This window comes from Oncorhynchus mykiss, chromosome 13 (assembly GCF_013265735.2).
Source record: "Oncorhynchus mykiss isolate Arlee chromosome 13, USDA_OmykA_1.1, whole genome shotgun sequence".
NCBI lineage: Eukaryota > Metazoa > Chordata > Actinopteri > Salmoniformes > Salmonidae > Oncorhynchus > Oncorhynchus mykiss.
Window position 1 is genome coordinate 2263402 of NC_048577.1, and position 57906 is coordinate 2321307.

Here is a 57906-nt window from a genome sequence, read left to right on the forward strand (position 1 = left end):
ATTTCAGTCTCATCTGAAAGTGGTAAATTCTTGGTTATCTTTTCAAACCCTGGTGAACAAGTTGAATCAGCAATACAACATTGGGTTTATTTATTTATTTACTAAATACCCAACTAATCATACAGAATTACATATACACATAATTAATCATACCTTGATTACAAATTATGTCATAAAGGAAAACGTCCCTAGCGGACAAAGCAGATATGACAGCTGGTTACACAAAAGAAAATGGGTGAAAATGAATGGAAGAGCGGGAAGTCTGAGGAACAAAGGGAGAAGCTGTGCTATTGTAAATACAGTATCTTATGCATTCTAAATTATCACCCATTTGGAAAAGGAAAATGCAATAAATATTTACTCTGAGCTGCGCTTAGTAGGTTGGTGGTAGATGGAAAGCCGTGTTGCCCAACTGAGTCCTTTGAAGAGTGTCTCTGGTGGTGAATGGGAAACGTTGTAGTAACGTCGTTGTGTGGTAGACGGGATACTCTGTCTGTTCTTTCCTAGCCCACATTTGCAGCTGCTGTTGCTAACTCAACGGCTAGGAGGTATCACTTCTGTAGTGAATGAGAGTTCAAAGTTCATACCATTCACAACCAAAGCTCACGCTGAGGTTGGCTTCGTTCTGTAGTTAATATCTGAACCATTCTGACATCGGATCGTCATCCTAATGTCTCCAAGACAGGAGGTTACATTTTCGTCAAGGCTTTATATAGTGGAGGGAGAAGGGTGTGTTTGCATAGTTTTATAACCCATGTCTCTTCACAGGGGCGGGCCACTGATTGAGCAGAGCCCTAACCTTATGAAAACCCAAATCTCTCATTTGGAAGCTAAAATTATATTTAATCTTTTCACCAATAATTTTATGTTCAAACATTTAAGTTGAACAACAATTCCATGTGAATCCGATAACTACAATGTGCAGACTTTCCACTGTAGAGTTTATGTCATTCTATCATTGATGAGAATGTCTCAGATAACAATCGAACTGACATCATATTCATTAAGTACCACCGCATATGTTCAACTGGTCCGATTACCAAAATATGGTTCATTTCCCCCCACCTTCTGATGTTCCCAGAATCTCTATGTTAACCAAGGGATTTACAAATGTCACATCAGTAGGGTAGAGAGAGGAAAAGGGGTGGGGGGGTATTTATGACTGTCATAAACCTACCCCCAGGCCAGCGTCGTGACACAACCATATATCGGATCATCAAGAACTTCAAGGAGAGTGGTTCAATTGTTGTGAAGAAGGCTTCAGGGCGCCCAAGAAAGTCCAGCAAGGGCCAGGACCGTCTCCTAAAGTTGATTCAGCTGCGGGATCGGGGCACCACCAGTACAGAGCTTGCTCAGGAATGGCAGCAGGTAGGTGTGAGTGCATCTGCTCGTACAGTGATGCAAAGACTTTTGGAAGATGGCCTGGTGTCAAGAAGGGCAGCAAAGAAGCAACTTCTCTCCAGGAAAAACATCAGGGACAGACTGATATTCTGCAAAAGGTACAGGGATTGGAATACTGAGAACTGGGATAAAGTCATTTTCTCTGATGAATCCTCTTTCCGATTGTTTGGGGCATCCGGAAAAAAGCTTGTCCGGAGAAGACAAGGTGAGTGCTACCATCAGTCTTGTGTCATGCCAACAGTAAAGCATCCTGAGACCATTCATGTGTGAGTTGCTTCTCAGCCAAGGGAGTGGGCTCACTCACAGTTTTGCCTAAGAACACAGCCATGAATAAAGAATGGTACCAACACATCCTCCAAGAGCAACATCTCCCAACCATCCAGGAACAGTTTGGTGACGAACAATGCCTTTTCTAGCATGATGGAGCACCTTGCCATAAGGCAAAAGTGATAACTAAGTGGCTCGGGGAACAAAACATCGATATTTTGGGTCCATGGCCAGGAAACTGAGAGAGGGGCCCAAGCCCACCCAAGCTATTTTATTAAAAGATAAAAAACAGAAATACCTTATTTACATAACAGTAATTATTCAGACCCCTTGCTATGAGACTGTCAGAGCAAAAACCAAGCCATGAGGTCGAAGGAATTGTCCGTAGAACTTCGAGACAGGATTACGTTGAGGCACAAATCTTGGGAAGGGTACCAAAACACTTCTGCAGCATTAAAGGACCCCAAGAACACACTGTGGTGAAGAAGGTGCAACAGAGCCTCTTCAACATCAGGAGGCACCTAAAACCCTCACACAGTTTTACAGATGCACAATTAAATGACCCCAAGAACACACTGTGGTGAAGAAGGTGCAACAGAGCCTCTTCAACATCAGGCTTGTCACCTAAAACCCTCACACAGTTTTACAGATGCACAATGAAAGCCATAGGAAGTTGGTTGCAATTTCAGTTTAATCCACCAGAAAAGACAGAACATTCTGGTTACTAATTGATAAAAAAATAAATAATAATAAAACCCCCATTATTTCTATTTCTACTTTGCACATTATTCCACTGCAAATCTACCATTCCAATGGTTTACTTGCTATATTGTATTTACTTCGCCACAATGGCCTTTTTTGCCTTTACCTTCCTTATCTCACCTCATTTGCTCACATTGTATATAGACTTATTCTTCTACTGTATTATTGACTGTATGTTTGTTTTACTCCATGTGTAACTCTGTGTCGTTGTATGTGTGGAACTGCTTTGCTTTATCTTGGACAGGTCGCAATTGTAAATGAGAACTTGCCTACCTTGTTAAATAAAGGTGAAAAAAAGTAATAATAATTAAAGACCAAAATTGGTTAAAGAAAATTATGAACCTCTGCAGATCTAGCTACGAAGAGACAGAATCATTTGATCATTTTAGATAATTTGTTTTGGTACTGTCCATATGTAGCTTGTTTTTGGTCGCAGGTGAAGGAATGGCAACATTTACCTGGAGCTAACTCTGCAGACAGCACTACTGGGGGATTTGAAAAGTCATAGTCAATTGATCAATAATATAATAATACTTTCAGCAAACATGTTTATTTTTAATTTACTATCAACTATGAGAATATAAAGGTCAAGAACTTTTGTGAAACAGCACAGTTAAAAATATATGGCAAATATAAATCAAACGGGGTGGTCTTCAGAGATAGATGGGAGAGGTTTAGGGTAACTGAAGGATAGGACTGGGTGGTCTTCAGAGATAGATGGGAGAGGTTTAGGGTAACTGAAGGATAGGACTGGATGGTCTTCAGAGATAGATGGGAGAGGTTTAGGGTAACTGAAGGATAGGACTGGGTGGTCTTCAGAGATAGATGGGAGAGGTTTAGGGTAACTGAAGGATAGGACTGGATGGTCTTCAGAGATAGATGGGAGAGGTTTAGGGTAACTGAAGGATAGGACTGGATGGTCTTCAGAGATAGATGGGAGAGGTTTAGGGTAACTGAAGGATAGGACTGGATGGTCTTCAGAGATAGATGGGAGAGGTTTAGGGTAACTGAAGGATAGGACTGGATGGTCTTCAGAGATAGATGGGAGAGGTTTAGGGTAACTGAAGGATAGGACTGGATGGTCTTCAGAGATCGATGGGAGAGGTTTAGGGTAACTGAAGGATAGGACTGGATGGTCTTCAGAGATAGATGGGAGCGGTTTAGGGTAACTGAAGGATAGGACTGGATGGTCTTCAGAGATAGATGGGAGAGGTTTAGGGTAACTGAAGGATAGGACTGGGTGGTCTTCAGAGATAGATGGGAGAGGTTTAGGGTAACTGAAGGATAGGACTGGATGGTCTTCAGAGATAGATGGGAGAGGTTTAGGGTAACTGAAGGATAGGACTGGATGGTCTTCAGAGATCGATGGGAGAGGTTTAGGGTAACTGAAGGATAGGACTGGCTGGTCTTCAGAGATAGATGGGAGAGGTTTAGGGTAACTGAAGGATAGGACTGGATGGTCTTCAGAGATAGATGGGAGAGGTTTAGGGTAACTGAAGGATAGGACTGGATGGTCTTCAGAGATAGATGGGAGAGGTTTAGGGTAACTGAAGGATAGGATTAAAAACAAACTAAATATAACTAACTATTGTATAACACATTGTCTGTAAATTGTACATAGTACGTATAAGCTGGACATAGAAGCCTGAAAGTTGTTGCGCATTAGTTTCCTCCAATCAGGGAAGGGGTGATAGGGTTAGTGGAAAACAAAGGAAAATATATGTTTATACATACAGTGCCTTTAGAAAGTATTACAAATGTATATGTATTTTTAAACAGAAATAACTTATTTACATAAGTATTCAGACCCTTTGCTATGAGAATCGAAATTGAGCTCAGTTTCATCTTGTTTCCATTGATCATCCTTGAGATGTTTCTAGAACTTCATTGGAGTCCACCTGTGGTAAATTCAGTTGATTGGACATGATTTGGAAAGGCTGTCTATATAAGGTCCCACAGTTTACAGCGCAAGTCAGAGCAAAAACCAAGCCATGAAGTCGAAGGAATTGTCCGTAGAGCGCCGGCACAGATATGGGGAAGGGAGACAACAACAAAAAATATGCCGCATTGAAGTTCCCAAAGAACACAGTGGCTACCATCGTTCTTAAAAGGAAAAGTTTGGAACCACCAAGGCTCTTCCTAGAGCTGGCCGCGTGGCCAAACTGCGCAATCAGGGGAGAAGGGCCTTGGTCTGGGAGGTTACCAAGAACTTGATGGTCACTCTGACAGAGATCTAGGGTTCCTCTGTGGAGATGGGAGACACCAACACTTGCCTAAATAGCCCATATGCCACCATAGGAAGTGTTATGTGTTGTTCGCGATGAGCCTTGGTCAATGTAGCTCAGAGTATGCCACCCTATTCTATCTGTCACCTTTTTTAAAATTTATTTTTTTCACCTTTATTTAACCAGGTAGGCTAGTTGAGAACAAGTTCTCATTTACAACTGCGACCTGGCCAAGATAAAGCATAGCAGTGTGAATAGACAACACAGAGTTACACATGGAGTAAACAATTAACAAGTCAATAACACAGTAGAAAAAAAAGAGAGTCTATATACATACCTAATCCTGCCTAATAGGCAGGCCAATCCTGGAGGAAAGTATTGGCTGTAAGAAGTAAGAACATAACATCTGGTTATTTTTAAATGACTTCTTATGACATTGCTTGCCAGACTGAACATTGTAGTTCATATTTTCCAGTCTGCGTTACCCACTCCAGTCAGCAGATGGCGATATTAATTTTTCAGGTGATGCTTCTTGCGTGACGTATAATCTAGTGGACGGGACAGGAGGCTTCTTCAACAAGCGACAAAAGGCTTCTGATTTAACCACGCTGTGCCTTGCTAGCAAACCTAAAACCGAAACATTGGAGCTCTTTAGACCAATCTTGTGTATATTACTCTTAGTGATTTCAACATAATTCTGTTTACATATCTACTGGTTCATTTAAACGTAATTTGCTTGTTAAATTAGCAAATGTGTTACATTGATACTGCACTAGGCTAATCTCCCGGAGCATAAACTCACTAATCTAGACGGAGAAAGAAACTGGTGAAAGGAGGCAAAGAAGCTTGAAGAATGAATAAGGAGGCTATCACATTGAAACAAGAGGATGATATTACAGTGAAAGAGGAATATGGGAACGAGGTTGTCAAAGTGGAAAAAGAGGTAGAAGCTTTCAGAATCAAAAAGGAGGAAGATGCCGTAAAATTGAAAGAGGAGGAAGACCTTTTTGGAGTAAAAGAGGAGGATATCTCAATAAAAGAGGAAGACGTTTTGGGAGTGAAAAATGAGACTGAAGATCCGATTACCACCAGTGAGTACTATCTTAAAAACGGGCACAAACTATGCAGTTGTTTTTAAAGGGGCATTATACTGAAGTTCTACACTTGAATATGTTGTTCAGTACTGTAGGAATTGTTTATTAAGGGGCAATCTGCCATCGGTACATATATTTTTGGAACTTCAAAAATTGATTTATTGAATTCTCTATGTGGTCTATATTAAAGTGCACTTATTCTAGTATAGCCGGGTTTTAAAATATAATATACAGTGCATTTCTACTTAAAATATCAAGTGGACGCAAAATGCCCCCATTTTGTGGAGCGGCCCTTTTACATTTGCATCACAGTGGTGGGAAAAGTACCCAAGTAAAAGTGAGTCACCCAGTAAAATACTACTTGAGTAAAAGTTAAAATATACTGAAGTATCAAAAGTATATAAATAATTTCAAATTCCTTATATTAAGCAAACCAGATGGTGCCATTTTCTTGTTTGTTTTTATTTTATTGACGGATAGCCAGGGACACACTCCAACTCTCTGACAATCTACAATTGAAATGTGTGTTTAGTGAGTCCGCCAGATCAGAGCCAGTAATGATTACCAGGGATGTTCTCTTGATTAGTGAGTGAATTGGACCATTTTCCTGTCCTGCTAAGCCTTCGAAATGTAATGAGTACTTTTGGGTGTCAGGGAAATGTATGGAGTAAAAAGTACATTTTCTTTATGTACGTAGTGAAGTAAAAGTACAATTAGTCAAAAATAGTAAAGTACAGATTCCCCGGAAAGATACTTAAATAGTACTTTAAAGTATTTTTACTTAAGTACTTTACACCACTGATCACAAATATATAAAAAACACAATTAAAGTGGCTAATTTAGTCCCCTTTTAGATATGTATTCATTCCTCCTGTAAGACTCTGTGATTGCAATAGATGTTGATAAGTTTACCATCTTTTTAATGTTCTCATTCACACAGGAGACAGACATGACTATTGTGGATCCTCTGGGGAGCCTCAACAACATCCTGATGCTGATGAAGTAGAGAAGAGTCTCTCCAGATCAGAACACCAGATGGTACAGCTTGGTCTGGTCTAGCATACAGCTTGCTCTCGGGGTCTGGTCTGGGCTTCTGTAAAGCACTTTTTCAACAGTGACTTCAGCATCCATAATGATATGCGTCTGTGTCCCCTCTTTATGGTTACCAGGACAACGCTAGCCCCTCCTCCCTCCCGGAGTCCCCGTTTCGTGCCTCTCCCGGTAGTACCTTACTGCTGGGTAGGAAGAGGTTGTCTGTGCTGCTGGTGGACTGCAGGAAAACAACGGGGCTGAGTGGAACTGTGAGAGGAGGAGAAGAGAAGAAAGGATCAGATTTGACTCATCAAAGTAAGTGCTGTAGTTTAGTTTGAACAAAAATAATAGATCTTCCCACTGGTATCTGTTACCAGGACAACCAGCAGAGTTCTGGTAGTTGACATGAAGATGGACTAGTATCTTTTACCAGTGGGGCTGTCCCCGACTTATAAAAATCTTGTTTGACTTAGCCACCTGTTCTTTTCACCAATCAATTGGTGCACATTTTAAACATGTATTTCTATATATACACTACCGTTGAAAAGTTTGGGGTCACTTAGAAATGTCCTTGTTTTTGAAAGAAAATCATTTTTTTGGTCCATTAAAATAACATCGACAATCAAAGCCACAAATGCTGATGCTCCAGATACTCAACTAGTCTACAGGAGGCCAGTTTTATTGCTTCTTTCATCAGAACAACAGTTTTCAGCTGTGCTAAAATAATTGCAAAAACGTTTTCTAATGTTCGATTCGCATTTTAAAATGATAAACTTGGATTAGCTAACACAACGTGCCATTGGAACACAGGACTGTTGGTTGCTGATAATGGGCCTCTGTAGATAATAATGGGCCTCTGTGTAGATAATAATGGGCCTCTGTAGATAATAATGGGCCTCTGTATAGATCATAATGGGCCTCTATGTAGATAATCAGCCATTTTCCGCTACAACATTAGTAATGTCTACACTATTTATGATAAATGTAATGTTATTTTAATTGACAAAAGGACATTTATATCCTAACACGATCCGTGTTGTAAACAGCATTCTGCATGAATTCCGACTCTTTCAAATTTTATGAAATCAAATTTTGTTAGCAATCAAACATAGCTTAACACAGTCAAGTTCGGTTTCTGTGCAATCCTCAGACACTCTAGAAGGCAACCAAACATGTTTCATAATTCTACATTACGTATTGGCTATACAAGACCTGAATTAGCCCATGAAGGGTCTTGGACCAATGACCACCTTTCGTTTTGAAACCTCGCTAGATAGCCAATGAGCTAGGATTTCCAGCAGTATGTGAACGCCGTTTGTAGGACAAACAGCCATCATGCTAGAGCTGTGCACAACAGAGTTCATTCTCTGGTGAAAGGAAACCAGATGCACGGTAGTTTACGTTTCACAGCAGTTCGTTCTCTTCTACAGACTTCTCAAGTCTGAAAAAGTTAAACATGGTTACTAAGAGTGGAAAAGCTAAATCTCAGTCCAAGTATAATCATTTTGATGATATTATTGCAGAAATTGACCAGGAGAGTGACACAGAAGGAATGGATGAGGACTCTGTGAGTGACCAGAGTTTTGATTCCAGCGCGGAAGAAATGTTTTTGGAAGGAGAAGATCCACTTTTTGATCAGTAAGTAAAACAAGTTTTTACTTCACAATGCAGTTGTTTAAATGGTTGCATATTTATTTATATACACACACACACACAGTCAAAATGTACATGCACTTAGTTTGGAGTCCTTAATACACGTTTTTCAACCACTCCACAAATTTCTTGTTAACCTCTCTGGTACAAGTGCGTCCCACCTCGACAACAGCCAGTGAAATTGCAGGGCGCCAGATTAAAAACAACAGAAATCCCATAATTAAAATTCCTCAAACATACAAGTATTATACACCATTTTAAAGATAAACTTGTTGTAAATCCAGCCATATTGTCCTGTTTCAAATAGGCTTTACGGCGAAAGCACACCAAACAATTGTTAGGTCAGCCCCTAGCCACAGAACCATACAGCCATTTTCCAACCAAGGAGAGGTGTCAGAAATAGCGATTAAAATTAATCACTTACCTCTGATCATCTGGTGTCACTCCCAGGTCTCCATGTTAAACAATAAATGTTTGTTTTGTTCGATAATGTCCCTCTTTATGACCTAAAACCTCCTTTTTGTTCGCACGTTTAGTCCAGTAATCCGAATGCGGGCACAAAGTCCAGACAATGTTTTTTAAAAGTACAATAAAAGTTTGTAGAAACATGTCAAACTGTAGTATGATCTAAAATAAGGATGCGCGACAACGAGGTTCTAGCTCCAGCCTGTTTATTAACCTAACCCTCGCATGTCCTACATAGGTACGGATACCCCCAAGGGACATCCTACTACATCTTCCCCTCTCCCATGAACAAGAACTCAACATGCATAACCACTGAAGCACAACTGAAATGCAATTTGGAAACCAGTATTATTCTCTAACATGCTAATTCCCATCCTGAAACCGTATGAAAGCATTCAATCACACAGTATGAACATTAACTTAGGTACAGTCTCTTTTTGCTGGGTATGTTCCCCAGCAGTATGTTTTCTCCACGTAACATAGTCTTTCAGCCACTGGTGGCTTCACATCCCTTTCTGGGTGTGCTTTTGGCTCTGTGAGCATTCTCTCTCCTTCACCCTCTTTTTGTGCATTTTCTGTGGCCTCAGTCTGTGTGGCTGGTAGATCTGGAAGAGCTCTGGGGTGCGTTTTTCATCCAAAAATTATAAGAGCACCCCCTATATCGAAGAAGTTAAGAGGTTAAAACCTCTTTAGGCTATGTGGGACGTTAGCGTCCCGCATAGGCTAACATCTGGTGAAATAGCATAGTGCAAAGATACTAAATGCACAATTCGTAATATTAAATGTTCTTGTAAATACATGTATCTAACATCTAAAATCTTTACTTCCTCTTAATCCAACCACAGTGTCAGATTTTTAAAATGCTTTCGGCGAAAGCAATCTTACGATAATCTGACGACAGCGCGCCACACACACAAGTATTACTAGCATTTTCCAACCAAGCATTAGCGCCACAAAAAGCCAGAAATAGCACTAAAATAATCAATTACCTTTGAAGATCTTCTTCTTTTGGCAATACAAAAGGTCCAATCTTCACAATAAATGGTTTTGTTCAATTAAATCCATTTTGTAAAAGGCTTGTGTCATGAATTCCGTATCCTTCAACATTCAACGATACATTCGATGCAATTAGTCACAGCATTGGCGTTTATCTAGTCATGGTTGGTTTCATTGAAATGCTCTGTTTGTTAGTAACACAACCATACTTGATGGTTCTTTTTACAAGCGTACTGATTTGAACACAGCAAACAATGACCTCATTGTGGCCAATGATATCACCAGTGCTTCTTTGAATGACTGTGGGCAGAAATAATCACCACTGATCCTCTTGAAATCTCGCTTGGTAGACAGCCAATGGGCTGAGGTAAATGGAATTATCTATTGTTTATATCTGGGAAGACTTTTGAATGAAATTTGAGCGTAACGCAGCCATTCGCCATTGGAATTTCCACCAGAAGGAGACATTTTCTTTGCGCGAAGCAGTATTGAGTCAAGATCATTTTATTCGCTATTTTATTGAAGGAATTATGGCAAGTAAATCTGGGAAAGCAAAGGCAAAGTCCAGGTATACAGATCTACATGATATTATTGACGAGATTGAAAGAGAAAGTGACACGGAAGTTCAAGAAGATCTATCGGATTGTGTGTCAAGTTTGGACAGTCATTTTGAGGACGTGTTTCTGTATGGTGAGGATCTCGATTGGATTGACATGCCGTTGTTTGAAATATTTGACATGTGTGTATATATATATATATATTCAGGAATGTTTGTTGAGGTGCCACATGGCTTTCCCTTTGGGTGTGTGTCTGTAAACATGATATGTATTTAAAACTAAATCTAAACATGGAACGGAACAGAACCTCACCTGAGTGATTTACGTTCCCTACTCTAATATAATCTGTGTTTCTGTGTCTTTATTTCACAGTCCCTCCGATTCTGATTGGGAGCCCCCACTGCCAAGGTGCCCATCCCCGACAGGAGCTGGATCATCTAGCTGGACCCCTGCTGTCTCCGGCTCCACACCTACCCCCGCCCTGCCAGGTGGGAAGTCTGTGACAAAGAAGCGGAGGTGGGGAAGAGCTAAACCTGCAATCAGAGAGGAGGAGGGTCGTTGGCACTCTGTGCTGGAGGAGGATGTGTTGCCTACACCTCCAGTATTCAGACCGAAGAGGCCATCAGGACCTCAGCTGGACATGACCTCTAAGTACAGCCCCATGCAACTTTTTCAGCTGTTTTTCACCTCGGCCGTTGTTGATTCCCTGGTGTTGAACACTAATAAGTACGGAGCTAAGAAGCAGGAAGGCAAGAAAGAGACATGGAAGCCCATTTCCAGGTCAGATCTTTTTTGTTACTTTTCTATGGTCATTTACATGGGTGTTGTGAAGCTAAAAACCCTGAAGGACTACTGGAAATCTGCTCCCCTCTATCAACTGCCTTTCCCATCCACTGTCATATCATGCAAAAGGTTTCTGACAATCTCAGGGGCGCTTCATATCAGTGACCCAGAAGTTGATGAGGACAATGAGAAGATGAGAGGCACAGCAAGGTTTGATAGGCTGTGCAAAATAAAACCTCTCTACACCAGCATCGTTGAGGCTTGCAAAGCCTATTTTCAGCCTGCCCAGAACCTTTCCATAGATGAGAGGATGGTAGCCTCAAAGGCCAGAAATGGCCTAAAACTCTACATGCGTAACAAACCGACTAAATGGGGTTACAAACTGTTTGTTTTGGCCGATTCTGCGTGTGCATACACGTGCAATTTTTTTGTCTATGAGGGTAAGAATGCGACCGGTAAGAGACTAAGCTATGACTCCGTTATGCAGTTATTAGATTTTCAGCTGCTAGGGAAGGGCTACAAACTGTTTGTGGATAACTTCTACACAAGCCGTACCCTCTTCACAGACCTGAGGAAGCTGGAGATGTGGGCTTGTGGCACCATTCGGACCAACAGAGTGGGTTTCCCGAAAACAAAGGTGAACGACATGCCTAAGCGGGCTGAGCGGGGTACCATGAGATGGATCCGTGAAGATGGCCTGCTGTTTGTGAAGTGGATGGACACCAGAGAGGTGGCGATGTGCTCCACTATCCACAAGTCCTTCAGTGGTGATCACGTCGTCAGGCGTGTGAAGGACGCTACAGGGGCATGGACCACCAAAAATGTCCCCATTCCTGCAGCCATCAAGGACTACAACAAGAGCATGGGAGGTGTGGACCTGTCAGATGCGCTGATAGGATACTACAATGTTCTCCACAAGACAATGAAATGGTATAAGACATTTTTCTATCATTTCATTGACATTGCTGTGGTGAATGCCTTCATCCTCCAGAAGGAAATGGCTAAGAGCTGTGGACAGCCCCCCATCTCACAGCTAGCATTCAGGGAGCAGCTCATCCAGGAGCTTGCTAGCTACAGCAAGTCCACTGTAGCACCTTCTGTCCCCTCTACGTCTGTCCCCTCTGCTCCAACTAGTTGTGTTCACCTGCCCAGATTCATCTCTGCAGACATGAATGTGCCTCGGGGCAAAAAGGGCACAGTAGGGAGACGTCGTTGTGTTCTGTGTCACAGGAAATGCCCCATCACCTGCACCAGCTGTTCAGTAACCCTCTGCTTTACAGCAGAAAGAGACTGCTATTGGGCATGGCATCAGAAGAACAATATTGTGTAGAGGACTGAGGGTCTTCACAATATTGTACATTATACATTGAATGTGCGTAAATAGTTACCCTTGTTATTTTAAAATTTTTTCAAATGTTCATATTTTTTTTGGGGGGGGGGGGGGGGGGGTGGTATGTTAGAATGGCATTCAAGTGTTTTGTATATAGTAATTTACTTCAAAATGTATCACTGTACCAATTCGGCCACTTGGGTACATTTGGGCAACTTGTGTGGGACACCTAGGTGACTATATACTCAATGTCATGTAGCTCACTCATTCCTGAAGATATCTTTCTGAAACTTTTTTCAAATACTGTTGCCATCTTATGTTCTCCATTCAAACCACCCCCAGCATCCTATCTGTGTGTTTGGATGTTCTTGTTTCAGTTGAAAGATGATGCAGCAACAATAAAAACAGAAAACGTATGTTTATTTCCTTGTATTTTCTTCTACCAGATCTATGGTGTTATATTCTCCTGCATTCAATTCACATTTACACAAACTTCAGAGTGTTTTCTTTCAAATGGTACCAAGACTATGCATATCCTTGCTTCTGGGCCAGAGCTACAGGCAGTTAGATTAGGGTATGTCTTCAGGTGGAAATTGCACAAAGTAACCCGAAGAGGTTTTTAATAAGGTAAGGTAGGTTGAAAGGTTGGTCAGTTGGTTGGTAGGGTCTGTCAGTTGGTTGGTAGGGTCTGTCAGTTGGTTGGTAGGGTCGGTCAGTTGGTTGGTAGGGTCGGTCAGTTGGTTGGTAGGGTCTGTCAGTTGGTTGGTAGGGTCGGTCAGTTGGTTGGTAGGGTCGGTCAGTTGGTTGGTAGGGTCTGTCAGTTGGTTGGTAGGGTCTGTCAGTTGGTTGGTAGGGTCTGTCAGTTGGTTGGTAGGGTCTGTCAGTTGGTTGGTAGGGTCTGTCAGCTGGTTGGTTGGTAGGGTCTGTCAGCTGGTTGGTTGGTAGGGTCTGTCAGTTGGTTGGTAGGGTCTGTCAGCTGGTTGGTAGGGTCTGTCTGTCAGTTGGTTGGTAGGGTCTGTCTGTCAGTTGGTTGGTAGGGTCGGTCAGTTGGTTGGTAGGGTCGGTCAGTTGGTTGGTAGGGTCTGTCAGTTGGTTGGTAGGGTCTGTCAGCTGGTTGGTTGGTAGGGTCTGTCAGTTGGTTGGTAGGGTCTGTCAGTTGGTTGGTAGGGTCTGTCAGTTGGTTGGTAGGGTCGGTCAGTTGGTTGGTAGGGTCGGTCAGTTGGTTGGTAGGGTCGGTCAGTTGGTTGGTAGGGTCTGTCAGCTGGTTGGTAGGGTCTGTCTGTCAGTTGGTTGGTAGGGTCGGTCTGTCAGTTGGTTGGTAGGGTCGGTCAGTTGGTTGGTAGGGTCGGTCAGTTGGTTGGTAGGGTCTGTCAGTTGGTTGGTAGGGTCTGTCAGCTGGTTGGTTGGTAGGGTCTGTCAGTTGGTTGGTAGGGTCTGTCAGTTGGTTGGTAGGGTCGGTCAGTTGGTTGGTAGGGTCGGTCAGTTGGTTGGTAGGGTCTGTCAGTTGGTTGGTAGGGTCTGTCAGCTGACAGACAGAGAATATACATAATAATGTGTGGTAAAGGAAAGACTGAGTAAGAAAGTGATCAGAGTAACCATAGCAACAGAGGACATGGTGTCAGCAGCAGCTCTCTAGAAAACCTCAAATGTTGCATCACTTCCGGTGGGCCTCAGAGAGACACATCTAGATGGCCTCAAATCTTCTCTTGGACAGATGTAAATGAGCTGTTGGCTAAATCTGGTGCTACGCATCACTTCTGAGACTTCTGACACCATTGAAATCAATAGACATGAAAATTACCAGCACTCTGACTCTGTCCTGCACCAGGAGAGTCTAATGGAGGACAATCTAGAGAGAGAAAGATTTGTCCATTGCATAAATAGTTGCAATTGATTTTCTCCAGCATTACAGCATTTAATCTCACAGCACATTAGTTGTAATGTCTGAGATGAGAGATTCATCATACCTGCTCTTGATGAAGAGTGACCACTGATATCTCCAGATGTCAGGATGTTGTAGAGACGTTTGTGAGGGTTGTGGAGGTGTTTGGGGATGTTGTGAGGTTTGTGAGGGTTGTGGAGGTGTTTGGGGATGTTGTGAGGTTTGTGAGGGTTGTGGAGGTGTTTGGGGATGTTGTAGAGAGGTTTGGGAGGGTTGTGAAGGTGTTTGTTGGGGATGTTGTAGAGAGGTTTGGGAGGGTTGTGAAGGTGTTTGTGGATGTTGTAGAGAGGTTTGGGAGGGTTGTGAAGGTGTTTGTTGGGGATGTTGTAGAGAGGTTTGGGAGGGTTGTGAAGGTGTTTGTTGGGGATGTTGTAGAGAGGTTTGGGAGGGTTGTGAAAGTGTGTTCTCTATGTTGATCATCGGAGCTCATTTGAAGGTAACCTATACACACACATGGAAGTACGGAGGTAGTTTTGTGCCCCCAAAATAAGGGGTTAAATATATGTAAAACAATATAAAATATTACCTGAGCTTTCTTATATTGCCTAGATATAGGACAGACACTTCAAAACCGTATTACTTAAAACAAATATATGTATTTTTTTCCAGTTATTAAATGTGTTTTTCAATGCATTTCTATGGGCAATATTAGTAAAGCCCAAATTCAATATTTGATTTAAATATATCTATATAAATATATATTCAGTACCAGTCAGAAGTTTGGACACACCAACTCATTGTAGGGTTTTTCTTTATTTTAACTTTTCTCTACATTACCAAGAGTGCAAAGCTGTCATCAAGGCAAAGGGTGGCTACTTTGAAGACTCAAACATACAATATATTTAGATTTGTTTAACACTTTTTTGTTTTCTACATGATTCTATATATGTTATTTCATAGTTTTGATGTCTTCACTATTATTCTACAAAGCAGAAAAAAGTAAAAAAATAATGAAAATCTCTGGAATGAGTAGGTGTGTCCAAACTTTTGACTGGTACTGTATATACATATAAATAAATAAATTAAATATTGAATTTGGGCTTTACTAATATTGCCCATAGAAATGCATTGAAAACACGTTTAATAACTGGATTTTTCTTTTTTTTAAGGACTAAGGTTTTGAAGTGTCCAAACTTTTGACTGGTATTACACATATATATATATATATATATATATATATACCTAAAGGGGTCCTAGAATTAAACATCAAACAGCTAAATAATCCACAGTATGGCCATCTTAAAACAATTCCAACCAATAAAATACAGCTACATTTGGAGAGGACAGCATTCGGAAATCCAGATTTTGTTACGTTACAGCCTTATTCTAAAATGGATTCAATTAAGTTTTTCCGTCATCACAATAACCCATAATGACATCACAATAACCCATAATGACATCACAATAACCCATAATGACAAAGCAAAAACATGTTTTTAGGAATTTGAACTGAAATACTATATTTACATAAGTATTCAGACCCTTTACTCTGTACTTTGTTGAAGCACCTTTGGCAGTGATTACAGCCTCAAGTCTTCTTGGGTATGACAACACAAGCTTGGCACACCTGTATTTGGGTAGCTTCTCCCATTCTTCTCTGCAGATCCTCTCAAACTCTGTCAGGTTGGATTGGGAATGTTGCTGCACAGCTATTTTCAGGTCTCCAGAGATGTTCAATCAGGTTTAAGTCCGGGCTCTGGCTGGGCCACTCAAGGACATTCAGAGACTTGTCCTGAAGTCACTCCTGTGTTATCTTGGCTGTGTGCTTAGGGTCGTTGTCCTGTTGGAAGGTGAACCTTCGCCCCCAGTTTGAGGTCCTGAGATCTCTGGAGCAGGTTTTCATCAAGGATCTCTCTGTACTTTTCTCTGTTCATCTTTGCCTCAATTGTGACTAGCCTTCCAGTCCCTGCCGCTGAAAAACGTCCTCACAGCATAATTCTGCCACCACCATGCTTCACCGTAGGGAGGGTGCCAGGTTTCCTCCAGACGTCACACTTGGCATTCAGGCCATTGTACAATCTTTATTTCATCAGAACAGAGAATCCTGTTTCTCATGGTCTGAGAATCTTTTGGGTGCCTTTTGGCAAACTCTAAGTGGGCTGTCATGTGCCTTTTACTGAGGAGTGGCTTCCGTCTGGCCACTCTACCATAAAGGCCAGACTGGCAGAGTGCTGCAGAGGTGGTTGTCCTTCTGGAAGGTTCTCCCATCTTCACAGAGATGACCAGCCTTTCAAAGCACTTCATGGCTACATACGTGAGTGACATGGGTCGGTAGTCATTTAGGTAGGTTACCTTGGTGTTCTTGGGCACAGGGACTATGGTGGTCTGCTTGAAACATGTTGGTATTACAGACAGGGAGAGGTTGAACATGTCAGTGAAGACAGTTGCCAGTTGGTCAGCGCATGCTCGGAGTACACGTCCTGGTCATCCGTCTGGCCCTGCGTTGTGATCTGAGGACCCATGCCAAACCTTTTCAGTCTCCTGAGGGGGAATAGGGTTTGTCGTGCCCTCTTTATATAGCCAAATTATTTTTCACTCAGGAAGCTCCGGTAAACAGTGGTTGTATTTGCACTACTGCCACCACCAGGCCTGGAGTCCATTTTGACTTTGTTGATAGCTAGCCGTGTTAGCTAGCCGTGTTAGCTAGCTGTCCGGCTAAAGACGTAGCAGCTAACTAGCTACCGATCAACCTATTGTGTGTATTGAACATTCATATTGAACAGCCTAACCTATAGAGTAGCACCACCACCCATCAGCCCATTCTCTTCTTGATGTCAAAGCTGCAGTGTGTTTTGATCAAATCAAATGTTATTGGTCACATACACATGGTTAGCAGATGTTACTCGTCACATACACATGGTTAGCAGATGTTATTGGTCACATACACATGTTTCGCAGATGTTATCGGTCACATACACATGGTTAGCAGATGTTATTGGTCACATACACATGGTTAGCAGATGTTATTGGTCACATGCACATGGTTAGCAGATGTTATTGGTCACATACACATGGTTAGCAGATGTTATTGGTCACATACACATGGTTAGCAGATGTTATTGTGAGTGTAGTGAAATGCTTATGCTTCTAGATCCGACAGTGCAGCAGTATCAAACAGATAATATCTAACAAATTCCACAACTAAACCTAATACACATAATCTAGTAAAGGAATGGGAAATATAGAAGTATAAAACATGGATGAGCAGAAACACAGCAGCTAAGATTCAATATATAGTGAAGAATAGATAGTGAAGGATACAGTATTTACAGTTGAAGTCAAAGATTACATACACTTAGGTTGGAGTCATTAAAACTCATTTTCAACCACTCCACAAATGTCTTGTTAACAAACAATAGTTTTGGCAAGTCGGTTAGGACATATGTGTTAATGACACAAGTCATTTTTCCAACAATTGTTTACAGACAGATTATTTCACAATCCCTGTGGGTCAGAAGTTTAAATACACTAAATTGACTGTGCCTTTAAACAGCCTTGGAAAATTCCAGAAAATTATGTCTATAGCTTCTGATAGGCTAATTGACATCATTTTAGTCAATTGGAAGAGCACCTGTGTATGTATTTCAAGACCTACCTTGAAAATCAGTGCCTCTTTACTTGACATCATGGGAAAATAAATAGAAATCTGCCAAGATCTCAGAAAAAAATGGTAGACCTCCACAAGTCTGGTTCATCCTTGGGAGCATTTTCCAAATGCCTGAAGGTACCACGTTCATCTGTACAAACAATTGTACGCAAGTATAAACACCATGGGACCACGCAGCCATCATACCGCTCAGGATGGAGGAGCGTTCTGCAACTGCACATGGGGACAAAGATCGTACTTTTTGGAGAAATGTTCTCTGGTCTGATGAAACAAAAATAGAACTGTTTGGCCATAATGACCATCGTTATGATTGGAGGAAAAAGGGGGATGCTTGCAAGCCGAAGAACACCATCCCAACCATGAAGCACGGGGGTGACAGCATCGTGTTGTGGGGGTGCTTTGCTGCAGGAGAGACTGGTTGCACTTCACAAAATAGATGGCATCATGAGGATGGAAAATTATGTGGATATATTGAAGCAACATCTCAAGACATCAGTCAGGAAGTTAAAGCTTGGTCGCAAATGGGTCTTCCAAATGGACAATGACGCCAAGCATACTTCCAAAGTTGTGGCAAAATAAGGACAACAAAGTCAAGGTATTGGAGTGGGCATCACCACGCCCTGACCTTAATGCTATAGAAAACAGATCATTTTACCCTTTTAAAAATAGTTATAGGGGGAGGTCCGGGGGATGTCTGTCTTTGAAAGGGTCATTGTAATATTTAAGATGTCCCCTTTACTGATGACCTAAACCTAAAAGTCAAGGGGTCTGAATACTTTCCAAAGAAACTGTAAGTGATTGAGGAGAGAGCATAATTGCTATATTCTAATTAAAATCATTGACCCATAAGGGACCACATGACCAAAGCAATGCGTGACCCATGCAGAATTAAAACAATATTCATCTTAATGAGAAATATAATCTAATAAACAAATGTTTGCATAACCAAAGACATGAAAACTGGTGGGAACATTGTATTTAGCTAGGATTTCATAAGGCCAGGAAGGTCATTGAGAATAACAATAGACAATAGTTAATGTTGCTAGTTTAGGGATGAAGATAACATTGAACCTTCACTAAGGATGTTTTTTTAATTTGACGTGGAAACGTTTATTCAACCAGTGGGAGGCTTGTAAAAGCCCACAGGAAAGTGTATTGAGGAACTCTTCATTGAGACAATCATGAAACAGCAATCTGTGGGTGAGTTGTAGTGGATATTATAATATAAGGATCTGCTGGAGTCCAAGTCAAACCAAGATTCTTTATTTCTGAGCTCAGAGAGAACAACAGAGTTTGGTATTTGGTATTTTACTAGGATCCCCATTAGCTGTTGCAAAAGCAGCAGCTACCCCTCCTGCGGTCAACACAAAACATGACACATAATTTTCACGTCTCTCGTCGGAAGGCATGGACCAAAGCGCAGCGTGGTAAGTGTTCATGGTTTTTATTTAATCAAAAAACATTAGAACAAAATAACAAAGAGAAGAATGAACAGTTCTGTAAGACAAATCAACTATACAGAAAACAACTACCCAAAAAACACAGGTGGAAAAAGGCTGCCTAAGTATGATTCCCAATTAGAGACAACGATAGACAGCTGCCTCCGATTGGGAACCACACTCGGCCAAAAACAAAGAAATAGAAAACATAGAAATAAAGAAACTGGAATTCCCACCTGAGTCACACCCTGGCCTAACCAAAATAGAGAATAATAAGCCTCTCTATGGCGTGACAATAATACAGAACATCAATAGACAAGAACAGCTCAAGGACAGAACTACATACATTTTGCAAAAGGCACACGTAGCCTCCATATCAATGCATATACACAAACTACCTAGGTCAAATAGGGGAGAGGTGTTGCTTTATCTGTTTTTTTTAAACCAGGTTTGCTATTTATTTGAGCAATATGAGATGGAAGGAAGTTCCATGCAATAAGGGCCCTATATAATACTGTACGCTTTCTTGAATTTGTTCTGGAATCTTGTGAACTGTGAAAAGACCCCCGGTGGCATGTCTGGTGGGATAAGTGTGTCAGAGATGTGTGTAATTTGACTTGTAAGAACTTTGATGATATCTGTACATTACAGGAACACCTGTGATGACAAAAGTACAATGATTCATGTTTTGCTTTAGCTTGAGATAAAGAATCAGTGGTAGACACCTTGCAAGTGCATGAAAAGGTCAACTGTACAAAGTCAGATGTCTGTGTGTTGAAACTATATTTTAGGTAACAGATGGATAAAGGGAACTAAGAGTTCCTGTTGATACTATGTTCCAGTCTTACTTCCAGTCTTACATGATAGCAATAAGGGGAAGAGTCATTGGGAAACAAACTGCCAATAACGCAATAAGCTGAACTCCGCCTAGCAGAGACATCTTTGTAGTAGCAACTATTAATTATGAGCTTATATGGTATTAAAGTTGAGGGACATCAGCCTGGGCGGGGTGATCCTCAGTAGGGGATAAAAAGGGAAAACAGCATCCTTTGAACTGAGTGTCTTGCTTGCAAATTGCTGTAAGTGTAAACTCCGGGTTGCAATCCTTATTAAACAAACTAACCTCTGATCAAATAAGTTTTCCTGTGGTCTCTTCCGTGCACATAGGGCAGAATTCCCTTACAGACTATGCAAACTATTTGGGATATTCAACACATTCATGTTTCTTATAAAAATAATAAGTGATACAGTCAGTCTCTCAACTCTTAGCCAAGAGAGACTGGCATCATAGTAATTATATCAGCCCTCTGATTACAATTAAGAGCAAAACATGCCGCTCTGTTCTGGGCCAGTTGCAGCTTAACTAGGTCTTTCCTTGCAGCACTGGACCACACGACTGGATAATAATCAAGATTAGACAAAACTAGAGCCTGCAGAACTTGCTTTTTGGAGTGTGGTGTCAAAAAAGAAGAGCATCTCTTTATTACAGATAGACCTCTCCCCATCACATTCTTAAACAACAGGTTATGGTCAATAATATCAAAGGCTGCACTGAAATCTAACAATAGAGCTCCCACAATCTTCTTGTTATCAATTTCTCTCAACCAATCATCAGTCATTTGTGTCAGTGCAGTACATGTTGAGTGCCCTTCTCTATAAGCATGCTGAAAGTATGTTGTTCATTTGTTTACAGAAATATAGCATTGTATTTGGTAAAACACAATTTTTTCCAACAGTTTGCTAAGAGCTGGCAGCAAGCTTATAGGTCTTGGGTAGTGGAATTACGCGCTAAGAGAAGTCATTTCTCTCTCCTGTGTGGATTCTCTAATGACGTTTAAGTGATTGTTATGAGTAATATGTTTTCTCAAAGTCTAATCTTCTGTAAAGCCTTCTCCTCTGTGTCATGTTTTTTCAGGCTTCCTAAATGGGCAAAAGCTTTGCACCCTGGGAGGAATGGTAATGCATCTCCCCTTTGTGTATTTTCTCATGTTGGTTCAGGCTGTTTTTTCTGGTTAAAACTCCTTCCACACTGGGAGAATTGTGGTAAGCAGTGGCTTCTCTCCTGCGTGTATTCTCTCATGTTGTTTCAGGTTCCCTGACTTGTAGAAACACTTGCCACACTGGGAGCAGTGGTAAGACTTCTCCCCTGTGTGTATTTTTTCGTGTTTTTTTAGATTCCCTGGCCAGCCGAAACACTTTCCACACTGGGAGCAGTGGTAAGGCTTCTCCCCTGTGTGTATTCTTTTGTGGTTTTTTAGATTCCCTGGACAGCTGAAACACTTTCCACACTGGGAGCAGCGGTACGGCTTCTCCCCTGTGTGTATTCTTTCGTGTTTTTTCAGATCCCCTGACTGGTTGAAACACTTGCCACACTGGGAGCAGTGGTATGGCTTCTCCCCTGTGTGTACTAGCTCATGAGCTTTCAGGTGTCCTGACCGGTTGAAGCACTTTCCACACTTGGAGCAGTGGTAAGGCTTCTCCCCTGTGTGTATTGTCTCATGTTGTTTCAGGACCCCTAACTTGTTAAAACACTTTCCACAGTAAGAGCACTGGTGTCTTCTTGCTGGTTTGGACGTCCCTGGCTCTGGTTCCTCTGAGTCTGGTCTTTCTCCTGCCAAAGACAGTGTTTTTTTTTAAAGAGAGACCAGAATGAAACCTCCACATGATAAAACGGCCGTGCTACGAGGGTAAATCCAAATCAGATCCCTCAATAACCTAAGGCCCGTTTTAACAATCTCAGTGTGATTTTAAAACAAATGTTGTAGAGTTTCCTGGTAATTACTGTTAATGTTTACACTACTTATTTATTCATTCATTCTGTTTTACAAGTCAGAACACAAAAAACTAAACAGTTCTCGGACACTCAAGACACAGACGTCACTGGATTCCAATCGAGCAGGTAGTTCTAAATATATAACTTTCATAGCTGTATGATACAGAATGCGACCTACAGTCATGGCCAAAAGTTTTGAGAATGGAAGATATTACTTTAAACAAAGTTTGCTGCTTCAGTGTCTTTAGATATTTTAGTCGGATGTTACTATGGAATGATGAAGTATAATTACAAGCATTTCATAAGTGTCAAAGGCTTTTATTTACAATGACATGAAGTTGATGAGGTGTCAATATTTGCAGTGTTAACCCTTCTTTTTCAAGACCTCTGCAATCTGCCCTGGCATGCTGTCAATTAATTTCTGGGCCATCCTGACTGATGGCAGCCCATTCTTGCATAATCAATGACATATGGGTGACATATGAAGAACAATGATTCCAAGCACCACCCTCCTTTTGAAGCTTCCAGTTTTTGGGGGGGAATCAGTTCATTTGCATGGCAAAGAGGGACTTTGTAATTCATCTGATCACTCTTCATAACATTCTGGAGTATATGCAAATTGCCATCATACAAACTGAGGCAGCAGATTTGGTGCAAATTAACATTTGTGTCATTCTCAAAACTTTTGGCCACGACTGTACACACTTCCTTAAACATAAAATAAGTGATTTTAAGTGGAAGTCCAAAACCCAAAAAGTACACTAGATGTCAACAGTCAGTAGAACGTGGAATGAAGCCTCTCGTGTCATGTGGAACTTGATGGAATGAGTCAGTAAAATCTCCCCATTGTTGAAAGGGTTCAACACCTGCTGAAAAAAAAGATTGCAGAATGTTTTACATCCCTGTTAGTTAACACATATTTTCTGCCAAGATAATCCATCCACCTGACAGGTGTGGCATATCAAGAAGCTGATTGAACAGCTTGATTATAACACAGGTGCACCTTGTACCAGGGAAAATAAAAGGCCACTCTAAAATGTGCAGTGTTGTCACAACAATGACACAGATGACTCAGAGGGAGCGTGAAATTGGCATGCTGACTGCAGGAATGTCCATTTTTATATATATTTTTTACATTGGAGAGAGACAAAGCACATCAGTAACATTTCCCCGTTGTCGATAGGGTGGACACAGAGAAATTACAAGATTGTATTAATACTGTTTAGCCATCTTTGATGGGTACTCTCTCATCTGTGTCTATGGGACTGAGTTGGGCCTCTGGAGCTTCAGCTGACAATTGATTCATTACTTACTGATAAAAACCTACAGCCGGGTTTGGGGGTTAAAACAACACCAGGTGCAGATGACCACAGGATGAACCCAGGATGGCTTGTGATGCCCCCCGATCAGCATGGGAGGGGTGGAACCAGCCCTGACTAAGCATTTATAAGAGCTCTGTTTTTCATTCAAAGTTAAGCTCTCAGCAACATACTGAAGAGTGTGGGGTCAACAGCTTAATTATTGCAATAATTAATCAATATTAAATAAAAATGATTGTTTGAAGAAATTACAAAGTCTCTCTCAGTATCCACGACAACGCTGCGTCAATTTATTTTATTTAGACAGTCAAAATGTACAACATTTGTGAACATCACAAGTGTCATGATATTTTGTGCAAAGATTTTGTACATTTTGACTATCACGAATGTCCTTGATATTTTGTGTAAAGTAAAAATAATTTTGGGGTAGATGTTGCTAAAAAATATAAAACAACATGTGAAGTGTTGGTCCCATGTTTCATGAAATAAAAGACCCCAGAATTTTTCCATAAGCAAAGAAGCTTATTTCTCAAAAATATTGTGCACAAATTTGTTTACATTCCTGTTAGTTAACATTTCTCCTCATCAGACACGATGGGGAGATTAACAACAAGTTAAGCTTTAATTTGTATTGCACTTGTGAATGTATGAAAGTTACATATCTCTAAAAAATATATTTGTATTTCGCGCTCTGCCCTTTCAGCAGAATGTTAAGACTCCATAATGTTTCATCATTAGATGGTATAGTCCTCCTTTAAGACTCCATAATGTTTCATCATCAGATGGTGCAGTCCTCATTTAAGACTCCATAATGTTTCCTCATTAGATGGTACAGTCCTCCTTTAAGACTCCATAATGTTTCATCATTAGATGCTACAGTCCTCCTTTAAGACTCCATAATGTTTCATCATTAGATGGTACAGTCCTCCTTTCAGACTCCATAATGTTTCATCATTAGATGCTACAGTCCTCCTTTAAGACTCCATAATGTTTCATCATTAGATGCTACAGTCCTCCTTTAAGACTCCATAATGTTTCATCATTAGATGCTACAGTCCTCCTTTAAGACTCCATAATGTTTCATCATTAGATGTTACAGTCCTCCTTTAAGACTCCATAATGTTTCATCATTAGATGCTACAGTCCTCCATTAAGACTCCATAATGTTTCATCATTAGATGCTACAGTCCTCCTTTAAGACTCCATAATGTTTCATCATTAGATGCTACAGTCCTCCTTTAAGACTCCATAATGTTTCATCATTAGATGCTACAGTCCTCCTTTAAGACTCCATAATGTTTCATCATTAGATGCTACAGTCCTCCTTTAAGACTCCATAATGTTTCATCATTAGATGCTACAGTCCTCCTTTAAGACTCCATAATGTCTCATCATTAGATGCTACAGTCCTCCTTTAAGACTCCATAATGTTTCATCATTAGATGCTACAGTCCTCCTTTAAGACTCCATAATGTTTCATCATTAGATGCTACAGTCCTCCTTTAAGACTCCATAATGTTTCATCATTAGATGCTACAGTCCTCCTTTAAGACTCCATAATGTTTCATCATTAGATGCTACAGTCCTCCTTTAAGACTCCATAATGTTTCATCATTAGATGCTACAGTCCTCCTTTAAGACTCCATAATGTTTCATCATTAGATGCTACAGTCCTCCTTTAAGACTCCATAATGTTTCATCATTAGATGCTACAGTCCTCCTTTAAGACTCCATAATGTTTCATCATTAGATGCTACAGTCCTCCTTTAAGACTCCATAATGTTTCATCATTAGATGCTACAGTCCTCCTTTAAGACTCCATAATGTTTCATCATTAGATGCTACAGTCCTCCTTTAAGACTCCATAATGTTTCATCATTAGATGCTACAGTCCTCCTTTAAGACTCCATAATGTTTCATCATTAGATGCTACAGTCCTCCTTTAAGACTCCATAATGTTTCATCATTAGATGCTACAGTCCTCCTTTAAGACTCCCTAATGTTTCATCATTAGATGCTACAGTCCTCCTTTAAGACTCCATAATGTTTCATCATTAGATGCTACAGTCCTCCTTTAAGACTCCATAATGTTTCATCATTAGATGGTACAGTCCTCCTTTAAGACTCCATAATGTTTCATCATTAGATGCTACAGTCCTCCTTTAAGACTCCATAATGTTTCATCATTAGATGCTACAGTCCTCCTTTAAGACTCCATAATGTTTCATCATTAGGTGCTACAGTCCTCCTTTAAGACTCCATAATGTTTCATCATTAGATGCTACAGGCCTCCTTTAAGACTCCATAATGTTTCATCATTAGATGCTACAGGCCTCCTTTAAGACTCCATAATGCATAGTAGGCCATGTAATTTAAGGTAATCTGAAATATTTAGGACTAACTTATTCCTTGACACCCATTCTGAAACTCACTGCAGCTCTTTGTAAGTGTTGCTGTCATTTCAGTTTCCGTGGTAGCTGACGTGTACAGTGTTGAGTCATACGCATACAGACACACTGGCTTCACTCAAATGTCGTTGGCATGTCGTTGGCATGTCGTTGTCAATATCGGCCGCAATTATCCTCAATTTTCCATCTGTGTTGTCAGACACCAGTGACTTGTCATTGTAGATTTTTTGCCCAAAATTTCATTGAAGATGCTCCACATCTTTTTACAGACATTTTACTTTTTACTATCATTCTTCATGTCATTTATCTTTGTTTCATAGTGTACTTTCTTATTTTTATTCAGTTTAGTCACATGATGTCTCAATTTGCAATAGGTTTGCCAATCAGTTATTCAGCCAGACCTATATGCCATCTCTTTTGCCTCCCTCTTCATCATACCATTTTTTAATTACTCATCAATCCACGTGGATTTAACAGTTTTTACAGTCATTTTCTTAATGGGTGCTGCTTATTAGTAACTGGGATAAGCAGTTTCAAACGTGTCAAGGGCAGTGTCTGGTTGCTCATCATTACACACCACGGACCAACAAATATTATTTACATCAACAACATAGGAATCACTAACAGGTACCAGTGGGCAGATCTGTTGTATTTGTTCATACTAAACTACTTACTTTGATGAGTCAAATCTGATCCTTTCTTCTCTTCTCCTCCTCTCACAGTTCCACTCAGCCCCGTTGTTTTCCTGCAGTCCACCAGCAGCACAGACAACCTCTTCCTACCCAACAGTAAGCCAATACCGGGAGAGGCACGACACGGGGACTCCGGGAGAGAGGAAGGGCTAGCGTTGTCCTGGTAACCATAAAGAGGGGACACAGACACATATCATTATGGATGCTGATGTCACTGTTGTCATAAAGTGCCTTACAGAAACCCAGACTCAGATAGAGCAAGCTGTATGCTAGACCAGACCAAGCTGTATGCTAGACCAGACCAAGCTGTACCATCTGGTGTTCTGATCTGGAACAACTCTCTACTTCGTCAGCATCAGGATGTTGTTGAGGCTCCCCAGAGGATCCACGAAAGTCATGTCTCTCTCCTTTATGAACGAGAACATCAAACAGATGATGAACTTATGACCATCTACTGCAATCACAGAGGCATGAATATGTATTAAAAAAAGTGCCTATAATGGCCACTTTCATCGTGATTTCCTAAAATATTGTTTGTGTTGCAAATGTAAAAGGGTCGTTCCACGAAATGGGTGCCTTTTGCGTCCCTTTGATAATTTAAGTAGAAATCATGCACCAATGTTGAATTCTGAAAAGCCTGTTTTATGAAGTGCACTTTAACGTGGACTACGTGGATATTTCAATAAATCTAATATAAAAGTCTAAATATATGTACCAATGACGGATAGCACCTTTAACAATGTATTGAGTACTGAACAACATATTAAAGTGTAGAACTTCAGTAGAATGCCTCTTTCAAACCCCACATTAGTTCAAGAAATGCATATTTGGTGCCCGTTTTAAAGTCAGTACTCACTGGTCTTAATCGAATCTTCAGCCTCGTCCCTTTTCACTCCCAAAATGTCTTCCTCCTCCTCTTTAATTGAGATAGCCTCTTCCTCTTTTACTCCAAAAGTTTCTTCCTCTTCTTTCAATATTACGGCATCTTCCTCCTTTTTGATTCTGAAAGCTTCTACCTCCTCCTCTTCCACTCTGACAACCTCTTTTCCATATTCCTCTTTCACCGTAATATCATCCTCTTCTTCTTTCAATGTGATAGCCTCCTCTTCCTCCCTTTTCATCCTGAAAGCTTCTTTCTCCGTCGAGATTAGTGAGCTCATGTTTCGGGCGATTAGCCTAGTGCAGTATCAATTTACCACATTAGCTAATTTAACAAGCAATCTACGTTTCAATGAACGAGTAGATATGTAAATAGAATTGTGCTTAGAACACTAACAATAATATACACAAGATTTTTCTTAAACGCTTCAATGTTTCGGTTTAATGTTCGCTAGCAAACCACCACGTTGGTTGAATCAGAAAGCCTTTTGTCGCTGTTGAAGAAGCCTCCAGTTCCGTCCACTAGATTATACGTCACACAAGAAGCATCACCTCAAAAACTCATATCGCCATCTGGAGTGGGTAGCGCAGTTTGGAAAAATATTAATTAATGTTTATTCTGGCAAGCAATGTCATAAGAAGTCATTTAAAAAGAAACAGATGTTATGTCTTCTCTTCCTTCTTACAGCCAATACTTTCCTCCAGGTTTGGCCTGCTCATTAGGTAGGATTAGGTGACAGATTGACAATGGTAGCATATTCCAAGCTAAATTGACCAAAGCTCATCGCTAACAACAGATAATAACACCTCATATAATGCTGCCCAAAAATAATGAAAACTCACCCAGTGACATATGGGCTATTTAGGTGAGGGTTGCTGTTGCCACATGAAGCAGTGCCCACTTTGTTTAAGGACAGATAGGACGTGGACAGACAGGGCTCTACCTTTGTAGAGCACAGGCCCCTTTGCCCTTCCAGTCTCTGAAGTGCCCTTTTGGGTGGTGGTATAATCTGTATTCATTTTTGGTCATCAGTTATTCTAAACCAACTGCCTGCAAGTCATTGTTAAATTCACCAACCTGAATATCTTACAGGTAGACCCTCTTCCACTCTCTCATCATGTCACAAGCTGTCAAGCTCCCAGAGGCAGGGCAATAAAAGGCCCCAGCTCACTCAACTGCCCCTCCCCTCTCCAACAGCCATCAACCTAGAACATCCTGAAGACAGAACATCTAAAAGATAATCTAGGAAGCCTTTCTTCCTCATGGAGCTTTTCAAAAGTGAGGTGAATATTCAATGTGATGTTTGTACAGTGCATTTGTAAAGTATTCAGACCCCTTGACTTTCTCCACATTTTGTTAAGTTACAGCCTTATTTTAAAATGGATTTAAAAAAATTACATATTCAAAACTGGTTCTCTATCAGCAATCTACACAATGCCCCATTCTGAGAAAGCAAAAACAGGTTTTTAGAAAATGTAGCTAATTTATTAAAAGATAAAAAACTGAAATACCTTATTTACATAACAGTAATTATTCAGACCCCTTGCTATGAGACTGTCAGAGCAAAAACCAAGCCATGAGGTCGAAGGAATTGTCCGTAGAACTTCGAGACAGGATTATGTTGAGGCACAAATCTTGGGAAGGGTACCAAAACACTTCTGCAGCATTAAAGGACCCCAAGAACACACTGTGGTGAAGAAGGTGCAACAGAGCCTCTTCAACATCAGGAGGCACCTAAAACCCTCACACAGTTTTACAGATGCACAATGAAAGGACCCCAAGAACACACTGTGGTGAAGAAGGTGCAACAGAGCCTCTTCAACATCAGGCTTGTCACCTAAAACCCTCACACAGTTTTACAGATGCACAATGAAAGCATCCTGTCGGGCTGTACTACAATACAAGCCATAGGAAGTTGGTTGCAATTTCAGTTTAATCCACCAGAAAAGACAGAACATTCTGGTTACTAATTGATAAAAAAAATAATAATAATTAAACCCCCATTATTTATATTTCTACTTTGCACATTATTCCACTGCAAATCTACCATTCCAATGGTTTACTTGCTATATTGTATTTACTTCGCCACAATGGCCTTTTTTGCCTTTACCTCCCTTACCTCACCTCATTTGCTCACATTGTATATAGACTTATTCTTCTACTGTATTATTGACTGTATGTTTGTTTTACTCCATGTGTAACTCTGTGTTGTTGTATGTGTGGAACTGCTTTGCTTTATCTTGGACAGGTCGCAATTGTAAATGAGAACTTGTTCTCAACTTGCCTACCTTGTTAAATAATACCTTGGTGAAAAAAAATAAAAATAATTAAAGACCAAAATTAGTTAAAGAAAATTATGAACCTCTGCAGATTTAGCTACAAAGAGACAGAATAATTTGATCATTTTAGATAATTTGTTTTGGTACTGTCCATATGTAGCTTGTTTTTGGTCGCAGGTGAAGGAATGGCAACATTTACCTGGAGCTAACTCTGCAGACAGCACTACTGGGGGATTTGAAAAATCATAGTCAATTGATCAATAATATAATAATACTTTTAGCAAACATGTTTATTTTTAATTTACTATCTGCAGCAACTATGAGAATATAAAGGTCAAGAACTTTTGTGAAACAGCACAGTTAAAAATATATGGCAAATAGAAATCAAATGGGGTGGTCTTCAGAGATAGATGGGAGAGGTTTAGGGTAACTGAAGGATAGGACTGGATGGTCTTCAGAGATAGATGGGAGAGGTTTAGGGTAACTGAAGGATAGGACTGGATGGTATTCAGAGATAGATGGGAGAGGTTTAGGGTAACTGAAGGATAGGACTGGATGGTCTTCAGAGATAGATGGGAGAGGTTTAGGGTAACTGAAGGATAGGACTGGATGGTCTTCAGATATAGATGGGAGAGGTTTAGGGTAACTGAAGGATAGGACTGGATGGTCTTCAGAGATAGATGGGAGAGGTTTAGGGTAACTGAAGGATAGGACTGGATAGTCTTCAGAGATAGATGGGAGAGGTTTAGGGTAACTGAAGGATAGGACTGGATGGTCTTCAGAGATAGATGGGAGAGGTTTAGGGCAACTGAAGGATAGGACTGGATGGTCTTCAGAGATAGATGGGAGAGGTTTAGGGTAACTGAAGGATAGGACTGGATGGTCTTCAGAGATAGATGGGAGAAGTTTAGGGTAACTGAAGGATAGGACTGGATGGTCTTCAGAGATAGATGGGAGAGGTTTAGGGTAACTGAAGGATAGGACTGGATGGTCTTCAGAGATCGATGGGAGAGGTTTAGGGTAACTGAAGGATAGGACTGGCTTGTCTTCAGAGATAGATGGGAGAGGTTTAGGGTAACTGAAGGATAGGACTGGATGGTCTTCAGAGATAGATGGGAGAGGTTTAGGGTAACTGAAGGATAAGACTGGATGGTCTTCAGAGATAGATGGGAGAGGTTTAGGGTAACTGAAGGATAGGACTGGATGGTCTTCAGAGATAGATGGGAGAAGTTTAGGGTAACTGAAGGATAGGACTGGGTGGTCTTCAGAGATAGATGGGAGAGGTTTAGGGTAACTGAAGGATAGGACTGGATGGTCTTCAGAGATAGATGGGAGAGGTTTAGGGTAACTGAAGGATGGGACTGGATGGTCTTCAGAGATCGATGGGAGAGATTTAGGGTAACTGAAGGATAGGACTGGCTGGTCTTCAGAGATAGATGGGAGAGGTTTAGGGTAACTGAAGGATAGGACTGGCTGGTCTTCAGAGATAGATGGGAGAGGTTTAGGGTAACTGAAGGATAGGACTGGCTGGTCTTCAGAGATAGATGGGAGAGGTTTAGGGTAACTGAAGGATAGGATTAAAAACAAACTAAATATAACTATTGTATAACACATTGTCTGTAAAATGTACATAGTATGTATAAGCTGGACATAGAAGCCTGAAAGTTGTTGTGCATTAGTTTCCTCCAATCAGGGAAGGGGTGATAGGGTTAGTGGAAAACAAAGGAAAATATATGTTTATACATACAGTGCCTTTAGAAAGTATTACAAATGTAAATGTATTTTTAAACAGAAATAACTTATTACATAAGTATTCAGACCCTTTGCTATGAGAATCGAAATTGAGCTCAGGTGCATCTTGTTTCCATTGATCATCCTTGAGATGTTTCTACAACTTGATTGGAGTCCACCTGTGGTAAATTCAGTTGATTGGACATGATTTGGAAATGCACACACCTGTCTATATAAGGTCCCACAGTTTACAGCGCAAGTCAGAGCAAAAACCAAGCCATGAAGTGGAAGGAATTGTCCGTAGAGCGCCGGCACAGATATGGGGAAGGGAGACAACAACAAAAAATATGCCGCATTGAAGTTCCCAAAGAACACAGTGGCTACCATCGTTCTTAAAAGGAAAAGTTTGGAACCACCAAGGCTCTTCCTAGAGCTGGCCGCCTGGCCAAACTGCGCAATCAGGGGAGAAGGGCCTTGGTCTGGGAGGTTACCAAGAACCTGATGGTCACTCTGACAGAGATATAGAGTTCCTCTGTGGAGATGGGAGACACCAACACTCGCCTAAATAGCCCATATGCCACCATAGGAAGTGTTATGTGTTGTTCGCGATGAGCCTTGGTCAATTTAGCTCAGAGTATGCCACACTATTCTATCTGTCACCTTTTTTAAATTTATTTTTTTCACCTTTATTTAACCAGGTAGGCTAGTTGAGAACAAGTTCTCATTTACAACTGCGACCTGGCCAAGATAAAGCATAGCAGTGTGAACAGACAACACAGAGTTACACATGGAGTAAACAATTAACAAGTCAATAACACAGTAGAAAAAAAAGAGTCTATATTACATACCTAATCCTGCCTAATAGGCAGGCCAATCCTGGAGGGAAGTATTGGCTGTAAGAAGTAAGAACATAACATCTGGTTATTTTTAAATGACTTCTTATGACATTGCTTGCCAGACTGAACGTTGTAATTCATATTTTCCAGTCTGCGTTACCCACTCCAGTCAGCAGATGGCGATATGAATTTTTTAGGTGATGCTTCTTGCGTGACGTATAATCTAGTGGACGGGACAGGAGGCTTCTTCAACCGCGACAAAAGGCTTCTGATTTAACCACGCTGTGCTTTGCTAGCAAACCTAAAACCGAAACATTGGAGCTCTTTAGACCAATCTTGTGTATATTACTCTTAGTGTTTTCAACATAATTCTGTTTACATATCTACTGGTTCATTTAAACGTAATTTGCTTGTTAAATTAGCAAATGTGTTACATTGATACTGCACTAGGCTAATCTCCCGGAGCATAAACTCACTAATCTAGACGGAGAAAGAAACTGGTGAAAGGAGGCAAAGAAGCTTGAAGAATGAATATGGAGGCTATCACATTGAAACAAGAGGATGATATTACAGTGAAAGAGGAATATGGGAACGAGGTTGTCAAAGTGGAAAAAGAGGTAGAAGCTTTCAGAATCAAAAAGGAGGAAGATGCCGTAAAATTGAAAGAGGAGGAAGACCCTTTTGGAGTAAAAGAGGAGGATATCTCAATAAAAGAGGAAGACGTTTTGGGAGTGAAAAATGAGACTGAAGATCCGATTACCACCAGTGAGTACTGTCTTAAAAACGGGCACAAACTATGCAGTTGTTTTTAAAGGGGCATTATACTGAAGTTCTACACTTGAATATGTTGTTCAGTACTGTAGGAATTGTTTATTAAGGGGCAATCTGCCATTGGTACATATATTTTTGGAACTTCAAAAATGGATTTATTGAATTCTCTATGTGGTCTATATTAAAGTGCACTTATTCTAGTATAGCCGGGTTTTAAAATATCATATACAGTGCATTTCTACTTAAAATATCAAGTGGACGCAAAATGCCCCCATTTTGTGGAACGGCCCTTTTACATTTGCATCACAGTGGTGGGAAAAGTAGCCAAGTAAAAGTGAGTCACCCAGTAAAATACTACTTGAGTAAAAGTTAAAATATACTGAAGTATCAAAAGTATATAAATCATTTCAAATTCCTTATATTAAGCAAACCAGATGGTGCCATTTTCTTGTTTGTTTTTATTTTATTGACGGATAGCCAGGGACACACTCCAACTCTCTGACAATCTACAATTGAAACGTGTGTTTAGTGAGTCCGCCAGATCAGAGCCAGTAATGATTACCAGGGATGTTCTCTTGATTAGTGAGTGAATTGGACCATTTTCCTGTCCTGCTAAGCCTTCGAAATGTAATGAGTACTTTTGGGTGTCAGGGAAATGTATGGAGTAAAAAGTACATTTTCTTTATGTATGTAGTGAAGTAAAAGTACAATTAGTCAAAAATAGTAAAGTACAGATTCCCCGGAAAGCTACTTAAATAGTACTTTAAAGTATTTTTACTTAAGTACTTTACACCACTGATCACAAATATATAAAAACACACAATTAAAGTGGCTAATTTAGTCCCCTTTTAGATATGTATTCATTCCTCCTGTAAGACTCTGTGATTGCAATAGAAGTTGATAAGTTTACCATCTTTTTGATGTTGTCATTCACACAGGAGACAGACATGACTATTGTGGATCCTCTGGGGAGCCTCAACAACATCCTGATGCTGACAAAGTAGAGAAGAGTCTCTCCAGATCAGAACACCAGATGGTACAGCTTGGTCTGGTCTAGCATACAGCTTGCTCTCAGGGTCTGGTCTGGGCTTCTGTAAAGCACTTTTTCAACAGTGACATCAGCATCCATAATGATATGTGTCTGTGTCCCCTCTTTATGGTTACCAGGACAACGCTAGCCCCTCCTCCCTCCCGGAGTCCCCGTTTCGTGCCTCTCCCGGTAGTACCTTACTGCTGGGTAGGAAGAGGTTGTCTGTGCTGCTGGTGGACTGCAGGAAAACAACGGGGCTGAGTGGAACTGTGAGAGGAGGAGAAGAGAAGAAAGGATCAGATTTGACTCATCAAAGTAAGTGCTGTAGTTCAGTTTGAACAAATATAATAGATCTTCCCACTGGTATCTGTTACCAGGACAACCAGCGGAGTTCTGGTAGTTGACATGAAGATGGACTAGTATCTTTTACCAGTGGGGCTGTCCCAGACTAATACAAATCTTGTTTGACTTTAGCCACCTGTTCTTTTCACCAATCAATTGGTGCAAATTTTAAACATGTATTTCTATATATACACTACCGTTGAAAAGTTTGGGGTCATTTAGAAATGTCCTTGTTTTTGAAAGAAATTTTTTTTGGTCCATTAAAATAACATTGACAATCAAAGCCACAAATGCTGATGCTCCAGATACTCAACTAGTCTAAAGGAGGCCAGTTTTATTGCTTCTTTCATCAGAACAGTTTTCAGCTGTGCTAACATACTTGTAAAAGCGTTTTCTAATGTTCAATTCGCATTTTAAAATTATAAACTTGGATTAGCTAACACAACGGAACACAGGACTGATGGTTGCTGATAATGGGCCTCTGTAGATAATAATGGGCCTCTATGTAGATAATAATGGGCCTCTATGTAGATAATAATGGGCCTCTATGTAGATAATAATGGGCCTCTATGTAGATAATAATGGGCCTCTATGTAGATAATAATGGGCCTCTATGTAGATAATAATGGGCCTCTATGTAGATAATAATGGGCCTCTATGTAGATAATAATGGGCCTCTATGTAGATAATAATGGGCCTCTGTAGATAATAATGGGCCTCTGTAGATAATAATGGGCCTCTATGTAGATAATAATGGGCCTCTGTAGATAATAATGGGCCTCTATGTAGATAATAATGGGCCTCTATGTAGATAATAATGGGCCTCTATGTAGATAATAATGGGCCTCTATGTAGATAATAATGGGCCTCTATGTAGATAATAATGGGCCTCTGTAGATAATAATGGGCCTCTGTAGATAATAATGGGCCTCTGTAGATAATAATGGGCCTCTATGTAGATAATAATGGGCCTCTGTAGATAATAATGGGCCTCTATGTAGATAATAATGGGCCTCTATGTAGATAATAATGGGCCTCTATGTAGATAATAATGGGCCTCTATGTAGATAATAATGGGTCTCTATGTAGATAATAATGGGCCTCTATATAGATAATAATGGGCCTCTGTAGATAATAATGGGCCTCTGTAGATAATAATGGGCCTCTATGTAGATAATAATGGGCCTCTGTAGATAATAATGGGCCTCTATGTAGATAATAATGGGCCTCTATGTAGATAATAATGGGCCTCTATGTAGATAATAATGGGCCTCTGTAGATAATAATGGGCCTCTGTAGATAATAATGGGCCTCTATGTAGATAATAATGGGCCTCTGTAGATAATAATGGGCCTCTATGTAGATAATCAGCCATTTTCCGCTACAACATTAGCAATGTCTACACTGTATTTATGATAAATGTAATGTTATTTTAATTGACAAAAGGACATGTATATCCTAACACGATCCGTGTTGTAAACAGCATTCTGCATGAATTTCCGACTCTTTCAACTTGCAACAAAACAATTTTATGAAATCAAATTTTGTTAGCAATCAAACATAGCTTAACACGGTCAAGTTCGGTTTCTGTGCAATCCTCAGACACTCTAGAAGGCAACCAAACATGTTTCATAATTCTACATTACGTATTGGCTATACAAGACCTGAATTAGCCCATGAAGGGTCTTGGACCAATGACCACCTATCGTTTTGAAACCTAGCTAGATAGCCAATGAGCTGGGATTTCCAGCAGTATGTGAACGTCGTTTGTAGGACAAACAGCCATCATGCTAGAGCTGTGCACAACAGAGTTCATTCTCTGGTGAAAGGAAACCAGATGCACGGTAGTTTACGTTTCACAGCAGTTCGTTCTCTTCTACAGACTTCTCAAGTCTGAAAAAGTTAAACATGGTTACTAAGAGTGGAAAAGCTAAATCTCAGTCCAAGTATAATCATTTTGATGATATTATTGCAGAAATTGACCAACAGAGTGACACAGAAGGAATGGATGAGGACTCTGCGAGTGACCAGAGTTTTGAGTAAGTAAAACAAGTTTTTACTTCTCATGCTAATGCAGTTGTTTAAATGGTTGCATATTTATTTATATACACACACACACACACACACACACATACAGTCAAAGTTTACATACACTTAGTTTGGAGTCCTTAAAACTCGTTTTTCAACCACTCCACAAATTTCTTGTTAACCTCTCTGGTACAAGTGCGTCCCACCTCGACAACAGCCAGTGAAATTGCAGGGCGCCAGATTAAAAACCCCATAATTAAAATTCCTCAAACATACAAGTATTATACACCATTTTAAAGATAAACTTGTTGTAAATCCAGCCATATTGTCCTGTTTCAAATAGGCTTTACGGCGAAAGCACACCAAACAATTGTTAGGTCAGACCCTAGCCACAGAACCATACAGCCATTTTCCAACCAAGGAGAGGTGTCAGAAATAGCGATTAAAATTAATCACTTACCTCTGATCATCTGGTGTCACTCCCAGGTCTCCATGTTAAACAATAAATGTTTGTTTTGTTCGATAATGTAGTTTGTGAACAGCTGTGATCAAACTGTCGGTGGTTTCACTCTGCTCCTGTATATTAAACCTAGCTCTCTCAAAAATAATGTCGTGTCTCCCTACAAAATGTGTTTCAAAATAGTCTTTAACGGCACTGTAGTTAACCTGTTGAATCTAGGGGGCAGTATTTTCATTTTTGGAAAAATAACGTTCCCAAAGTAAACAGGCTATTTTGTCAGGACAAGATGCTAGAATATGCATATAATTGACAGCTTAGGATAGAACACACTCTACATTTTCAAACTGTAAAAATATTGTCTGAGCATAACAGAACTGATATTGCAGGAAGGGACTCTTATTTAGAAAGCTCTGCGTTCCTATGCGTCCCTATTGAGCAGTGAATGAGATATCAACCAGATTCCTTTTTCTATGGCTTCCCTAATGTGTCTAGTGTCACAATACATAGTTTCAGGCTTTTAGTTTGAAAAATGAGCCTGAACGTCAACATTGCGTCAGTGGTCAGCTGGAGTCTCTCAGTGTTTTGTGCGTAAAAGACAAATGCAGCCATTGTTTCTCTCTTTCCTACTAAGAAGCCATCTGTCCCGGTTGATATATTATCGAATAGATATTTGAAAAACACCTTGAGGATTGATTATAAACAACGTTTGCCATGTTTGTCATGACCACAATTTCCGGTCGAATTCTCAGCCAAACGTGAAGAACTAACGGAGTTATTTTGGCTACAAAAATAGTATTTTTGGAAAAAAGGAACATTTGCTATCTAACTGGGAGTCTCGTGAGTGAAAACATCCGAAGCTCATCAAAGTGCCTGATCCATTTAATTCTCCGTCAGCACAAGCCACTGGCCTGTCCGTGTTTGCGCCAGAGCCCGTTGAACTTGGAGTCGCAAACCCTGAAATCCCGCCAGCTTCTTCCTCTTGCAACATGTTGCTTAGCAGTAACTTAGTCCTTGCTCGTTAGCTAGCAAAATAATGATATGCGCTGTTTTATCTCCAACACTGTCCCCTCCCTGCTTTGAAACAGCCTGAATGTATGATTTACTTGGTACGTCCTTCACGTTTATGTGAATTTTACAACCACTTCTGACACCATGTAGTATGATCTAAAATAAGGACGCGCAACAACGAGGTTCTAGCTCCAGCCTGTTTATTAACCTAACCCTCGCATGTCCTACATAGGTACGGATACCCCCAAGGGACATCTTCAATCCTCAGGTTGTTTTTGTCATAAATAATTAAATAATATTTCAACCGGAGAAAAGCTTCGTCAATAGAAAAGGAGAAACAAGAAAGACGCGCTTGGCTCATGTCTGGAAATTTCCACTGTCCTCTCATTGAAAGTGCTGTATCGCCCTCACTTTTCAGAGTAAAAGCCTGAAACAATGCCTAAACACTGGTCACATGTAGAGGAAGCCATAGAGCTCATGAATTGGGTCCTAAGTCTTTGTATGGTGGATAGGCTTTCAATGGAAAAACAGCCTTTCAAAATAATAGTACTTCCTGGTTGGATTTTCCTCGTTTTCACCTGCCATATCCATTCTGTTATACTCGCAGACATTATTTTAAGTTTTGGAAACTTTAGTTTTCTACCCAAATCTACTAATTATATGCATACCCTAGCTTATGGACCTGAGTAGCAGACAGTTTAAAAACCTGTCTAGGACAGGCGTTCCTCTAGGGAAACGTTTCAACAAAAATTGCCCGAAATGTCATTATTATAAATATTTAACTTCAATTAAATCATAAGTGCAATACACCAAATGAAAGCTAAACCTCTGGTTAATCTAGCCACCATGTCAGAATTCAAAAAGCTTTACTGCAAATGTGATTATTGATCAGAAATAGCAATAAAATTCATCAATTACCTTTTGAAGATCTTCTTCTTTTAGCAACACTAAAGGTCACGACAAAACAATAGTGTCGTTTTGTTCGATATAATCAATTTTTATAGCCTAACAGGAAACACTTGTCGTAAATTCCGTGTCCTTCAACTTTGGACGTAACGTTCGATGTAATTACTCAATCTAAACGGACGTTTATCGAGTCATGTTTGGTTTCATTGCATTCCTCTGTTTGTTAGTAAAACAACCACACTTCATGGTTCTTTTCCGGGACATATTGACCGAAAGGAACTGATATAAACACGGCAAACAATGACCTAATTGCGCACCAATGATATGATCGATCGTTCAACCATTCGCCATTGAAAACTCTACGAGGCAGCCAAGCTGGTTACGTGCAGCATTTCAGAGAATAATTATGGCAAGTAAATCTTTAAAATCGAAGACAAAGTATACAGATCTACACGATATCATTGATGAGATTGATAGAGATAGTGAGAGTGAATTACTACAAGAAGAGTCAGACCAGACAGTGACTATTCTTTTGACTCTAAATGGAGAAGATTCTGTGTTGGATTGGTGAGTAACGTTGTTTGAAATGAATCATATTAAATATTATTCATTTGAGTTGTTTCAGATATTTTTATATTTTTTGCCAGATATAAAATATGACATGAAATATAAAGTACACATATGTATAAAGTAAACATTGCTCTACATTGTGGGTGTATCTGTGTGTCTGTATATATTACATATATTTTTACATGTCCATTCCATGTTTAGATAAAATACAACACCTCACCTTAGTGGATGTTTACTTACTCTATATATAATCTGTGTCTTTATTTCACAGTCCCAGCGATTCTGATTGGGAGCCCATACTGCCAAGGTGCAAATCCCCCACTGAAGCTCTTGGTGTGGAGCCGGTGACAAAGAAGCGGAGGAAGGGAAGTGTGGAACCTGCTGGCAGTGCGGAGGAGGGTCGTTGGCACTCTGTGCTGGAGGAGGATGTGGCTCCACCGCCTCCAATTTTCAGACCAAAGAGGCCACCAGGTCCTCAGCTGGACATGAACGCCAAGTACAGCCCCATGCAACTTTTTCAGCTGTTTTTCACCTCGGCAGTTGTTGATTCCCTGGTGTTGAACACTAATAAGTACGGAACTAAGAAGCAGGAAGGCAGGAAAGAGACATGGAAGCCCATTTCCAGGTCAGATCTTTTTTGTTACTTCTCTATGGTCATTTACATGGGTCTTGTGAAGCTAAAAACCCTAAAGGACTACTGGAAATCTACACCCCTCTATCAACTGCCTTTCCCCACCACGGTCATGTCGTGCAAAAGGTTTCTGACAATCTCAGGGGCGCTTCATATCAGTGACCCAGAAGTTGATAAGGACAACGAGACGAAACGAGGCACGGCAAGGTTTGATAAGCTCTGCAAAATTAAACCTCTCTACCTCGACATCATTGAGGCCTGTAATACTTATTTTCAGCCTGCCCAGAACCTTTCCATAGATGAGAGGATGGTAGCCTCAAATGCCAGAAATGGCCTAAAACACTACATGCGTAACAAACCGACTAAATTGGGTTACAAACTGTTTGTTTTGGCCGATTCTGCGAGTGCATACACGTGCAATTTTTTTGTCTATGAGGGTAAGAACAGTTGTGCGACCGGTAAGGGATTTAGCTATGACTCCGTTATGCAGTTATTAGATTTTCAGCTGCTAGGGAAGGGCTACAAACTGTTTGTGAATAACTTTTACACAAGCCCTACCCTGTTCACAGACCTGAGGAAGCTGGAGATGTGGGCCTGTGGCACCATTCAGACCAACAGAGTGGGCTTTCCGAAAACCAGGGTGAACGACATGCCTAAGCAGGCTGAGCGGGGTACCATGAGATGGATCCGTGAAGATGGCCTGCTGTTTGTGAAGTGGATGGACACCAGAGAGATGGCGATGTGCTCCACTATCCACAAGTCCTTCAGTGGTGATCACGTCGTCAGGCGTGTGAAGGACGCTTCAGGGGCATGGACCACCAAAAATGTCTCCATTCCAACTGCAGTAAAGGACTACAACAAGAGCATGGGGGGAGGTGTGGGCCTATCATATGCGCTGATAGGATACTATAATGTTCTCCACAAAAACATGAAATGGTACAAGACATTGTTTTATCATTTCATTGACATTGCTGTGGTGAATGCCTTCATCCTCCAGAAGGAAATGGCCAAGAGCTGTGGACAGCCCCCCATCTCACAGCTAGCATTCAGGGAGCAGCTCATCCAGGAGCTTGCTAGCTACAGCACTGTAGCACCTTCATTCCCCTCTACCTCTGTCCCTTCTGCTCCATCAACCAGTGGTGTGCACATGCTTAAATTCCTTATTGCAGGCAGGAATGAGTGCAAAAGGGGCTTAGTAAGGAGGCTTCGTTGTGCTCTTTGCAAAAAGAAATCCTCTGTCGGCTGCACCACCTGTTCAGTGACCCTCTGCTTCACAGCAGAAAGAGACTGCTATGGGCTATGGCATCAGCAGCACAATATTGTGTAGAGGGTCTTCACATTATTGAACATTGAGTGTAAATAGTTACCCTTGTTATTTTCCGGGTATGTTTGAATAATGTTTTGTATTTTGTATATAGTTATTTGCATCAATGTTTCGATGTTCCAATTCGGCCACTTGGGTACATTGTGAGGGACACCTGGGTGACTTCATGCTCAATGGCATGCACCTCACTCATTCCTGAAAGTATCTGTCTGAAACTTTGGTCAAATACTGTTGCCTACTTATGTTCTTATTTGAAATTAGCCCCAGTATCATAACTGAATGTTTGGCTGTTCTTGTTTATTTTAAAGATGCGACAACATTAAAAGAACAGAGAAACGCCTGTGTATTTTCTTCTACCAGATCTATTGTGTTATATTCTCCTACATTCAATTCACATTTACACAAACTTCAGAGTGTTTTCTTTGGTACCAATAATTTACATATCTTTGCTTCTGGGCCTGAGCTACAAGCTGTTAGATTAGCGTATGTTTTCAAGGGGAAATTGCACAAAGTAACCCGAAAAGGATTTTGGTAAGGTAGGTTGAAAGGTTGGTAAATTGGTTGGTAGGGTCTGTCAGCTGACAGACAGAAGATACATAATAAAGGAGAGACTGAGTAAGAAAGTGATCAGAGTAACCATAGCAACAGAGGACATGGTGTCAGCAGCAGCTCTCTACAAAACCTCAAATGTTGCATCACTTCCGGTGGGCCTCAGAGAGACACATCTAGATGGCCTCAAATCTTCCCTTGGACAGATATAAATGAGCTGTTGGCTAAATCTGGTGCTACGCATCACTTCTCACTTCTGAGACTTCTGACACCATTGAAATCAGTAGACATGAAAATTACCAGCACTCTGACTCTGTCCTGCACCAGGAGAGTCTAATGGAGGACAATCTAGAGAGAGAAAGATTTGTCCATTGCATGAACAGTTACAACTGATTTCCTCCAACATTACAGCATTTAATCTCACAGCACATTAGTTGTAATGTCTGAGATGAGAGATTCATGATACCTGCTCTTGATGAAGAGTGACCACTGATATCTTCAGATGTCAGGATGTTGTAGAGAGGTTTGTGAGGATTGTGGAGGTGTTTGGGGATGTTGTGAGGTTTGTGAGGGTTGTGGAGGTGTTTGGGGATGTTGTAGAGAGGTTTGGGAGGGTTGTGAAGGTGTTTGTTGGGGATGTTGTAGAGAGGTTTGGGAGAGTTGTGAAGGTGTTTGTTGGGGATGTTGTAGAGAGGTTTGGGAGGGTTGTGAAAGTGTGTTCTCTATGTTGATCATCGGAACTCGTTTGAAGGTAACCTATACACACACATGGAAGTACGGAGGTAGTTTTGTGCCCCCCAAAATAAGGGGTTAAATATATGTAAAACAATATAAAATATTACCTGAGCTTTCTTATATCGCCTAGATATAGGACAGACACTTCAAAACCTTATTACTTAAAACAAATATATGTATTTTTTTCCAGTTATTAAATGTGTTTTTCAATGCATTTCTATGGGCAATATTAGTAAAGCCCAAATTCAATATTTGATTTAAATATATCTATATAAATATATATTCAGTACCAGTCAGAAGTTTGGACACACCTACTCATTGTAGGGTTTTTCTTTATTTTAACTTTTCTCTACATTACCAAGAGTGCAAAGCTGTCATCAAGGCAAAGGGTGGCTACTTTGAAGACTCTCAAACATCAAATATATTTAGATTTGTTTAACACTTTTTTGGTTACTACATGATTCTATATATGTTATTTCATAGTTTTGATGTCTTCACTATTATTCTACAAAGCAGAAAAAAGTAAAAAATTATGAAAATATCTGGAATGAGTAGGTGTGTCCAAACTTTTGACTGGTACTGTATATATATATATAAATAAATAAATTAAATATTGAATTTGGGCTTTACTAATATTGCCCATAGAAATGCATTGAAAACACGTTTATAACTGGATTTTTTTTTTTTTTTAAGGACTAAGGTTTTGAAGGGTCCAAACTTTTGACTGGTATTACACATATACCTAAAGGGGTTCTAGAATTAAACATCAAACAGCTAAATAATCCATAGTATGGCCATCTTAAAACAATTCCAACCAATAAAATACAGCTACATTTGGAGAGGACAGCATTCGGAAATCCAGATTTTGTTACGTTACAGCCTTATTCTAAAATGGATTCAATTAAGTTTTTCCGTCATCACAATAACCCATAATGACATCACAATAACCCATAATGACATCACAATAACCCATAATGACATCACAATAACCCATAATGACAAAGCAAAAACATGTTTTTAGGAATTTGAACTGAAATACTACATTTACATAAGTATTCAGACCCTTTACTCGGTACTTTGTTGAAGCACCTTTGGCAGTGATTACAGCCTCAAGTCTTCTTGGGTATGACAACACAAGCTTGGCACACCTGTATTTGGGTAGCTTCTCCCATTCTTCTCTGCAGATCCTCTCAAACCCTGTCAGGTTGGATTGGGAATGTTGCTGCACAGCTATTTTCAGGTCTCTCCAGAGATGTTCGATCAGGTTTAAGTCCGGGCTCTGGCTGGGCCACTCAAGGACATTCAGAGACTTGTCCTGAAGTCACTCCTGTGTTATCTTGGCTGTGTGCTTAGGGTCGTTGTCCTGTTGGAAGGTGAACCTTTGCCCCAGTTTGAGGTCCTGAGATCTCTGGAGCAGGTTTTCATCAAGGATCTCTCTGTACTTTTCTCTGTTCATCTTTGCCTCAATTGTGACTAGTCTTCCAGTCCCTGCCGCTGAAAAACATCCTCACAGCATGATTCTGCCACCACCATGCTTCACCGTAGGGAGGGTGCCAGGTTTCCTCCAGACGTCACACTTGGCATTCAGGCCATTGTACAATCTTGATTTCATCAGAACAGAGAATCCTGTTTCTCATGGTCTGAGAATCTTTTGGGTGCCTTTTGGCAAACTCTAAGTGGGCTGTCATGTGCCTTTTACTGAGGAGTGGCTTCCGTCTGGCCACTCTACCATAAAGGCCAGACTGGCAGAGTGCTGCAGAGGTGGTTGTCCTTCTGGAAGGTTCTCCCATCTTCACAGAGATGACCAGCCTTTCAAAGCACTTCATGGCTACATACGTGAGTGACATGGGTCGGTAGTCATTTAGGTAGGTTACCTTGGTGTTCTTGGGCACAGGGACTATGGTGGTCTGCTTGAAACATGTTGGTATTACAGACAGGGAGAGGTTGAACATGTCAGTGAAGACAGTTTCCAGTTGGTCAGCGCATGCTCGGAGTACACGTCCTGGTAATCCGTCTGGCCCTGCGTTGTGATCTGAGGACCCATGCCAAACCTTTTCAGTCTCCTGAGGGGGAATAGGGTTTGTCGTGCCCTCTTTATATAGCAAAATTATTTTTCACTCAGGAAGCTCCGGTAAACAGTGGTTGTATTTGCACTACTGCCACCACCAGGCCTGGAGTCCATTTTGACTTTGTTGATAGCTAGCTGTGTTAGCTAGCTAATGTGTTAGCTAGCCGTCCGGCTAAAGACGTAGCAGCTAGCTGGCTACTGATCAACCTATTGTGTGTATTGAACATTTGTATTAGACTGGACAGCTTGCTAACTAGCTACCGATCAACCTATTGTGTGTATTGAACATTCATATTGGACAGTTTTACCTATAGAGTAGCACCACCACCCATTCTCTTGAAGTCAAAGCCACAGTGTATTGTTGCTATAGGAGTTTTTGATTAATAATCCTATTTATTTCAAGCCCCTCTAAGATGTCACCATACTATTCCTTTAAAGCCCCACTATGTAAGACATACATCATCAGAGTGGGCCTCCCATTTAAATGTAAACAATGGAGCAAATGCATCACATGTGAACATCACTTGATTATCGGAGGGGTGAATTATGACATCAGATAGAACTACTCAGACATTCCAAATATCACTTGATTATCAGAGGAGTGTATTATGACATCATATAGAACTACTCAGACATTCCAAATCAGGCTTCATCCATATCATGAAGGTGGATATTGATCCAACCATTTCCAAAGTAATGACCGGGCTGATGGAAACAGGATATGCCTGTATACTTTTCTAAATGCCGACAGACGATTTGTTACTTCGTTTGACATGGTGGGGTCTTTTTGTGTCAGTAAAAATGTATAAACGAGAAATGGCGGCATTAATCCTTTATGCGCAAATATTGATTTAATAACGATCATATCTTAGTTAACTTGGAGTCACGCGATGATATATTGTGTGGTCCTCCCACTACGACTTGGGAAACCATGCAGTTTATTAGGCTACAGATTAAATAAATGATGAACTTCACAGGGTGGTGAAAGTTCATGTGTTGAGCTTGATGCTCAATACATTTTGATGGTCTTCTTCTGGTGACATGATGATGAAAAATAAAATAATGTCGCTCTTATCCATAATAATCTCATCATGTAGGTAGCCTACCAACACTGTATCTTTGAGCTGTTGGCTACAGTGCACGGGACAAGAGGACTTTTGCTAAATAACGGTTTTTCAAAACCCTCAGTAGAGTTGAAAATGCAATGGAAACCCATTTAACTTGCATTTTTCATTCAGTACATGGGAATTCAACAGGAAAACATTTTTTTCCGTGCACTACTTTATCATGCAAAGACTTTTATCCGCAATAAACCTGTTTGATGCAAACATTTCCGGTGGGAAAATGCGTATATTGTTTTATGCAGATTTGAGAATATTCACATGAAAATCTGTCGCAAATTGTGTAACAGTATAATTTTAGACCGTCCCCATACCCGGGCGCGAACCAGGGACCTTCTGCACACATCAACAGTCACCCTCGAAGCATCGTTACCCGTCGCTCCACAAAAGCCGCGGCCCTTGCAGAGCAAGGGGAACTACGACTTCAAGGTCTCAGAGCAAGTAACGTCACCAATTGAAACGCTATTTAGCGTGCACCGCTAACTAAGCTAGCCGTTTCACATCCGTTACAATTGCACGGAAATTTAGCTACTAATGCTACTAATTGATCCAACACCTGCCGCTTATTCAAACCAGCCCACTGGGCACAGATGTCAGTTCAACATCTAGTTTCTATTTACATTTCTTTGATTCGTCAACTAAAGTGAATTCAACATGAAATCAACACAAAATGTCCACCGTCATTGGATTTAGGTTGCAAGTTGGGTGAAACACAAAATGTCACCAGTCACTGGTTACCAGTTGTGTGAAAATGAATAAAAATACCTTTTGTAGATGGATTTTTACAAATCCAATCCGTTTTCCACATTGATCAAACGTCACATGGATTTGTTTTGTTCAAATCAAATCAGATGTTATTGGTCACATACACATGGTTAGTAGATGTTATTGGTCACATGCACATGGTTAGCAGATGTTATTGGTGACATACACATGGTTAGCAGATGTTATTGGTCACATACACATGGTTAGCAGATATTATTGGTCACATACACATGGTTAGCAGATGTTATTGGTCAGATACACATGGTTATCAGATGTTATTGGTCACATACACATGGTTATCAGATGTTATTGGTCACATACACATGGTTAGCAGATGTTATTGGTCACATACACATGGTTAGTAGATGTTATTGGTGACATACACATGGTTAGCAGATGTTATTGGTGACATACACATGGTTAGCAGATGTTATTGGTGACATACACATGGTTAGCAGATGTTATTGGTGACATACACATGGTTAGCAGATGTTATTGGTCACATACACATGGTTAGCAGATGTTATGGTCACATACACATGGTTAGCAGATGTTATTGGTCAGATACACATGGTTAGCAGATGTTATTGGTCACATACACATGGTTAGCAGATGTTATTGGTGACATATACATGGTTAGCAGATGTTATTGGTCACATGCACATGGTTAGCAGATGTTATTGGTCACATACACATGGTTAGCAGATGTTATTGGTCACATACACATGGTTAGCAGATGTTATTGGTCACATACACATGGTTAGCATATGTTATTGGTCACATACACATGGTTAGCAGATGTTATTGGTCACATACACATGGTTAGCAGATGTTATTGGTCACATACACATGGTTAGCAGATGTTATTGGTCACATACACATGGTTAGCAGATGATATTGGTGACATACACATGGTTAGCAGATGTTATGGTCACATACACATGGTTAGCAGATGTTATTGGTCACATACACATGGTTAGCAGATGTTATTGGTGACATACACATGGTTAGCAGATGTTATGGTCACATACACATGGTTAGCAGATGTTATTGGTCACATACACATGGTTAGCAGATGTTAATGGTCGCATATACATGGTTAGCAGGTGTTATTGGTGACATACACATGGTTAGCAGATGTTATGGTCACATACACATGGTTAGCAGATGTTATTGGTCACATGCACATGGTTAGCAGATGTTATTGGTCACATACACATGGTTAGCAGATGTTATTGGTCACATGCACATGGTTAGCAGATGTTATTGTGAGTGTAGCGAAATGCTTATGCTTCTAGATCCGACAGTGCAGCAGTATCAAACAGATAATATCTAACAAATTCCACAACTAAACCTAATACACATAATCCAGTAAAGGAATGGGAAATATAGAAGTATAAAACATGGATGAGCAGAAACACAGCAGCTAAGATGCAATATATAGTGAAGAATAGATAGTGAAGGATACAGTATTTACAGTTGAAGTCAAAGATTACATACACTTAGGTTGGAGTCATTAAAACTAATTTTTCAACCACTCCACAAATTTCTTGTTAACAAACTATAGTTTTGGCAAGTCGGTTAGGGCATCTGTGTTAACGACAAAATTCATTTTTCCAACAATTGTTTACAGACAGATTATTACACAATCCCAGTGGGTCAGAAGTTTACATACACTAAGTTGACTGTGCCTTTAAACAGCCTTGGAAAATTCCAGAAGATTATGTCTATAGCTTCTGATAGGCTAATTGACATCATGAGTCAATTGGAAGAGCACCTGTGAATGTATTTCAAGACCTACCTTGAAACTCAGTGCCTCTTTACTTGACATCATGGGAAAATAAATACAAATCTGCCAAGATCTCAGAAAAAAATGGTAGACCTCCACAAGTCTGGTTCATCCTTGGGAGCGATTTCCAAACGCCTGAAGGCGTCCTCTGGTCTGATGAAACAAAAATAGAACTGTTTGGACATAATGACCATCGTTATGTTCGGAGGAAAAAGGGGGATGCTTGCAAGCCGAAGAACACCATCCCCACCGTGAAGCACACAGGTGGCAGCATCACGTTGTGGGGGTGCTTCGCTGCAGGAAGGACTGGGGCACTTCACAAAATAGATGGCATCATGGGGTAGGAAAATTATGTGAATATATTGAAGCAACATCTCAAGACATCAGTCAGGAAGTTAATGCTTGGTCGCAAATGGGTCTTTCAAATGGACAATGATGCCAAGCATCAAGTCAAACCAAGATTCTTTATTTCTGAGCTCAGAGAGAACAACAGAGTTTGGTATTTGGTATTTTACTTGGATCCCCATCAGCTGTTGCAAAAGCAGCAGCTACCCCTCCTGCGGTCAACACAAAACATGACATAATTGTCACGTCTCTCGTCGGAAGGCATGGACCAAAGCGCAGCGTGGTAAAGTGTTCATGGTTTTTATTTAATCAAACAACATTAGAACAAAATAACAAAGAGAAGAATGAACAGTTCTGTAAGACAAATCAACTATACAGAAAACAACTACCCAAAAAACACAGGTGGAAAAAGGCTGCCTAAGTATGATTCACAATTAGAGACAACGATAGACAGCTGTCCCTGATTGGGAACCACACTGGCCAAAAAAACAAAGAAATAGAAAACATAGAAATAAAGAAACTGGAATTCCCACCTGAGTCACACCCTGGCCTAACCAAAATAGAGAATAAAAACCTCTATGGCGTGACAATAATACAGAACATCAATAGACAAGAACAGCTCAAGGACAGAACTACATACATTTACCAAAAGGCACACGTAGCCTACATATCAATGCATATACACAAACTACCTAGGTCAAATAGGGGAGAGGTGTTGCTTTATCTGTTTTTTTTAAACCAGGTTTGCTATTTATTTGAGCAATATGAGATGGAAGGAAGTTCCATGCAATAAGGGCCCTATATAATACTGTACGCTTTCTTGAATTTGTTCTGGAATCTTGTGAACTGTGAAAAGACCCCCCGGTGGCATGTCTGGTGGGATAAGTGTGTGTGTCAGAGATGTGTCATTTGACTTGTAAGAACTTTGATGATATCTGTACATTACAGGAACACCTGTGATGACAAAAGTACAATGATTCATGTTTTGCTTTAGCTTGAGATAAAGAATCAGTGGTAGACACCTTGCAAGTGCATGAAAAGGTCAACTGTACAAAGTCAGATGTCTGTGTGTTGAAACTATATTTTAGGTAACAGATGGATGAAGGGAACTAAGAGTTCCTGTTGATACTATGTTCCAGTCTTACTTCCAGTCTTACATGACTAGGTAGTGGATTAATTTGGCTTCCCTCCAGGCCTGAAAACAAAGACTTTCCTCTAGGCTCATGTTAAAAATATGACAGATAGGAGTGGCTATAGAGTCAGCTACTGTCCTCAGTAGCTTTCCATCTAAGTTGTCAATGCCAGGAGGTTTGTCATTATTGATCGATAACAATTGTTCCACCTCTCCCACACTAACTTTACAACATTCAATACTTGCACTGCTTTTCTTTCATTATGTTTTATTACATCATTCTTTATATCATTGATCTTGGCTTCATAATAAAGTTGATTATTTTTGTTGAGTTTGGTCACATAATTTCTCAATTTGCAGTACAGATGTGCAGCCAGACTTATTAGCCACTCCTTTTGCCCCAACTCTTTCAAACATACAGTTTTTAAATTCCTCATCAATCCATGGAGCCTTTACATATTTAACAGTCAGTTTCTTAACAGGTACATGTTTATCAATAATTGGAAGAAGCAATTTCATCTGGTAAAAACAGGTCAACACATTATAGGCAACAATATAAGACAATGGGAGCACTGTGTATGTTCTCTGATGAGTTGTGAGTCAATGAGATGTGAAATATCAATATACATGCTAAGATAAGTAATTTCTCTCTCCTGTGTGGATTCTCTAATGACGTTTAAGTGATTGTTATGAGTAATATGTTTTCCCAAAATCTAATCTTCTGTAAAGCCTTCTCCTCTGTGTCTCATGTTATTTCAGGCTTCCTAAATGGGCAAAAGCTTTGCATCCTGGGAGGAGTGGTAATGCATCTCCCCTGTGTGTATTATCTTGTGCTGTTTCAGGGTCCCGAACTGGTTAAAACACTTGCCACAGCGGGAGCAGTGGTAAGGCTTCTCTCCTGTATGTATTCTTTCGTGTTTTTTCAGATCCCCCGCCCCGTTGAAACACTTGCCACACTGAGAGCAGTGGTAAGGCTTCTCCCCTGTGTGTATTCTTTCGTGTTTTTTCAGATACCCTGCCCAGGTGAAACACTTTCCACACTGGGAGCATTGGTAAGGCTTCTCCCCTGTGTGAATTTTCTCATGGGCTTTCAGGTGTCCTTTCTCGCTATACATCTTTTCACATTGCGAGCAATGGTAAGGCTTCTCCCCTGTGTGTATTCTCTCATGTCGTTTCAGCTTCCCCAAATCGTTAAAACCCTTTCCACACTGGGAGCAGTGGTAACGATTCTCCCCTGTGTGTATTACCTTGTGCTGTTTCAGGGTCCCTAACTGGTTGAAACACTTTCCACAGTGGGAGCAATGGTAAGGCTTCTCCCCTGTGTGTATTCTCTCATGTCGTTTCACCTTGCCCAAATCGTTAAAACGCTTTCCACAGTGGGAGCAGTGGTAAGGCTTTTCACCCGTGTGTATTCTCTCGTGTCGTTTCAGCTTCCCCAAATCGTTACAACCCTTTCCACACTGGGAGCAGTGGTAAGGCTTCTCCCCTGTGTGTATTCTCCCGTGTCGTTTCAGCTTTCCCAAATCGTTAAAACCCTTTCCACACTGGGAACAGTGGTAAGGCTTCTCCCCTGTGTGTATTCTCTCGTGTCGTTTAAGCTCATTTAAGTGGTTATAACCCTTTCCACAGTGGGAACACTGGTGTCTTCTTGCTGGTTTGTACGTCCCTGGCTCTGGTTCCTCTGAGTCTGGTCTTTCTCCTGCCAAAGACAGTGTGTTTTTTAAAATAGAGACCCGAATGAAACCTCCACATATGAAACGGCCTTGCTACGAGGGTAAATCCTAATCAGATCCCTCAATAACCTAAGGCCAGTTTTAACAATCTCAGTGTGATTTTAAAACAAATGTTGTAGAGTTTCCTGGTAATTACTGACAATGTTTACACTACTTATTTATTCATTCTGTTTTCGTCAGAACACAAAAAACTAAACAGTTCTAGGACACTCAAGACACAGACGTCACTGGATTCCAATCGAGCAGGTAGTTCTAAATATATAACTTTAATAGCTGTATGATACAGAATGCGACCTACAGTCGTGGCCAAAAGTTTTGAGAATTAAAAATATTAATTTCCACAAAGTTTGCTGCTTCAGTGTCTTTAGATATTTTTGTCAGATGTTACTATGGAATGCTGAAGTATAATTACAAGCATTTCATAAGTGTCAAAGGTTTTTATTTACAATGACATTAAGTTGATGCAGTGTCAATATTTGCAGTGTTGACCCTTCTTTTTCAAGACCTCTGCAATCCGCCCTGGCATGCTGTCAATTAACTTCTGGGCCACATCCTGACTGATGGCAGCCCATTCTTGCATAATCAATGCTTGGAGTTTGTCAGAATTTGTGGGTTTTTGTTTGTCCACCCGCCTCTTGATGATTGACCACAAGTTCTCAATAGGATTAAGGTCTGGGGAGTTTCCTGGCCATGGACCCAAAATACTGTTGTTTTGTTACCCGAGCCACTTTGTTATCACTTTTGCCTTGTGGCAAGGTGCTCCATCATGCTGGAAAAGGCATTGTTCGTCACCGAACTGTTCCTGGATGGTTGGGAGAAGTTGCTCTTCGAGGATGTGTTGGTACCATTCTTTATTCATGGCTGTGTTCTTAGGCAACATTGTGAGTGTGCCCACACCCTTGGCTGAGAAGCAACCCCACACATGAATGGTCTCAGGATGCTTTACTGTTGGCATGACACAGGACTGATGGTTGCGCTCACCTTGTCTTCTCCGGACAAGCTTTTTTCCGGATGCCCCAAACATTCGGAAAGGGGATTCATCAGAGAAAATGACTTTGCACTAGTCCTCAGCAGTCCAATCCCTGTAACTTTTGCAGAATATCAGTCTGTCCCTGATGTTTTTCCTGGAGAGAAGTGGTTTCTTTGCTGTCCTTCTTGACACCAAAAGTCTTCGCTTCACTGTGCGTGCAGATGCACTCACACCTGCCTGCTGCCATTCCTGAGCTCTGTACTGGTGGTGCCCCGATCCCGCAGCTGAATCAACTTTAGGAGACGGTCCTGGCACTTGCTGGACTTTCTTGGGTGCCCTGAAGCCTTCTTCACAACAATTGAATGGCATTTTAATGGCATCGGACCGAGGCTCTGCATCTGTCCTCGTGCTCCTAGACCTTAGTGCTGCTTTTGATACCATCGATCACCACATTCTTTTGGAGAGATTGGAAACCCAAATTGGTCTACACGGACAAGTTCTGGCCTGGTTTAGATCTTATCTGTCGGAAAGATATCAGTTTGTCTCTGTGAATGGTTTGTCCTCTGACAAATCAACTGTATATTTCGGTGTTCCTCAAGGTTCCGTTTTGGGACCACTATTGTCTTCACTATATATTTTACCTCTTGGGGATGTTATTCGAAAACATAATGTTAACTTTCACTGCTATGCGGATGACACACAGCTGTACATTTCAATGAAACATGGTGAAGCCCCAAAATTACCCTTGCTAGAAGCATGTGTTTCAGACATAAGGAAGTGGATGGCTGCAAACTTTCTACTTTTAAACTCGGACAAAACAGAGATGCTTGTTCTAGGTCCCAAGAAACAAAGAGATCTTCTGTTGAATCTGACAATTAATCTTAATGGTTGTACAGTCGTCTCAAATAAAACTGTGAAGGACCTCGGCGTTACTCTGGACCCTGATCTCTCTTTTGAAGAACATATCAAGACCATTTCAAGGACAGCTTTTTTCCATCTACGTAACATTGCAAAAATCAGAAACTTTCTGTCCAAAAATGACGCAGAAAAATTAATCCATGCTTTTGTCACTTCTAGGTTAGACTACTGCAATGCTCTACTTTCCGGCTACCCGGATAAAGCACTAAATAAACTTCAGTTGGTGCTAAATACGGCTGCTAGAATCCTGACTAGAACCAAAAAAATTGATCATATTACTCCAGTGCTAGCCTCTCTACACTGGCTTCCTGTCAAAGCAAGGGCTGATTTCAAGGTTTTACTGCTAACCTACAAAGCATTACATGGGCTTGCTCCTACCTATCTCTCTGATTTGGTCCTGCCGTACATACCTACACATACGCTACGGTCACAAGACGCAGGCCTCCTAATTGTCCCTAGAATTTCTAAGCAAACAGCTGGAGGCAGGGCTTTCTCCTATAGAGCTCCATTTTTATGGAACGGTCTGCCTACCCATGTCAGAGACGCAAACTCGGTCTCAACCTTTAAGTCTTTACTGAAGACTCATCTCTTCAGTGGGTCGTATGATTGAGTGTAGTCTGGCCCAGGAGTGGGAAGGTGAACGGAAAGGCTCTGGAGCAACGGACCGCCCTTGCTGTCTCTGCCTGGCCGGTTCCCCTCTTTCCACTGGGATTCTCTGCCTCTAACCCTATTACAGGGGCTGAGTCACTGGCTTACTGGGGCTCTCTCATGCTGTCCCTGGAAGGGGTGCGTCACCTGAGTGGGTTGATTCACTGATGTGGTCATCCTGTCTGGGTTGTGCCATGGCGGAGATCTTTGTGGGCTATACTCAGCCTTGTCTCAGGATGGTAAGTTGGTGGTTGAAGATATCCCTCTAGTGGTGTGGGGGCTGTGCTTTGGCAAAGTGGGTGGGGTTATATCCTTCCTGTTTGGCCCTGTCCGGGGGTGTCCTCAGATGGGGCCTCCTGACCCCTCCTGTCTCAGCCTCCAGTATTTATGCTGCAGTAGTTTATGTGTCGGGGGGGCTAGGGTCAGTTTGTTATATCTGGAGTACCTCTCCTGTCCTATTCGGTGTCCTGTGTGAATCTAAGTGTGCGTTCTCTAATTCTCTCTTTCTCTCTCTCTCTCAGAGGACCTGAGCCCTATGACCATGCCCCAGGACTACCTGACATGATGACTCCTTGCTGTCCCCAGTCCACCTGGCCGTGCTGCTGCTCCAGTTTCAACTGTTCTGCCTTATTATTATTATTCAACCATCCTGGTCATTTATGAGCATTTGAACATCTTGGCCATGTTCTGTTATAATATCCACCCGGCATAGCCAGAAGAGGACTGGCCACCCCACATATGCTCTCTCTAATTCTCTCTCTCTCTCTCGGAGTACCTGAGCCCTAGGACCATGCCCCAGGACTACCTGACATGATGACTCCTTGCTGTCCCCAGTCCACCTGGCTGTGCTGCTGCTCCAGTTTCAACTGTTCTGCCTTATTATTATACGACCATGCTGGTCATTTATGAACATTTGAACATCTTGGCCATGTTCTGTTATAATCTCCACCCGGCACAGCCAGAAGAGGACTGGCCACCCCACATAGCCTGGTTCCTCTCTAGGTTTCTTCCTAGGTTTTGGCCTTTCTAGGGAGTTTTTCCTAGCCACCGTGCTTCTACACCTGCATTGCTTGCTGTTTGGGGTTTAAGGCTGGGTTTCTGTACAGCACTTTGAGATATCAGCTGATGTACGAAGGGCTATATAAATAAATTTGATTTGATTTGATTTGAACCGCTCTCCTTGAAGTTCTTGATGATCCGATAAATGGTTGATTTTGGTGCAATCTTACTGGCAGCTATATCCTTGCCTGTGAAGCCCTTTTTGTGCAAAGCAATGATGACGGCACCTGTTTCCCTGCAGGTAACCGTGGGTGACATATGAAGAACAATGATTCCAAGCACCACCCTCCTTTTGAAGCTTCCAGTTTTGGGGGGGATTCAGTTCATTTGCATGGAAAATAGGGACTTTGTAATTAATTGCAATTCATCTGAACACTCTTCATAACATTCTGGAGTAAATGCAAATAGCCATCATACAAACTGAGGCAGCAGATTTGGTGAAAATTAAAATGTGTCATTCTCAAAACAACATGTAAAGTGTTGGATGTTTAATGAGCTGGGAAAAAAAGATTGCAGAATTTTTTACATCCCTGTTAGTTAACATTTATTCTCTGCCAAGATAATCCATCAACCTGACAGGTGTGGCATATCAAGAAGCTGATTAAACAGCTTGATTATTACACAGGTGCACCTTGTGCCGGGGAAAATAAAAGGCCACTCTAAAATATGAAGTTTTGTCACAATGCCACAGATGTCTCAAGTTTTGAGGGTGCATGCAATTGGCATGCTGACTGAAGGAATATCCACTAGAGCGGTTACCAGATAATTGAATGTTCAATTCTCTACCAGAAGCCACCTTGCAACGTCATTTTAGAGAATTTGGCAGTACATCCAACTGGCCTCACAACCACAGACCACATATAACGACGCCAGCCCAGGATCCCCACAGCATCTGAGACCAGCCACCCGAGTTGTATTTCTATTTGTAATGAAGCCCTTTTGTGGGGAAAAACGAATTCTGATTGGCTGGGCCTGGCTCCGCAATGGGTGGGCTTATGCCCTCCAGGGCCCACCAATGGCTGCACCCCTCAGTCATGTAAAGTCCATAGATTAGGGCCTAATTTATTTATTTACAATGACTGACTTATATGAACTGTAAATCGTTGAAATTGCTGTTTATATTTTGGTTCAGTATACATACAGACACAGTGCATTCGTTAAGTATTCAGACCCCTTCACCTTTTCCATATTTTGTTACATTTCAGCATTATTCTAAAATTTATTAAATTGTTTCCCCCCTCGCCAATCTAAACTCAGCAAAAAAAAGAAATGTCCTCTCACTGTCAACTGCGTTTACTTTCAGCAAACTTAAGATGTGTAAATATTTGTTGGAACATAAGATTCAACAACCTACATAAACTGAACAAGTTCTACAGAAATGTGACTAACTGAAATGGAATAATGTGTCAAAATAATAATGTGTCAAAATCAAAAGTAACAGTCAGTATCTGGGGCGGCAGGGTAGCCTAGTGGTTAGAGAGTTGGACTAGTAACCGAAAGGTTGCAAGTTCATATCCCCGAGCTCACAAGGTACAAATCTGTCGTTCTGCCCCTGAACAGGCAGTTAACCCACTGGCCATCATTGAAAATAAGAATTTGTTCTTAACTGACTTGCCTAGTTAAATAAAGGTAAAATTAAAATAAATAAAAAATCTGGTGTGGCCACCAGCTGCATTAAGTACTGCAGTGCATCTTCTCTGCACCAGATTTGGCAGAACTTGCAGTGAGATGCTACCTTCCGGTCTTGCAGGAAATCACGAGCAGTATGGCTGGTGGCATTGTCCCTGCGGGAAGGGTACCATGAGGGAGGAGGATGTCTTCCCTGTAACGCACAGCGTTGAGAGTGCCTGCAATGACAACAACCTCAGTCTGATGATGCTGTGACACCGCCCCAGACCATGTCTGCCCCTCCAAATCGATCCCGCTCCAGAGTACAGGCCTCCGTGTAATGCTCATTTCTTTGACGATAAACGCGAAACCGACCATCACCCCTGGAGACAAAACCGTGACTTTTTGTGACGGTGGGTTTGTGCCCAGACGTTGTTGCCAGTGATGAGGACCTGCCTTACAACAGGCCTGCAAGCCCTCAGTCCAGCCTCTCTCAGCCTATTGAGGACAGTCTGAGCACTGATGGAGGGATAGTGCGTTCCTGGTGTAACTTGGGCAGTTGTTGTTGCCATCCTGTACCTGTTCCGCAGGTGTTCCGCAGGTGTGATGGTCGGATGTCCCGATCCTGTGCAGGTGTTGTTACACGTGGTCTGCCACTGCGAGGACGATAAGCTGTCCGTCCTGTCTCACTGTAGCGCTGTCTTAGGCGTCTCACAGTACAGACATTGCAATTTATTTCCCTGGCCACATCTGCAGTCCTCATGCCTCCTTGCAGCATGCCTAAGGCACATTCACACGGTTGAGCAGGGACCCTGGGCATCTTTCTTTTGGTGTTTCCAGATTCAATAGAAAGGCCTCTTTAGTGTCCTAAGTTTACATAACTGGGGGTGTAAAGCAATCATCAATTTCTCTCAGCCAATCAGTC

The 57906-nt window shown here is 41.0% G+C and overlaps 3 protein-coding genes across 4 annotated transcripts; 2 read left to right on the forward strand and 1 right to left on the reverse strand.

The window, feature by feature from the left end:
- Positions 1–5245: 5245 nt before the first annotated feature.
- On the forward strand, positions 5246–12954 carry LOC118938398 (piggyBac transposable element-derived protein 4-like). Of its 2 annotated transcripts, XM_036942209.1 has the most exons (3): positions 5246–5746; positions 8305–8419; positions 10825–12954. In XM_036942209.1, exons 1-3 carry the CDS (start codon positions 5509–5511, stop codon positions 12563–12565), a joined length of 2094 nt encoding a protein of 697 aa, XP_036798104.1. In that variant the 5' UTR covers positions 5246–5508; the 3' UTR covers positions 12566–12954. The 2 variants fall into 2 exon arrangements, 1 of the variants encoding a protein (XP_036798104.1); XR_005035695.1 differs by lacking the exons at positions 8305–8419; positions 10825–12954 and adding an exon at positions 6690–6750 and having other exon boundaries at positions 5608–5746.
- An 8299-nt stretch (positions 12955–21253) lies between these two features.
- On the reverse strand, positions 21254–28744 carry LOC118936483 (zinc finger protein 23-like). Its single transcript, XM_036942275.1, has 4 exons — positions 27602–28744; positions 27058–27152; positions 26728–26905; positions 21254–22164 (listed from the first exon to the last, which is right to left on the reverse strand). The coding sequence occupies exons 1-4, from the start codon at positions 27903–27905 to the stop codon at positions 21566–21568; spliced, it is 1176 nt and encodes a 391-aa protein (XP_036798170.1). The 5' UTR covers positions 27906–28744; the 3' UTR covers positions 21254–21565.
- Positions 28745–34422: 5678 nt separating this feature from the next.
- Positions 34423–41877, forward strand: LOC110513807 (piggyBac transposable element-derived protein 4-like). The gene is made up of 3 exons (XM_036942235.1): positions 34423–34587; positions 36590–36653; positions 39858–41877. The coding sequence occupies exons 2-3, from the start codon at positions 36619–36621 to the stop codon at positions 41542–41544; spliced, it is 1722 nt and encodes a 573-aa protein (XP_036798130.1). The 5' UTR covers positions 34423–34587; positions 36590–36618; the 3' UTR covers positions 41545–41877.
- Positions 41878–57906: the final 16029 nt, after the last annotated feature.

Coding starts and splice junctions, on each gene's coding strand:
- LOC118938398 (XM_036942209.1), top strand. CDS start 5,509: ATGAATAAGGAGGCTATCACATTGAAACAAGAGGATGATATTACAGTG. Junction 5,747..8,304: donor TGAAGATCCGATTACCACCA/GTGAGTACTATC, acceptor ATATTATTGCAG/AAATTGACCAGGAGAGTGAC. Junction 8,420..10,824: donor GAAGATCCACTTTTTGATCA/GTAAGTAAAACA, acceptor TTTATTTCACAG/TCCCTCCGATTCTGATTGGG.
- LOC118936483 (XM_036942275.1), bottom strand. CDS start 27,905: ATGAGCTCACTAATCTCGACGGAGAAAGAAGCTTTCAGGATGAAAAGG. Junction 27,153..27,601: donor TGAAGATTCGATTAAGACCA/GTGAGTACTGAC, acceptor TCGTTCATAAAG/GAGAGAGACATGACTTTCGT. Junction 22,165..26,727: donor ATCAGATTTGACTCATCAAA/GTAAGTAGTTTA, acceptor TGTCTTTGGCAG/GAGAAAGACCAGACTCAGAG.
- LOC110513807 (XM_036942235.1), top strand. CDS start 36,619: ATGGATGAGGACTCTGCGAGTGACCAGAGTTTTGA. Junction 36,654..39,857: donor GCGAGTGACCAGAGTTTTGA/GTAAGTAAAACA, acceptor TTTATTTCACAG/TCCCAGCGATTCTGATTGGG.